Below are 72,089 nucleotides of genomic sequence, written 5' to 3'. Positions count from 1 at the left end.
CTCTATCTGATATCAGTCACTCTAACAATTTTTAGCAAAAGATAGGATGTCTGGGAGGACGACTGGCCGGTTGACCGGCAAAGCAACCTTGGCCAACCTTCTTCTCAACCTTCTCAACTTTCTTAGCCCCGACAAAAAACAGAGTGCTTTTCAACCTTCTTCTCCAGCTCATCCTTCTTAGCCCCGACAACTTTGTCAACCTCCTTTCCTTGCTTTACTAACACGAACGTCGGCATCGCCTCCACCCCAAACTCCTCCGCCACATCCTATCCAAAAAGAATGTAATTGATCATCATCAAATCAAATTCGACTAGCTGTATTTGAATAAAATAAATAAATAAAAATAAAAACAGAGCTTTACGGACAATTCATCGACATCGATCTTGAGGAACTCGACGTCGGTGAACTTGGTGGCCATCTTGTGGATTGCTGGCTCCATGAGCTTGAAAGGCCCACACCACGATACAGAGAAATCTACTACTATCTTCACAAATTACGCAACAGAAGAAGGGGGACATATATATATATATATATATATATAACTAGGATACGATTCAGATCTTGAAATTTGATTAACGACTTTACTAATAATAGAGAGAGAGAGAGAGAAGTATGTATGTACAAGCTTTGGGGTTTGTTTAGAGGCTTTGAAGTAAACTTGCCAATTGTTGGATGAGTGAAATGGGATGATGCAAGATGGCTCTGAGGACGTTGCGGAAGAGTTTTCAGTGTTTACAGAGTCACCTCCATTATTGTTCAATGTGTCCGTCAAAGAGAGAGAGGAGTCAAAACTTGAAAGTAGACAACGCCTGTGTTCTGGGAATTGTTTAGTTAGCTGGATGACTGGGGAGACAACAGACCGAACATCTAGACAGTCGTTCGGTGGGTCTCACCCCTAACGTACACGCATATTAAATTGGTGAAAGCTGGCCCAAGTCCTCAGTTTGATGAAAATTTTGGGCCGTTCTCAATTTGATATCGTTTTGATAAAACTATTAGAGATAAAGAAAAAAAAATGTGTCCTTTTTCACCAAGTTCAAATTTGGTGATGAATTTGGTTAAACGTTGGAGATGGACTTAGTATAAATTTTTATCAAATCTTTTTCAATTCGATTTTTCACTAACGATCACTGTGAAATTTAATAAAAAGTTAAATTCTTTTATTTAATACTAATTTGATAAAATGATTGAAATATCATTTTTATCAAATTTTTATTAAATTTAAATTAGATAAAAAAAATATAAATCTATATTGGAGATGATCTAGTATAAAACTGATATCAATAAAATTTGGTTCTCATAAAATTGGCTTGTTCCTCTCTCTTTTGATTCTTTAAAAAAAAAAAAATACAAGTTGATTCTCAACTATAAGTGACCAATCAAAGTTTTCTAGGCAAGGCCATGCATATGAGAGCTTTAAAATTTACAAGGCTAGGCCTAAGGCATTTCATGATAAACACATTTCTCGTAAGTCCTTTGAGCCTCACCAAAAAGTGTGGCTGTTCAATGCCAAATTGTGTTTGTTCCCGAGTAAACTCCGGTCTCAGTGGGATGGCCCATATGAAGTTATTGAAGTCTTTTTGCATGGGTCGGTTGAAATTAAAAATCCACAAGATGGTATGACCTTCAAGGTCAATGGCCAACGATTGAAACATTATGTGAATGGTATAAACTAAAGATCAAGTTATAGATGTGTTTAAGTATTTTCTGGCCATCGTTGAAAGAGAAACTAGGCAAAAATTGAAGTACATCCGAACGGACAATGATGGTGAATACATTGGACCATTTGATGAATATTGTCACAGCCAAGGTATTCGGCATCAAAAGGCAGTTAAGAAGACTCCTCAAAATGGTGTTGCAAACCACACCATTGTGGAAAAAATAAGGTGTTTGCTTTCACATGCTAAATTGCCAAGATCCTTTTTTGGTGAGGTAATGAGGACAGTTGTTGACGTGATTAATTTGTCTCCTTCCTATCCTTTGGATGTTGATGTTCCTGAAAGAATTTGGACTGGCAAAGATGTGTCTTATGAGCACTTAAGAGTGTTTAGTTGTCGAGCTTTTGTTCACATTCCAATTGATGAAAGGTCCAAGCTTAATAGCAAGTCAAAACATTGTTTTTTTTTTTTTGCTATGGACGTGATAAATTTGGTTATAGATTGTGGGATCCAATCGGCAATAAAGTTATTCGAACCTGTGATGTTGTGTTTCTTGAAGACCAAACAATTGACGATTTTGGCAAAGGTGATCAACCGGAGCCAAAAACTAGTAATCTAATTGACATTGATCCATCTCCTTCGTCTTTGGTGGATAATGAAAATGGGAGAAATGCGCAACCACCTATTGAAGATGTAGAGGATGATACGAATCCTAATGAAATTGAGCCCGAAATTGAGGAAAAGCATTCAACTCAAGAACTGCCACAACAACTTGAGTTGAGAAAATCTACAAGAGACCGACAACCTTCGAAAAAGTATCCTTCCAATGAATTTATGTTGATATCCGATCAAGAGGAGCTCGAGAGCTACCAAGAAGCAATTGAGCATGCAAAAAAAGGTGATTGGAAAAAAGCCATGGAAAAGAAAATGAATTCTTTACTTAAAAATCACATTTATGATTTGGTGAAGTTGTCTAAGAGAAGGAAAATTTTAAAAAATAAATGGGTCTTCAAATTGAAGAATGACGGTAAGAATCTAAGGTACAAGGTACGCCTTGTTATGAAAGGCTTTGAGCAAAAGGAAGGTTTTGACTTTGATGAAATTTTCTCGCCGGTTGTGAAGATGTCTTCCATTTGGGTTGTACTTGGCATGGCCGCAAGAATGAACCTTGAAGTTGAGCAACTTGATGTGAAGACCACATTTCTTCATTGTGACCTTGAAGAAAAAATTTACATGGAGCAACCAAAGGGTTTTGTGCAGAAAGGGAAAGAGAAATTTGTTTACAAACTAAAGAAAAGTTTGTATGGCCTCAAGTAAACACCGCAGTAATGGTATCAAAAATTTGACTCTTTCATAATGAATAATGATTATTCTAAAAGCATTTCGGACCATTGTGTGTTTGTGAAATATTTTCTGGATGGTAAATTTGTTATTCTTTTGCTTTATGTTGATGACATGTTAATTGTGAATCAAGATTCTGCCATGATTAACAAGTTGAAGTTAGAGTTAAGCAAATCTTTTGCTATGAAAGATTTGGGGTTGGCAAAGCAAATACTTGGTATGAAGATTATTCGTAATCGCAAGAAGGAACTGATTTGATTATCTCGAGAAAGCTACATTGAGAAGGTTCTTGAAAGGTTCAACATGGATAAAGCAAAACCGGTTGGTTGTCCACTTGCGGGTCACTTCAAGCTTAGTTCAAATCAATGTCCTACAAGTGAGAAAGATAAGGAAGAGATGTTGAAAATTCCTTATGCTTCAGTAGTTGATTCTTTGATGTACGCCATGGTTTGTACAAGGTCGAATATTGCTCATGTTGTTGGTGTGGTGAGTCATTTTCTCTCTAATCCGGATAAAGAACATTGGGCAGCGATGAAGTGGATTTTAAGGTATCTTTGAAAGACTTCGAAGGTGGGTTTGTGTTTCGGGAATGGTAAGCCGATACTTGATGGGTTCACGGATTCTAACATGGCCAGTAATGTTGATTCTAGGAAATCTAATTCGGGATACTTGATAATATTTGTAGGGGGAGCGATGGCATAGCAATCTAAATTACAAAAATATATTGCACTCTTAACCACCGAAACTGAATTTATCACCATTACAGAAGCTTGCAAAGAAGAGTTATGGTTGAAGAAATTTATACAAGAGTTGGGTTTGAAGCAAAACAGGATGTGCTTTATTATGATAGTCAAAATGCTATTATTTGAGTAAAAATTCAATTTCTCATTCGAGATCGAAACACATTGATGTGAAATACCATTAGATTCGTAATGTGTTTGATTCGAAATTGTTACAACTCGAAAAGGTTCACAAAGATGATAATATTTCGGATATGTTGTCTAAGACTTTGTCGAGGGACAAATATTTGAAGTATCAAACTTTGGTGAGAATAGTTTATGTCTCCACCTAAGTCGTAAGAGGACAATTGCTGGGTGCACCTCCTTAGTGGAGTATGAGACCCAATTGGTTTATTAAAATAATCTTAATTTGATTTGGTGTTGGTTATAATATATTTTTCATATATTATACCTAACTTTTGGAGGCCCAATGGATATTTAATAATCTATTTGGTAACAGGCAGGCTTTTGATAAAAAGCCCAAGAATTAACAATATTTTTTTAGATATTGTGTTATTTATTTTCAAATGTGGCAGGAGCAAGTTGTTTTTCAGTGAGATAATGCTACTTTTTGGTAAGTATGTTCTTGGTAAACAAGCTTGCTACATAAGTCCAATTGGTGGGTTCAATTTTGGTGGTTAATTGTTGTTGTGTGTATTTGGCTTGTTTCTGTTTTGAATTTGCTTCAAAGGTTTGTTATGGTGACTATTTTGGTTTATTATTTTGGGTTTCTTCAACTCTGTTTCGAAAACTTTTGTTCATCTATTTGGTGAGGTCTTTCCTCTTGAGAATTTGTGATTATTTGGAATTCACCTGAGGGTGGTTTGTGAAACCATTCGCGTCTCGTTTGTAATCGTTTGGAAACTATTGGCTGATAGTGGAATCGGATTTCAGTCCTGTGAATATAACTCACATTGAGGGAACCACGTAAAAATTCTTATGTTGTTGATTTAATTTTTCCGCATTAGTTTTGATTTTCATTGATTGATTTACTTGTGAAAAATCATCTATTTTTCTCTAACAACTGTACTCTAGACTCACCCACAACCCCCATCGAGGATTAAAAATCATGAATGATAACTGCTATGGCCATGGCTTCTTTCCAATCTTCCATTGGACTAGAGAGCTGTTGTTGGGCCTTGTAAGCAGGGACAGAACCAATAGAGACTACCATGGCCCCCGTCTTTGAGAAAAGTCATGCTTATATATTACTTTTATAGTAACATATGCTTAACATCTAATAGACTTGGCCCCTCTATTGCTTCACATGTGTCATTTGGTTTGAATTGATATTCAATAAGGCTACTTTCACATAAAAAATGTGTATAAGAAACTTAAAATGTGATAAGTAAGGCTTTCAGTTTAATGATTGTATATCATTATTTTTGTAGTTGAGATTACGAGTGATACCTATTGTGGTGTTTAGTTCTCTCCGATCATGAGATTATGTGTAATTGTTTATTTCTTTCTAAGTTAATGTCATTTCTTGTGATAGTTGTTGGACTTGGTGACTTTCTAATATGTAATACTTCTTATATTTATAATTAATCTTTTATAAATTGACAAAAAAAATAATTAATTAATTAAATGTGATTTAGATTCAATCTATATGTTACGAGGACCACATTAAAATAAATTTGGATAACACATTTTACGATAAAGTCAATTGTTAAATTTTTTTGGCATTTTAGAATTTGAAATGACAAAAAAAAAACAATTAATTTATTAGTTGTTTTTTTATTATTCAATTTATGACTCTCGTTAAGATTGAGTATATATGACTTTTTATTTATTATACGTTAAAGGATTGTTTTGGCAATAATTTAAAATAGTTAAAAAATCAAATAGTCACTACCGAAAAATCAACTATTCTTTACTTTTCTGTAGATCTCTTCGTAAAGTCAAAAAATTAACTAAAATAGTTACTTTCCAAAACAATAATAATATTAAAGAAATATTGGTTTTTATAAATATATATATATATATATATATATATATATATATATATATATATATATATATTAATTTATTACTCATTATTGAATTGAAATATGTATAAGAATTGTTAAAATAAAAATTATTCATGAGTCAACCCCCGAAGATAAAATCTTAGTTTTGTCCTTGCTTAAGGTTCATCTAGTACATCATGTTTCTGTAATCCGATCAACTTAATTTTTTTACAAGGATAATGTACTCGATGAATCCTAAAATATGAACAATTTGAATTATCAAAAACGGGATCCAAAAGTGGGCCCATTGGGCTAGACTAGACTATCCAATCTAATTATGAACCAGAGACAATTCAATCCCAACTGCTATATTCAAATCTAGCACCCTATCCCCAGAATCATATCCACCACCTTCTTTGATTTATTGTGTTGTTGGTAATAATTTATTGTGATATTGGTTATGATATTATGTTAAATCATTAGTTATAATATTATCTCAGTTATGAGCCAAGAATTCTTTATTATATTTTATATGTTATTTGGTAATGACTAATTTTTTTTTTTAGTTATAACTTTCCTAATATTGAGTTTTGACATTTGTGATATTCAAACTCATAAATGATATAACTTGTGTATGGTACATATTCTTTTGAGAGTGTGCATCATAGTATTACTCATATAAGAAGCGCTTACCTGCTTGAGACTCGTATTTTTTTTTTTCGATTTTACCCTTTTGTTTGGAATTATTTACTATTAGAGACTTGTACTTTAATTTTCCCATTTTGCCCTTTTATTTTGTATTATTTACCAATATTGGTGGTATGAATTTGGATGAAAGTTTTTCATAATTATGCACAGATTTTTAATCAGTTATGAAACATAAATATTTTGGTTTTGGGTAAATTACAAATGCACCCCTAAGCTTCTTTTTTTTTTTTCTTCTTATTTTGCCCTTTTATTTTGTATAATTTACTAATTGTAACCTATAATTGGACTTTCCTATTTTACCATTTTCTTTGGTAATATTTACCAGTATTGGTGGTACTAATTTGAGTGAAGAGTTTTTCGTAATAATGTATAGATTCTTGATCAATTATGAGACTTAAATATTTTGGTTTTGGATAAATTATAAATACACCCTTAAGATTTGTTTAAAATATGAAATGCCCTTACAGTATTAGAAATTACAACTATTCCTTCTTATAATCTTTAATTTAACAGAATAAACGGAAAAAAGTATAAAAATAATAATAATTTGAATAAAATATGAAAAAATTATTTAAATAAATGACAATTCGTCTAAAAATAATTTTAAAAAAAATCAAACAAAATAGAACAATTAATTATAAAATTTGCATTTTGGAAATATAAATTTATCACAAGAATAGCCAGTGCCTTACATGGGTCGAAAAATAATTTTTTACAAATGAAACCAAAAAAAAAAAAATTTAATGGTGATACTATATGATCATTGGTGTGTGTAATATCACCATTCGATTATTCCATCCTAATAAAAAATAATAACAAAAAAACTACTCATCTAAACTAAAATTTTATCTCATCTATTTATTCCATAATTGTACCTTATGATAGAAATTAAAATTTTCATCATATATTTAATTATTTATTCTATTCAAATTTGTAAGAAATTATTATTTTTGGAGAAAAAGTTTAGGTAGTGGAATGGAATGAAGTGCAATAGAATCAAATTATTATTATTTTTAATCTTTTTATGGAATAATTATTATTCTTTTTACATTTTTTATTATTTTTTGAATGAATCAAATATAAAATAAATATTTTAAAAAATATATCATACTATTCCATTTCATTTAATAAAATATTAAAATCTAAGGTCATACTAGCTCGTGCCTTACACGGGCCTTTTATACTAGTGTGTATATATATATATACGAGCTGCTTAGTTTCTTGAGATTCATCTTTTCTTTTTAATTTTGCCCTTTTATTTGGAATAATTTACTAATGGTGGCCTATATGTTGAGTGAAAGTTTTTTTCTAATTATGCGAATATTCTTGATCAATCATGAAATAGATTTTTCCATAATTACAAAAACATTCTTGGTTAATTATGAAACATAAATATTATATTTTTTTAGCAAATTACAAATACATCCATAAAGTTTATTTAAAATATGAATCAGTCCTATTATACTAGAAATTACAGCTACTGTTTGTCATAAATTTTCATTTAACACAATACTCAGGGGAAAAAAAAATCAATTCTCCTATGCAATAATAAATTATAAAAATTGTTTATTGAAAAATATTTCTCATATTATTAAAAGCTATTAATTGACTTAATGATTTATTTATTAACAAAATGGTTAACTGAAAAATATTTTTCATATCATTAAACATTGTTAATTTACTTATACCATTAAACATTGTTAATTTACTTAATGATTTACTTATTAATAAAATTGGTCATTTGTTATGCGAGTATGATTTATTTATTAATAAAATTAGTTATTTGTATATATATATATATATATATATATGTATTTTCTTTTGCTTATTTATTAGTTCAGTGAATTATCTTAATAGTTTTTTTTAGATGAGAGAATTATCCTAATATTTTTTTATATTTATCTGTTGAGAAAAGTTACACACCATATATATATTTATTTTTTATAAATTCGGAAGAAATGTTAAAAATTCATAAATTCACCTAAAATGATATGGAAATAGAATTGGAGTCTACACCATTGGGTGTATAAAAAATCAAAAAATAATACATATCATATCACATAATTTTATTATATACTAATGATTTATTCTATTCAATTTCATTGAACAATATTTTAATTTTCAAAAAATATCAAAATACAAAACTTAAATATACTGTAATAATAACCTATGTCTTACACGAGCCTTCTTAAACTAATATATATATATATATATATATATATATATATATATATATATATATATATATATATATATATATCAGTTGGTTTTCACTAAAATTATCATATGCTGTGAAAAATAAAAGTGGCACAGGGACTCTATTTTTTTTTCCCCTTCATTTATTACTTGATTTGTAAACCAAACACAAAGGAGTATGACATCACCTTATTTGGTTTCAATTTTCTAGATTTATTTTTTTGTAAAATTAAGATTATGTTTGGTAGAGTTTTAAAATTTTGAGTTTTGAAAAAAATTTAAATTGAGTAATGTAACATATGATATTGAAAAGTGGGTGTGGAACTAATTTTCTAAAACTGTAACCAAACAACACACTCAAACTAAAAGGTAAAATTAAATTTCAAAAACTCTACCAAACAGAGCCTGAGTTTTTCTACCTTTTTTTTTTTTTGTTATCATTGAATTTTTTTAATATTTCAAGTAATTTTTTAAGCTTTTAAATGTATCTAACATAAATATACTTAAAAAGTATAATATTTGTGGAAAAAAAAATTTTTTAAAAAAATTCATTAAATACCAAAAATATAAAAAAAAAATTCAAAATTTTAATATATTTTTATATTCTTGTATATTTATTGATTTTTTAAAATATTTTTTTATAAATATTTTACTTTTTAAATATATCTATATAAGGTACATCTTAAAAGTAAAAACATTATTTAAAATTTAAAAAATATTCACTAAAAATAATAAAAAAAATTAAATCTAAAAAATTAAACAGCAATGCTACATCCCACTAAAAGTGGTGCTCTAAAGTACCACTAATGAGTTGGCACCCACTTTTTAAAAAAAAAAAAAAAAAAACAAGGCACAAAAACATTGTGACAGTGAGTAGGACCCACTGTCACATCATTGGTGATAACACTAATTAGTGCTCCCACTCATTTTCCATAAAATAATAGGGTCAAGTTTTCCCAAAGAATCACATGAAGGATCAATACCCCATCTAATCAACATTGAAGGAATAATTCATTCAAAGATCATTTTCAATGTTTATTCAAATGTTTTTATTAAATTTGACTAAATTTTTGATCTGATGTGATGCGTTTAAATTGTTTCATCAAATTTCTTAGTATAAATTTTCATCAAATTTTTCTCAATCCGATTTTCCACCAAAGGTCACTGTGAAATTTAATGAAAAATTAAATGCTCTTCTGATTTGATAAAAAAAAAAGAAAGAATTATGCAAGAGATTCTAAATATTCTACCAAATATTTTATCAAATATCTCACATAGATGTGGGATCTATACATATAGATTTGTGTGAGTCCCACTCCATGTGAGATGTTTGGTATAATATTTGATAGAATATTTGGAATACATAGCATTTCTCTGGAAAAAAAAAAAAGTATGATTCCCTTTATTTAATACCAATTTGATAAAATAGTTGGAATACTATTTTTAACAAATTTAAATTTGATCAAAAATATAAATCTAGATTCAAGATGATCCAGTATAAGACTGATATCAATAAATTTTGGTTATCATGAAATTAGCTTGTTCCTCTCTCTCTTAATTCTTTAAAAAAAAATGCAGTTGATTCTCAACTATAAATTGACCAATCAAGTTTTCAAGGCAGGGCCACGGAGATCGACCACTTGTGAACTTTTTTATTTTATTTTTTTATTTTAAACCTCAAATGGTTCAATAAATGTGCTTTGTAATTATATTCAAAATTCATCATATCTATCTAAGATAATATAGGAATATGAGATCTTTACAACATGAAAAAAAACTAAGATTCATCATATCTATCTAAGATAATGTAGGAATATGAGATCTTTACAACATGAAAAAAAACTAACATTTCAAGAGAGTAATTATCTTCATTTTCAATATAAAAAGAGATCAAATATTTCAATGTAATGCCACTCACATAAATAACTATTGAGTGTAACATGATTACCATTTTACATAATGAAAATAAGAAAAATTATAAAGGGAAATCTTGGAGTAGGTGAGCATGCGCTATACCAAAAATATAACCAATGAAAGATAAATTACATTTGTTAAAATGAAAAACATGTTTTTTGAACTATCATTTACATTTGTTAAGCCCTGAGGTCCCAGATTTCACACTTTTCGGGCCTAGTCATTTGAGCGATAGCACTATAGTTGGTAGAACAAACATTCTACACGTAAGTGAACCGTACCTAGTGTCAAAAGTGTGAGTTTGAATCTCTGTCTGTGTACAAGTATATGACTTACCACTACATGATTAAGTGGTCTTGCTATGCAGTAATCACCTAAGGGTAATCTCTGAGACCTCAGCTTCTTATAAGATCTAACCCCAAAAGTTATCCCTCTATGATTAGTACAGAATCATCACTTGAATTCAAATATACCAAACAACAAAAAAATCCAATTCTACAATCAATATCTAATGATGTTTTTGACAACATAAGGTACAGTCACTTCAAGGTTGGCCCTAAGGTAAGGCGAGTAAGCCCGTCACTTCGGGTCCCCAAATTCTGTTTAAAAAACAGGGTCCCAAAATAATTTTGATCTTAAGTTATGTTTAGTTAATTATTTCGGTCTTAAATTATGTTTTGGTTTATTAAAATAATGTTGAATGAAGTAATCGTTTCATCATGTCCATTTTCATGTTTGATTTACTAAAAATGATTACAAATAAAATCATCATTCACTAATTTGAGAGAATAGTAATTTTATTTCAGTAAATCAAACACTGCATTATAGTATTATAGTATTAGTAGTTTAAAAATGAAAGTTTAACCAAACAATTGAATTGGTGAATTATTTAAAAATAATGAATGGTTGTTTGCTAAATGTATAAATTATTTATAGAATTATGTTTGACTATATGAGTTACAATTACTTCCGGAGAAATAATTTTTTTAAAATTAATCAAATTTTATAATTTAATTTACTACGTCAAGAAAAAATGTGAATAAATTAATAGTGTTAACAATTGAAAAAAATTTTAATTTTGTCTCAATATTTATGATTTACATCAATAATTATGTGTATCATATGTAACAAATTTATAGAAGGTATAAGAAAAAAATAAAAATAAATTGAAGATTATTATTATTTCACTAATATATATAATTTAAAATATGTATGAAGGTAAGGGCATGATCTTCTGAGTTTGCTTTAGGCATTGAAAAAGACAAGACCAAGCCGTAGTCACTTCAATAGGATATTGATAGATCGATCCTGTAACCCTCAGAAACAAAAAAAGATAGATCGATCCTGTAATGCTAGCACACAAAAATTGCAGATAGAAAGAAAATACGATCAAGAAAATACCACGTCTATTTGTCAATTGCCTATTGTCTAGTCTATAATATGATCGCAATTCATATATGGGTTTTATTAAAAATTTTCATATTTTTCAGACTTCTACTGTGTGCCTCATTCTTCATTCAATTGTGATATGCACGGGCCTTGCTATCGAAAATTATTTATAAACATAATTTTCATATAAAAAATTTATTGAGATAAAATACTGGGTGTTTTGATTTGAAATTAAATTAGCATAAGTGCTTACATCATTTTTTATTGGAAAATGTTTGGACCCTCACAAAGGAGGATTCCCACGACTTCCACTGATGTATTGATCATTGATGTGTTTGAATTTTTTTTTTCTATCTTTGATAGTGACATGAGTGGTTCAGATCATTTAGAAGTTATGTTTTGTGGAGATCTCTATCATTACTGTTTTTTATTTTTATTTTTATTTTTATTTTTTATAACTAGGAACCATGTCCCAAGCTATGAAGCACAGATACTTCAAATAGGATGACGTATTCGTATCGGATATCGATACTTCTTGCATACTCGCGGATACGTATCGGATACTTATTAAAAGTATCGGATACTTCTTAATTATTTTTTCATCAATTTTGGAGTATCGGATACTCCAAATCATGTTTACTTGTTTTATGAAATTAGAATTGTAACATTTCTAGCATAGTAATATAGTACAATATAATTGCAAGTATAAATATAAGAATATTTTTCTAATACTTCGTTAAGTTCTTCGATAAGAAGAGCATAGTGAGTTAAATAATAGAATATATCAAATTGATGTATCTTTATTATTTCATGCATGTCCCCCATAACTATATAGAAAGTAAGAATTAACAAGAGAATATAACAATGGCAAAATTAAATATCAATAAATAAATAAGTAAAGTTGAATATAATATTTTTCACTAGTGTCAAAGGAAAAAGCATAGGGACAAATTGTGAATTGTTCTATTACTGTAATATAAATATATTAAACTTGATATTGAAATGAAATATTTGCAAGACCTATTAAAAATTTAAAAAGTAAACAAGTTACTAGCTTAAATTAATACAAAATTCTTAGAGGTTGGTATTTTGTATTATAAAATTACATTGTGGTTTTTCAACGTTCTTTAACTTATGTGTAACTCACTATTAATAATTTTAAAAAATATATTTTTCACAAATGTATCCTACCTGTACCGGTATCTTATTTTTTAAAAATTTTATCGTATCGCCATATCCGTATCGTATTGTATCCATATCTATGCTTCCTAAGTCCTAGGTGAGGTTCCTTCGAGCTCACCCAAGAACATAAACTTGAGAATCAAATAACACTCCCTAATCACACACTACAAGAAAAAGGAGTATAAAGCACGGAAGCTTTTGCGACGGCACGTTCCCCGTCGCAAAAAATGATCTTTTGCGACGACAAATTAAACCGTCGCCAATAAAAAAACTTTAGCGACGGCGTTGTACCGTCGGTAATAAAACTACACGGGAAGTGTGATAAATACAGAAGTATTAGCGACGGCATTTTTTACTGTCGCAAAAAAAAAAATTGAGACGGCATAAGTTTGCTGTCGCAAATAGTGGACAATTTGGGATGGCAAATGTCCATCGCAAAAAAAAGTCTTATCAAAACGGTGTCGGTTTATCTATAATTATTTATCATTTGCAACGGTGTAAAATGTACCGTCGCAAAAAGTAAAAAAAAATTTGCCCTGCTCTTCCCTTTCATCTTGGCGCTCGATCATTTGGATCGAAATCCCTAAATGTTTGAAACATATTTTTTTCCCCCAAAATCCCCAAATGAGCGACGAACGGCGAGCAGGCTAGCGATGGTGTGGTGGTGCGGCGACGATGACAGCTAGCGATGGTCTGGCGATGAGTTTCTCACTCAGCATATGCTCTCTCTCTCTCTCTCTCTCTCTCTCTCTCTGTATATGTATGTATATATATATATGTATTAGCTGTTCAAAAAATATATATATACATGAATATATATGATTAGTGTAAATTATTTAGTGTAATGAACCACAGGATAGGTTGAGTAGACAGTAAGGTATTATTTGCACAAAATGGTTCCCCTCAAGTTTGAACTTAGGGTCTTAAGGTTAACAGGTCGAGTTTAATCACTGAACCATTTTGTGCAAACTTAGGGTCTCATTATTTAAGGAACACACGATCATTTTATCTGTAGATTGTAATCAATTATACGACTAATAAAATCATGATTGTGGACTAATAAAACCATGAGTTAAAACCATCAGTTAGTGACTTTCTTCTTTGAACTTATTTTGATATGTAACTGTGAAGAAAAAAACTCATGATGAAGCATCAACATTGACATTCCCATCCCCAGCAAAAACCAACTGGGCAAATTGTTTTGTGGAACCCTTCAAAGTCCCACAGTTTAATTAGTGGGGGACCTTATATACATACATATATGGATACAACTTCATCGTAGGATTCTAAACTTAAGGGTAGATGTATTAATGCATGCATATCAAATTTTCCAAAAAAAAAAAAAAAGGGCAGTAAATTCACATAATTTGAAAGGAAAATGCTAAACAAATATGATTTTTATTATAAAAAAAAAATGATATGACAGTAAATTGTTGCAATTATCAACTATAAAATGATGAATCTTTTAATTTTTAATGAATGAATATAAATGACGTGTTGTATTATGTATGAAATTTTCAGGGAAAAATGCATTTTAGTGGAGTAATGAAAAAAAAAATTACATTTTTATGGTGGTGTAACTTTCTTGTGTATATGGTGTAAAATCATTCATGTATGTTCTTGATGCAACTTTTCATGTATGTCAGAGTTGCACCCAAAAAATATTTCGTTTGTAACGCAATTTTTTCCCCCACTACTTCATGTATTTGTAATTTTTCCAAATTTTTATATACAAATTATGTTTTTAGTTTTTTCAAATTTAAAATTAGGAAATTTTTTCAAAGAGTCCTATTTTTCTCATAAAATTCCCAAGAAGTCCTATTAACACTGGTTCTGTTCAGTTGTCAGAAAGTTTGTGAGTTTTCTATAAAATTTTATATTTTTTGCAGGATATATTTTGAGGGAAAACTTATTATAGCTACAAAGTTAAAGATATGAGTTTCACAATTAAACATTAAAAAAATCCTGATCCCCATACATCTGAACCCCAGCTCAGTCCAAATGCAGAGACTGCAAAGTATTTCAAACTTTTTTAAGATGCACAAAGTGAATTGTATCCGGGTTGTCAGAAGTTCACATCTTTGTCATTCATTGTTCGACTTCTACATTTGAAGGTGCTTAATCAATGGAGAGACAAGTCTGTTGACATGTTGCTTGAGTTATTGAATGAGGCGTTCCCGTTGGGTGTGAAACTCCCGGACTCATATTATAAAGCTCAAAAGGTCACAACAGATTTGGGCTTCACGTATGAGACGTGGGATGCATGTCCCAACAGTTGCATGTTGTTTCGAAACGAGGACGCCAATCTTGATAAATGTGTCATATGCAACAGTTCTAGATGGAAATCAAATGGTGATGGTGGTTCAAATGGTCTTAACAAAGGTGGCAAACGAATAGCAGCAAAACAGATGAGGTATTTTCCTTTAAAGCCAAGGTTGCAGAGGTTGTTTATGTCATCCAAGACGGCCAAGTTAATGAGATGGCATGCAGAAGAATGAACTGATGATGGTGTCTTTAGGCATCCTGCTGACTCCCTTGCATGGAAAGATTTTGACCGTCGAAATATTGACTTTAGTAATGATTGCCGAAGTGTAAGGCTTGGTTTACCATCTGATGGTTTTAACCCATTCAGGACGATGAACATAGTTCATAGTACTTAGCCTGTTGTGCTCATTCCATATAACTTGCCGCCATGGATGTGCATGAAGCAGCCATTTCTAATTTTATCCGTGCTTATTAACTGCCTGAAAGGACCTGGTGACAAGATTAATGTGTATATGCAACCGTTGATTGAGGAGTTGAAAAAACTATGGAATGAGGGTGTGTCAACATTTATACATCAACAAATCAAATGTTTCAAATGCATGCAGCTTTATTGTGGACAATTAGTGATTTTCCTGTATACGCAAACTTGTCAAGATGGAGCACTAAAGGCGAATATGCATGTCCTTGTTGCAATAAGGAAACTATATCGTGTTGGTTGAAGCATAGTAAGAAACAATCATATTTGGGTCATCGCAGATTTTTACCTACTGGCCATAAATTCCTGAAGGATAAAGTATCATTTGATGGTAGTCGGGAAGTCAAACTCAAACCAAAATTGTTGTCTGGAACTGAGATGTTGCTACAATTAGAATCTGAGGGTATTTTAACCCAATACAAGAGGGATGACCTTAAGGAGAAGCATATAAGACAGGTAGAGAAGGAGAAAGCTGGACAAGAGGGATGACCTATACATCTAGCTGATGAAGCATTATTGGGTGGAGCGATTCAGTTTCGATGAATGTATTCAATTGAGAGGTATCTTCTTACTTTGAAGCAATACGTGCGTAATAGAGCTCATCCTGAAGGATCAATTGCTAAAGGATATCTTATGGAAGAATGCATGAATTTTTGTGCACAATATCTCAATGATGTGGAAACCAAATCTACTCGACCCGTGAGGAAGTATAGTGGTGCTGATAATCTGGGTCATGCTATTGGTGAAAACACAAGCTTTTATCTTGATAATACTTCTTAGGTACAAGCTCATCGGTACATCTTATTCAATACAAGCGCGGTTCAACCATTCATAAAGTAAGTTAAGTCACTCACTCAATATTTTATTATGTTTTATTGAATTTTCAACCAAATTTTTTGTATTGATAAATTTTCAATTTGCACAACAAACACCTTGAAGCACTTAAGCTCAAAATGCCTTGTGTCGACGATCATCAGCTTCGGCGTGAACATTTTGAAACTTTTCACATTTGGTTCAAAGAACATGTATGTATTTAAGTCTATAGATTCTAGTTACTTAAGTCGAACTACATTTTAAATTTTACATTTTCGTTTTAAATAGGTCCAAACTTTGCGAAGGACTACTGATGTCATATTTTCTGAAGAGATTATTCTATTGGCAAATGGTCCTCATAACTTGGCAAGGAGGTTTAACGGGTATATACTGAATGGGTTTCGGTATCGAGTAAAGGCCATGGATGATCGTCGAGCCACACAAAATTGTGGTGTAGCTTTGAAGGCAGATACCGTAAGTTATGCTAGTTGGAAAGACAAGAATCCTCGTGTGGGGTCTATGTACTATTATGGACAATTGACAGATATTGTTGAGATTCGATATTCCAATGAGAAGAAACATGTGTTGTTTAAGTGTGATTGGATTGACAACATTCATGGAAAGAAAGAAGATGTCTTCAATTTAACGTTGGTGAACTTCAATCATTTGTTGTACTGAGATGATCGAATTACCAATGAACCTTTCATCTTGGCGTCCCAAGCAGAGCAAGTTTGGTATGTTGCAGACCCGTTACAACCAAACTGGCAAGTGGTGGTGAAGATGTCTCAAAGAGGTTTATTTGATATGAGTTCGACTGATCCACAAATCGAGCCATATATGAGCCAACAATTGGAAGAAAATAAAATGCTTCGTGATGAAGAAGTTGGTTGGGTGAGGGAAGCCGCAGAAGGGGAAACAGTTGATGTTCAAATAGGTTGATATTTAATCAACATCAATAATTCAATTAAGGCTAAGGTTGTCGTTAATCATCAGTTTCTTAATTTACTTTGTATTTGTAATTATATTAGTTCAATTAATGTCATATTCTAATTGATGACAAACCATTGTCTATGTTTCTAATGTCAATTAATGTTATATTGCTGGCAGATTATTATAGGAAGAAAGAGGAAGCCTGATCATCCCCGGCGCATGATGTCTGATGTGCTACATAATAGGACATCAGTAGCACCACCATCAGAGGAGGCATCACATCGACCACCATCGGAGGGGCCATTAGTGCCACCACCATTTGACCAGCCATCACAGCAACCACTATTACTGGCACCACCATTAAAGGAGGCATCCTAGCGACCACCATCAGAGGGGCCATTAGTACCACCGCATCGACCACCATCAGTGGCACCACAGCAGCTATCATCCTGACTAGAGTCATCAGCTTATGAGCCATCCGCAGGTATATAAATTTGCTTTGATTTGTATGAAAATTTTTTAAACATACATTTATTTATTCTCATTATATATAACTTGTTTATTCTCATTGTATTTTGCAGACCCTTCGACTTCTTCACAGCCCACCTCAGGTATAAGAATTCGATTTGTATTCACATTATTTAAATTTGCATTTGTTTATTATCATTGCATATTGTTTATTGTTATTGTATCTTGCAGGTCATGTTAGTTCTTCATCAACCTCAACTAGGCGTGGTAGAGGATGTGCCAAGGGCATTAGGGAGTGGGGTACTGGTACAAAGCTGGACATACAATTTGATGAAAATTACTGCCCAATAGGGGATAACGTGTCTAAGTTAACTACTCAACTTGGCATTATTGTGCAAAATGGTAACATTGTTCCTCTTACTTTTCTTGACTAGAACAATGTGTCTGATGATATTGTTGATGCTATCTGGTAAAAGTATATTTTTGTCTAAAAATTCAAATTCTAAAATTGTGTTATTATTATTTAAACTTTGAAATTGTGTTTTATAGGACAATTTGAATATATATCCAGAGGAGTACAAGCCAATCTGCATGAAAAACTGCAACAGCATATGGAAGGATCACAAGAACAAGATTAAGGCAAAGTATTTCAAGCCTAGAAGTTCTGATCCTAATCTGAAGGATGATGTTCCTTTGCACATTGTGCCAAGCCAGTGGGAAAAACTTGTGGAGTATTGGCGTACTTCCGATGTTGAGGCATACAAATAAGTTATATGTATGATATGTAAATATACAAATCATATTTATATACTTACATTTGTTGAACCTGTTATAGAAAATTGCAACTAAGCACGCTAAAAATCGGTGAGCTCACGGCATAGCTTATACCACAGGGCCTACTACTTTCGCTCAGATACGGCATGAAGTGTATATTTTATTGTTTTATTTTTGTATATAAATAAACATTGTATATTTGCAAATTATTTGGATTCTAATTTTCATATTTCTAAAAAAATATAGATGACCAATAAGGGGGAGTCTACTAATAAGATGAATGTTTGGCTTATGACACGTAGAGCAGATGACCCAGAGGTTATCCAGACCTTGGTATTTTTCAAACACCTTTGATTGTATTTAAAGTTTATTTTTTATTTTTTGTGTGTCAACCATCTTAATTTGGCATATACTTGTATGTCTTATTCAATACAGAATGAGTTTAATCGTCAACTCTCTATGCTACCTGAGGATTGTCGGACTTTGGAGGCTAGGAATGCCATTTTCCATGAGTTGATAGGTCATGACAGACATGGATATTGTCGCACATACGGGAGAACTGTGCCTTGGAGAGCGGTGTATAAAGATGGTGTTGGGCCATCACAGTCAACACCCCAACCATAGACTATTGTTCAAATCACCCAGCAGGTTCATGTGGAGCTAAGGGATGAGTTGGGGGAGGAGCTGCGAGTAGAGTTCTCTACACATTTACAGCAGATGAGAGCTAAGATGATGGCCTTTGTGTCAAAGGGGGCGAGTGTGGATCCCAACAGACAAGTTCGATATAAATTAAATTGTTTGATAGTTCAATTTTCACACAAGATTATGTATAAAATTCGAATATGATTAACACATTATGCATTGACTATCATAGGTTCCTAATGCATCGAGTGGCCACCGGGCATTTAGGGAATCTGCAGAAGACGAGAATCCATATACACCACCACCAGAAGATCAGGTGTAAAATGTATCTTTGCATTCTAAGCTAAAATGTATCTTTGCATTCTTTACATTCTAAGTTAAGAGACTTGTGAGAGAAAACTAGACTCAAATCGGGTTCCCAGATTGGGAGTTAGAGCCAGATTTAGCACGAAACTTGGCACACACGACCGCCTAGGCACGAGAGATTTGTTGGAGAAGACGGGACTCAAATCAAGTTCCCGGATTGGGAGTTAAAGCCGGATTTCACTTTAAGCAAACTAGTTCCTTAAGAAACTTGAATTCAAGGTGTTAGCACCCCAAAATCACTAAACGACGTCGATTTAGCACGAAACTTGGCACACACGACCGCCTAGGCACGAGAGACTTGTATGAGAAGACAGGGCTTGAATCGGATTCTCGGTTTGGGAGTTAGAGTCAGATTTCGGTCTAGCCAAACTAGTTCCTTAAGAAACTTGAATTCGAGGTGTTGAAGCCCCAAAATTACCAAACGGTGTCGGTTTAGCACGAAACTTGGCACACACGACCGCCTAGGCACGAGAGACTTGTGGGAGAAGACGAGGCTCTAATCAGGTTCCCGGTTTGGGAGTTAGAGTTGGATTTCGGTCTAGGCTAACTAGTTCCTTAAGAAACTTGAATTAGAGCTGTTGACGCCCCAAAATCACTAAACGGCATCGGTTTAGCACGAAACTTGGCACACGCGACCGCCTAGGCACGAGAGACTTGTGGGAGAAGATGGGATTTGAATCGAGTTCCCGGTTTGGGAGTTAGAGTCGGATTTTGATCTAGGCTAACTAGTTCCTTAAGAAACTTGAATTCGAGGTGTTGACGCCACAAAATCACCAAACGACGTCGATTTAGCACGAAACGTGGCCCACACGATTGCCTAGATACGAGAGACTTGTGGGAGAAGACGGGACTCCAATCGAGTTCCCGGTTTGGGAGTTAGAATCGGATTTCACTTTAGGCAAACTAGTTCCTTAAGAAATTTAAATTCGACGTGTTAACGCCCCAAAATCACCAAACGACATCGATTTAGCACGAAACTTGGTACACACGACCGCCTAGGCACGAGAGACTTGTGGGAGAAGACGGGACTCCAATCGGGTTCCCGGTTTGGGAGTTAAAGTCGGATTTCGATCTAGGCAAACTAGTTCCTTAAGAAACTTGAATTCAAGGTGTTGACGCCCCAAAATCACCAAACAGCGTTGGTTTGGCACGAAACTTGGCACACACGACCGCCTAGGCACGAGAGACTTGTGGGAGAAGACGAGGCTCTAATCGGGTTCCCGGTTTGGGAGTTAGAATTGGATTTCGGTCTAGGCTAACTAGTTCCTTAAGAAACTTGAATTCGAGCTGTTGACACCCCAAAATCACCAAACGGCATCGGTTTAGCACGAAACTTGGCACACGCGACCGCCTAGGCACGAGAGACTTGTGGTAGAAGATGGGATTTGAATCGGGTTCCCGGTTTGGGAGTTAGAGTTGGATTTCGATCTAGGCTAACTAGTTCCTTAAGAAACTTGAATTCGAGGTGTTGACGCCACAAAATCACCAAACGACGTCGATTTAGCACGAAACTTGGCCAATACGATTGCCTAGGTACGAGAGACTTGTGGGAGAAGACGAGACTCCAATCGAGTTCCCGGTTTGGGAGTTAGAACCGGATTTTACTTTAGGCAAACTAGTTCCTTAAGAAATTTAAATTCAAGGTGTTAACACCCCAAAATCACCAAACGACATCGATTTAGCACGAAACTTGGTACACACAACCGCCTAGTCACGAGAGACTTGTGAGAGAAGACGGGACTCCAATCGGGTTCCCGGTTTGGGAGTTAAAGTCGGATTTCGATCTAGGCAAACTAGTTCTTTCAGAAACTTGAATTCGAGGTGTTGACGCCCCAAAATCACCAAACGGCGTCGGTTTGGCACGAAACTTGGCACACACGACCACCTAGGCACGAGAGACTTGTGGGAGAAGACGGTGCTCGAATCGGGTTCCCGGATTGGGAGTTAGAGTCGGATTTCGGTCTAGGCTAACTAGTTCCTTAAGAAACTTGAATCGAGGTGTTGACGCCCCAAAATCACCAAACGGCGTCGGTTTAGCACAAAACTTGGCACACACGACCGCCTAGGCACGAGAGACTTGTGGGAGAAGATGGGATTTGAATCGGGTTCCCGGTTTGGGAGTTAGAGTCAGATTTCGGTCTAGACTAACTAGTTCCTTAAGAAACTTGAATTCGGGCTGTTGAAGCCACAAAATCACCAAACGACGTCGGTTTAGCACGAAACTTGGCCCACACGACTTCCTAGGAATGAGAGACTTGTGGGAGAAGACGGGACTCCAATCGGGTTCCCGATTTGGGAGTTAGAGCCAGATTTCACTTTAGGCAAATTAGTTCCTTAAGAAATTTAAATTTGAGGTGTTAACGCCCCAAAATCACCAAACGACGTCGGTTTAGCACGAAACTTGGTACACACGACCGCCTAGGCACAAGAGACTTGTGGAAGAAGACGGGACTCCAATCGGGTTCCCGGTTTGGGAGTTAGAGTCGGATTTCGATCTAGGCAAACTAATTCTTTAAGAAACTTGAATTCGAGGTGTTGACACCCCAAAATCACCAAACGGCGTTGGTTTAGCACGAAACTTGGCACACACGACCGCCTAGACACAAGAGACTTGTAGGAGAAGATGGGGCTCGAATCGGGTTCCCGGTTTGGGAGTTAGAGTCGGATTTCGGTCTAGGCAAACTAGTCCCTTAAGAAACTTGAATTCGAGGTGTTGACGCCCCAAAATCACCAAACGGCGTCGGTTTAGTACAAAACTTAGCACACACGACCGCCAAGGCACGAGAGACTTGTGGGTGAAGACGGGACTCCAATCAGGTTCTCGATTTGGGAGTTAGAGCCGGATTTCACTTTACGCAAACTAATTCCTTAAGAAACTTGAATTCGAGGTGTTAACACCCCAAAATCACCAAACGACGTCGATTTAGCACAAAACTTGGCACACACGACCGCCTAAGCACAAGAGACTTGTGTGAGAAGATAGGGCTCGATTCGGGTTCCTGGTTTGGGAATTAGAGTCGGATTTCAGTCTAAGCAAACTAATTCCTTAATAAACTTGAATTCGAGGTGTTGATCCCCCAAAATACCAAACGGCTTGGCACACACGACCGCCTAGGCACGAGAGACTTGTGGGAGAAGACGGGGCTCGAATCAGGTTCCCGGTTTGGGAGTTAGAGTCGGATTTCGGTCTAAGCTAACTAGTTCCTTAAGAAACTTGAATTCGAGGTGTTGACACTCCAAAATCACCAAACGGCGTCGGTTTAGCATGAAACTTGGCACACACGACCGCCTAGGCACGAGAGACTTGTGGGAGAAGACGGGCCTCGAATCGGGTTCTCGGTTTGGGAGTTAGAGTCAGATTTCGGTCTAGGCAAACTAGTTCTTTAAGAAACTTGAATTCGAGGTGTTGATGCCCCAAAATCACCAAACGACGTCGGCTTAGCACAAAACTTGGCACACACGACCGCCTAGGCACGAGAGACTTGTGGGAGAAGACGGGACTCCAATCGGGTTTCCGGTTTGGGAGTTAGAGTCGGATTTCGGTTTAGGCAAACTAGTTCCTTAAGAAACTTGAATTCGAGGTTTTGACCCCCCAAAATCACCAAACGACGTTGGTTTAGCACGAAACTTGGCACACACGACCGCCTAGGCACAAGAGACTTGTGGGAGAAGACGGGGCTCGAATCGGGTTCCCGATTTGGGAGTTAGAGTCGGATTTCGGTCTAAGCAAACTAGTTCCTTAAGAAACTTGAATTCAAGGTGTTGATGCCCCAAAATCACCAAACGGCGTCAGCTTAGCACGAAACTTGGCACACACGACCGCCTAGGCACGAGAGACTTGTGGGAGAAGACAAGACTCCAATTGGGTTCCCGGTTTGGGAGTTAGAGCCGGATTTCGGTTTAGGCAAACTAGTTCCTTAAGAAACTTGAATTCGAGGTGTTGACTCCCCAAAATCACCAAACGACGTCGGTTTGGCACGAAACTTGGCACACACGACTGCCTAGGCACGAGAGAGTTGTGGAAGAAAACGGGGCTCGAATCGGGTTCCCGATTTGGGAGTTAGAGTCGGATTTCGGTCCAGGCAAACTAGTTCCTTAAGAAACTTGAATTCGAGGTGTTGATGCCCCAAAATCACCAAATGGCGTCGGCTTAGCACGAAACTTGGCACACACGACCGCCTAGGCACAAGAGACTTGTGGGAGAAGACGAGACTCCAATCGGGTTCCCGGTTTGGGAGTTAGAGCCGGATTTCGGTTTAGGCAAACTAGTTTCTTAATAAACTTGAATTCGAGATGTTGTCCCCCCAAAATCACCAAACGACGTCAGTTTAGCATGAAACTTGGCACACACGACCGCCTAGGCACGAGAGACTTGTGGGAGAAGACGAGACTCCAATTGGGTTTCCGGTTTGGGAGTTAGGGCCGGATTTCTGTCTAACCAAAATTATTTACTAAACTATCTTTGTAATTATATAGTAGTTAATTTTTTATGTTTTTCTGTAATTAAAATATTAACACCATTATATTGTCATTAATTATTTTTATTTTGTTATTTTCAGATATTTCCTGAGTAACAGTTTGCTTCTTGTAGAATGCGAACGTGTAAAGATTATGACCAACTTTTATTTTTGTAACCCACGGAAGAATCATGACGAAAACTTTTGGTTTTGATTTACGTTATTTAGATTTGTGAACAACATTATGTATGTATTATGCGATATTATGTAGTGGGATAATTTTTATTTATGTATTGTTATGAATGGAATAACATTATGAATTTTCATTATTTGTCAACTTTTGTTTATGTATGTATTTATATTATTATGTAATTATCGGATTTTTTTTTTGTTATTTTTCATTTAATACAGGTTATTTTCATATTTTTAATAATTTTAATACAGTTTTTTTTTTTTTTTTTTTGAGACGGCAGCACACACACCGTCTCAAAAAGAAAATCGAACCAGGATTTTTTGCGACGGCACCTTTACTGTCGCAAAAGATAAGGGAATTGGTTGAAAAGTAAGGCCTTTAGCGACGGTGTGATTGCCGTCGCCAATAGTCCTTTAACAACAGCATCAGGTGCTGTTTCAAATAAACTTTTAGCGACGGTATTTTTCTCGTCGCAAAAAACCCTTTTAGCGACGGCAACACAGTGCTGTCTAAAAAAAACTTAGATTTTCACACGTTATTTGCGACAAAATTTTTCCGTCGCAAAAAAAAGGCGACGGCGTTATGCCGTCACTAAAACCCTTTTGCAACCCTTTTGTTGTGACCCCCCACTTGTCGTCGCAAAAAGTCACTAACCGTCGCAAAAAATCTTTTGAAATGACATTTGGGGTATTTGCAACGGTGTTTTTCCGCCGCAAAAAAACAATTTTTTTTTATAGTGACATGATCCCAGTAAACCAAAAGTGCTAACAAGAGTCAAACCCATGTTGTTGGGCATGTGGAAGCAAACGCACAGACCCACTAGGCCATCCTTCAAGGGTTACCCGCCTAGCTAATTACAAGTGGAAAATTCTAAGAAAATTTGTGAAGAAAATTATCATGACTTGAAAAGTATGATTAAGATTTAATTTTGTATTATGGGATATATATATATATATATATATAATGAATATGTACCACACATTGAGGCTGGGTTTGATTCATAAATTTAGAGAGAAATTTAGAAAGTAAAAAGAAAATGGTGTGTGAAACATAATAAAATATAGTTATATTTCATTCAAATTTTATCTGACTTTTTCTTCTTCTTTTTTCAAATCTCTACTCAAATATATGAACCAAACACAACTGGAAAGTTTTGAGAAAAACTAATAAAATTATTGGGGGTGTAGTATTACTAAATTACAAACATGTGCATGCTCCCAATGGCTGTGTGGGCATATGCATGCATGTGTGAATGAGAAGCAATTATCCCGTCTTTTAGGGATTCTAATTAGGTTGTGTGTCCTTCCATTTCTATTGGTTGCTTTATGTGTAATACAGAGAAGAAAAAATAAAAAATAATGGATATGTAATAAATAGAATTGCAAGAACATACCACATAGGATATGTGATAGATTATGTGATAATTTTTTTGTGAATGAGAGAGATCAGACAGAACAAGAGCTAAGAGGTGTTCTACGTCTACAAAAACTGGTCATAAAATCAATTACAGAACACATACGTGCACTTTTTCAATATATTTTTTCTGTGCATATATCATTATTGATTACCAACTAGAGAATTGCATGTATGATTGTTTTTTATTCTACAGTGTGCCTCAAACATGATATTCTCCCAAGCTGATTAGGAAATTTGGGCAGTTCCACATATTGGCTATTGTTAGGCATTGAAGATTTTGTTTGGCAATCAATCAATTTGCCCATCATTTTCCATCAAAAAGTGAGGTAATAGCTGCTCTAGCACCCTGATTATCAAACTACCTTTTTGACTATGGAGACAATACATTGTATATGTATGCAACTACTAACATTGGTAGTGATTCTATGTAGGGGCCAAATGTTCGACCTATGTTAGAATCATATCGATTTCTCAAAACCTAACTATGCAGCAGTTTTGTAACAAAGTCTTGAAGTAGTTCAGATCTATACCTACTTCCATTTACATTCAGGGCTGCTTTTATTATGTTCAAATTTTTTTATTTTTTTATTTTTAATTTTTAATTTTTAATTTTTAATTTTTAATTTTTAATTTTTTTTGACTTCCAGTTAATGTCAATTATGTTTCTTTTAAATATTTTTTTTTAAAAAAAATATTTAAAGGTTATGTTGTAAAGTAATTAAATATAATCTAAAACTTATCATAGCATGCCTTGCAATGATGGTTTTCTGTTGTGCTAATTAGCAGCTCACTTAGAAACTTCATAATTGTCTGGATAGTGACAACAGGTAGGGTTTTTCTCAATGCCCAACAATCACACAAATAATAGTGTATAATGAGTAAAAGTAAACAATAATACAACCCTCCTGTATAAGAGTGTGCACGAGTTGATAAATGATCTTGCTCAATTGGCCTGGTGTGGAAATAATTTTTTTAACATATATATATATATATATATTTTTTAAGGATATAAATCTATGAAAAATGGTCCGGACCCCACTGGGGTGACCCCCATGACCCTTGGTGGGTTGTGATTGGTCGGTTAGTTTTTTTTTTTTTTTATCCAATAACCAACCCCCATGTGTGTGGGGGTGGTGAGGGTGGTTGGAGATTAGGGGTCTCAATCAAAATCGTAAATCTATACTATATATTAAGAAAAATGAGATTTGTAATGAGAATGGATGTAAAAGTCCCACATGCTCAACATAAATTTTTAAAATTTTTGATTTATTGTAAAAGTGAAAAAAAGAAATGTTTTAAAATAATTGATTGATTAAACATTTTATAATATCACTCATTTTTGTTTGCAAATTAGCTCCATCAAATGTTGAAATAGTCAACTTTATAATACCATATAATACTCTGACTTTTTAAATTTATATTCCTAAATTAACTCTAAATTTTTTCAGACGGTAGAAAGTTATATTACAAAATCATTGCATTATACACGGCTTACCGGTAAACCACTGGTTTACAGACAGCCACTAAACAGCTGCCACAGCAGTGATGAAGGCCCACGACAAATTTCCTTGAATCAACGCTTGGTTTTTTGCTCTTTTTGTTTTGCCATTTTTTTTTTTTTTTTTTTGTGTCAATAATGTTTCACCTTCGTTCTCTATCGCACTTACATACACAAACACAAACCTCTCCTTAGATCCCACCACTGGTGCCCTTATCCATGGATGATCATGATATAAGAATCTTCATTTACAATCACTTGGAAGAATCTGTATCATCATCAACTACAAAAAAATTTAAAATAATTATTTTTCAGTTGTGTGTATAATTTGGATCTGTATAATATCATTCATAACTTCAAACATTCATGCTAATGAGGTAATCTTGAATATTATTGTAGATTAGTTAAATGATGGGTATTGGAATGCGTTTCTTGATTGTGAAATTGGAAGAAGAAGAAGAAGGAACTGATAAATAGGAATTCTAAGGTAAGAGACAATAGGAAGAAAAAATGTTTATAGGAGTCTCAAAGCTGATAATATTTCTAATATGGGGTATTGATTGAACTCAATCAGATTTTATGGTCAAAATCATTGGGTCGGTGGAAAAGAGGGTATGGGCATGGACTGAGGCCTAACCTAATTTTGCAAGTTTACCTAACGTGTCAATTGAATACTTCTGCCGTAAACAACTGGGCAAGTGAACTTCTTTTTTTTTTTAGGTCAAAAAGTTAAAAATTTATTTAAAAAAATTAAAAAATTAATTATTTATATTAAAAAGTTAAAGATTTTCTCTTCTTTTTATTTTTTACACATTTTTTCATAAACAAATTAAAAAATCATTCTAAACATACTAGTCTTTTTTGCATCATATTTTAATTAAAAAGTCAAAAAATTACTAAAAAAATCTATTCCCAAACTAAGTCTTAATCTCTAATATTTTAGTATCTTACCTTGTTTGGTTTTGGTTTTTTTTTTTTTTAACATTTTAGAAAATTATACTCTTTTTTTTGTATTTTTTTATTTTTAATGAATTTTTTTAATATTTTATATACATTTTTTTAAAATTTTTAGACACACCTAATATAAATATATTTAAAAAGTATAATACTTGTGAAAAAAAATCTTTAAAAAATTCACTAAATACCAAAAATACAAAAAAATAAAAATATAAATTCAGTACATTTTTCGTTTTTGTGTATTTTTAATTTTTTTAAATATTTTTCACAAATATTTTACTATTTAGATACATCTAAGTAAGGTGCATCTAAAAAAGTTTTTAAAAAATTGTTTAAAATTTTAAAAATATTAACTAAAAACAAAAAACTCAATTTTTAGAAAACTAAAATCAAACACACTGTTTGAGTTTTATTTTTTTATATTAAGAGTTTTCAAATGTTTAGTTTTCATTTAATATTTTTAGAACAACATACACTTCTTAACACTCCATCAATAATGGTGGCATTATATATTTATATTTAAAATTATTGCCAATTAAAATTATATAATACTGGGTTGCCTTAAAATATAGGCTTTATTCTAGCCCTACCTTGCACTTGATTGGTTAATTAGTAAAAATAATTGATAATAATCAATTTTAAATATCCTAATTTATGAGGTTGTGACAGGTATGAATTAATTTGAGAGTATCAGTATTGGATTAAATACAACAGTAATTTAGATGCTAAATTTGGATAATTTTTTACGCCAAAGATATAAATTTTAAAAAATTATCTTGGCATAAAAAACTATCTAATATTGTGTCGACTTAAAAAATGTGTCTACCCAACCTAAAAACTCAAGTGCACAAAGCAGTGCGATACAAGGGACAGATGTACGAATGTACAAAACAATGCGATGCAAGATGCACAAAACAGTGTGAATAAGGGTGAATGAATGCAATGATTTCATCAACACAGGGTTTAGCAAACCTCTCCCCCTCTCGATTAATTAAAATTTTCAAAGCATTTCTTCCCCTTTATTTTCATTAAAATTTTGAAAATCGTGATCAATATAAAACAGTTAGTAATAATCAATTGATGGCTCGTAATTTAACAACCAAACATTTTGAAGGCTCCTAATTAAAAAATAAATAAATAAAAGATATTAAAATATTAATATAATTTTGTAATATAAATTATCTACCATTCAAAAACATTTACGAGTTAAAGATATAGAGTTATTAAAGAATGAGACTGATATCACAAAAGTTTTTAATTACACACTTAATTTTTTTCCGCACCTACCACATACATTATAAATTTTAAAATTTAGGCATAAATATTAGTACATGTTGTACACAAAAAATTAAATATGTGTAATTACAAATATTATTGGCCCAATTTTAGTAATAAATATGCATATACATGTTTTTTTTTTTTAATTTAGTAGGGTTCATTGCATCAAGACCTCCTCAACTATTAATATCACTTTCTCTCTCATTTATGAACCCCGTATATATTGGCTCCCTCAATTATGAAAATTATACAAATACGTCCATTTTGAAGATAATTTGGAGAGGTGAAAATGTTACATTTTTATAGTTAAAGAGATCAATATATGAAATCATAGATGATGAGGATAAAGTGATATTTGTTAATAGTTTAGGGGGTTTTGGTGTAATTAACTTATTTTATTATAAAAACTAAATACTAACATATGTGTATTCACCAATTTAATAAAGGAAAATTTTTGGGACTGTAAAAAATCTCCTACAATTCTATCCACAATGATGTGTCAGGATAAGTGTCAACTTTTAATTTGTTACAGACCGAGGGCCCCATTCCTTTGCCACATCATTGTAGATAAATTTATGAGTCAAATATGTGGGTCTCTATCATTACCCTTTAATAACTAACTAAATAAATAGATTAAGTGGTTCATGAGTTAGGTATAGACTAAGGTGGTATTGGATAAAATTGAAAATTGTAAATAAGTATTGAAAACTGAATATGAAATTTTTTAAATTGAAAAATTGTTTGATAACAATTTAAGTGATAAACTAAAAAAAAGTTGTTTGATATATATATAAGATGAAATTTAAAATTTATTCTTTTCAAATTGTATATTTTAATTTTTATATTGTGATGGTGGTGATAGTTGTAGTGGACATGCTATTATGGTGGTGGTAATAGTGGTGGTAGTGGTAATGGTGGCGGAGGCATGGTGGTGGTGGTGGCGACAACATTTGTACATTGCGAAATAAAGTGAATTTGTTCAATTCTAGAAGTCCGAACAAATTCACTTTGTTTGGTTCTGGAAGTCCGAACGCGAAATTCACCCTCTCTTTCTCCTTCATCGTCCTCTTTTGCTGTTCTTCGCCAATGTTGCCTTCGCCGGTGTTAAGTTCTCTGGTCATGTTCCCTATATATACATGAACAAGAGGGAAAAAAAATTAAGGATTTTTCAAAAATAATTTGAATTTTTTTAATTTATTTTATTTGGGTGTACTTCAAAAAGGTAATTTAAGAGAAAAAAATAAAATGTATTGAGAATAAATTATAACCATAAATAATTTAATAAGAAGTACTAAAAAATTGGACTCACTTAAATATATTTTTGAGTGTAAATAGAATTTCCCTACTACTCTGAACTCTCCTTCTCTATAACATTTGGGCCTGGATGGGCCTAACCGGACTTTTCATTTTTACACACGGCCTCGGGTGAGTTGGGCTTTCGTTAGAAAAGAGATTGGGTTGTGTTGATGAACATTCAAGTCCACAACTACTTACTATTAGTAGCACAGATGTCCATTGTAAGGACAGAAAATGAATAAACAAGGCCCACCCTTATTTAACCTATTTATTTAACTTCATTCCGAGATCTACAAAGCCCATCCTTTATTTTTGACTATTTTTTTGTCACACACCTGTCTCATCATGTAAAATTCATCTGTATTTTTAAAATCATATCATACAAAATACACATTTGTTAGGGGTTATATAGAATTATGGAGAGTATTCTTCAACAAATCACAAGATCAAGATTATGCCATGTTGATAATCACCTACTTATTTCAGAAAAAAAAAAAGGCAATTATGTATTGGTTTATATCCAAGAAATTCTCTTTTCTGAAAACATTATATGCTTACCAAATATATAGTTCCTAAAAACTAAGCCAACACCTCTTTCAGTATTCAATTTTCATGGATTTTCAATCAAATTTTATAAATTATTAAATAAATATGAAATTGTTGAAATGTAGCCACCTCATTCTTGTTCTGAAAGTGATACACCGTAATTTACTAAAATTAAATTAAAAAATTCTATACATTAGTAAAAAATAACTCTTTTCTTTCCCATTTTTAGGGGTTTCAAAACAATAATGCTTGGAACAAATTGTCACAATTATACCTCATTTGGGGTCAAAGTAATACCAATTTAAGAGTCCTTATAAAATGTACTACTTGTGTTTATCTTAATACTAATAGGTTTGTTGGTGTTGTTTCTTACAAATTGAAAGCTGATAATCGAAAAGTAAAATATTAAGAACACGTATATCTCTACTTCTTAATAATCAATTTTGTAAATTTTATGTAAATTATTTTTATCTCATAAGTTATAAATAAAAATTGTATCAAATACTTTGGTACAAATTTCATAAAAAGAAAAGAGTTATAACTAGTCCCATAAGTTGTACCAAACAAGATGAACATCAAATTGAGAATGAAGGTATATTCATTTTTTGAATGATAGAGAACCATAATTGACACACTATGCCCTCTAGTATAAAGTTTTTTGAATAAATTCTAAATATAAGTAATTATTCAAAGTTATGCATATCAGTTAATTCTAAGTATTTTGTGTCTTATAAGAATCAAATATGAGACTTCCAAAAATTACTTCGTAGTCAAGTTTTCATGCTTAACCTCGCAACTATTAGTTAACGCGTAAGTTATAAAGAAAAATGTGTACAATCATATATAGTGGTATTTTGAAAAGTTAGTAAAAAGTTAATTTTAGCTTTTTTTAGTCTATTTTATTTTTTTATGAGTAAAAAATGTGAGAAGTGATATGGCTCAAAATAGATAAAAAATTAACAGGTGACTTTTTTATTGTTTCCTAAATGACCTGGTAAGGATTGTAGTTATTGCTGATAAACATGTAAAAAAGGAAAAATATCAAATCAGTGGTGGTTTAAAAAAAAAATTGTAAATTAATAATTGATGATGCAGCGTGTTCCTGATGAAACGGGTCAGACTGATCCATGCTTCCCAAACCAATTCTTGAGGTACCAAGCCCACCAGTGGACTTGCACAAGAGTTCAACGGGGAACGAGGAGTCCCCCAGCGAACCCTTCGACGAGCAAGTTAGAAAGAGAGGTGAAATGTAGAGATAGATTAGGAATAGAAAGCTTAACCTTCTTCTTGTCTTTGACGTCTGCTTATATCCTCTGGTAATCATTTCGTTGTCCCTTCTGACCTGTCGCCATGGCCGAAAGTCTATACTCTAACTTGTCTTGTTCATGGTGAGGTCGTTCTGTCTCGACGGGGAGGGCTTATCGCAATAAATGCCGTAAAGGCCTTCATTAATGGCTGATGTGCAGTGCAATAACTTTGCAGGATCTTTGTCTACTTATGTGGCTTGTCCTTCTCCTGCCACGTGTCTGGATGTTATTGGTTTTTAATGCCATGTTGATCTCCAGCAACGTTGAGCCTTAATATGTGAGTTATGTATTAGGCCCTAAACGGTGGGTTATATCCTTTATGAGCTTACCCGTGTCAATAATAAATTTCATAAATATTAATAATTAAAATTATAACTTTTTTATGAGTGATTATTCCTAAAAATGTATAAAAATATTTTAGAATGTGTAAAAATTACTTTAAATCTAACTTCTCTTCTTATTAACACAAGGAGGGCTTGTAACAAATAATATAATATTATAAGATAAATTATAAATACACCATTTGGTGTTTGTTTAAAATACAAATTATCCTTATTATTTTAAAAATTATATTTCGCCCCTTAAAATTTATAATTTTATAATAAATAGTCAATTTTATTAATAAATCATTAAGTCAATTAATATTTTTTAATGACGTCAGAAATTTATTTCAATTAATAATTCATTTAATTTTTATATTGTATAGAAGAGCAATTAAGAATTTTATTTTTTTAATTAACTCTGTTAAATAAAAATTTTGATAAAAAATTATTTATAATTTTTCAAACCACATGGACAATAAAGGGTCACAAACTCAAGCCCCGTTTGGGAACAGACTAATTTAGTAACTTTTTGGCTATTTGGCTAAAATATGAGCTAAAAAAAACTAGTATGTTTGGGATGATTTTTTGGCTTTTTACGAAAAGATGTGCAAAAAATAGAGAGAAAAGAGAATCTTTGACTTTTTGACATAAGTTGTTGACTTTTTGACTAATTTAGTAATTTTTTAACTTTTTTACTAAAATGGGAGGTTTCCAAACGAGGCCTCAGCCTTCTTTAGAAATAAAGTAAAAAACGAGGGCATAAAAATAAATACGAGAAAGGATGAAGTCGGCAAAACCGAAGCAATACAAAACCGTAGACCGTAGATTTCATCTGCGGAAGAAAAGGAGCTGACGCTATTCTCCGGCGACTATCTTCTGTCTCTTTCTCACGTATCCATATCCATATATATACATATCGTTCAGATCAGATTACGACATCATCTATGGATAGAGACAGAGAGTGAGGAAAAGAGAAGCTTGATTGGTCTCTCACTCTCTTAAACACCTCGTTCAATTCTAATTCAACGAGGTGTTTAAACCTATATATGATTCAATTTTAGTTTTTGCAATTTGTGTTTTGAGATTTGATCGAGTTTTCATAGGCTAGGTATAGATAATTTAATAGCAAATCGAGGAGATGGACGCTATAATGGGCAAGATTCGGAGTTTGGACGCCTACCCTAAGATCAATGAGGATTTCTACAGCAGAACCCTCTCCGGCGGCGTCATCACCCTCGTCTCCTCCATCGTCATGCTTCTCCTCTTCATCTCCGAGCTCAGTTTGTCCCCCTGCCCCTTCTCTGTGTGTGTGTGTGTGTATACATTTATAATTGTGTATGTATGGATTAGGGTTAGGTTGATTTCCTGTTAATTATGCATTTTGGACTCTGATTATATGAACATTTTATTGGCTATTCATAAGAATCATAGACAAACTATGGCACAACATTGTTGGCAGTAGAACTGTTTTTTTTATGGGTATTGGCTAATTTATAACCAAAAATTCAAGTATGGGTGTGCTAGGTTTTGGACTTGGGATGTTTCATGACCAGATTAGGTTTGGTTGATTTGGAATTTTAGGTTTGTGTTTCAAGAATGCTTGACTAGAATTAGTTTACTGGGTTGGATGAGTGTTGTGGTGCCGAAATATTGTTCATTTTATTCTGTTTTAGATGAGTATTGCTAGTGTCAATATTGCATTGGAATAAGGCAAGTGCTTTGTGTGTGAAAGATTCTATGGGAAGCTCAATCATGGAGAATCATTTAAGCCACAGCAGATGGTATAAAAGTTTTGTATGAATTTGAGGATTTGGTTTTTGAATTTGTCCCAAGCTATTGTCCGCTCTTAAACTATTTGGGGATAACTTTCCGAGTGTGTCTCGAGCTATGTTACCTGGAACGTGGATCGTTGTAGTACATGCAATAGGAACACGGTATGCCACATGCTCTAAAATGTAGTACGATAGGGGTAAACTTGTATATATTAAACTTAAGAATTTAAGGTACTTCTAGAGTAATTTTTTTAAAAAACTATTATGTATCCAATAATTGTAAAAAATAATAAGAATAATAAATAAAATAAAAATAAAGATTTGGTTATGTAGCAAACATTTCTATGAACATTATGACTTATTTTTGATATTTTTGTCTTGTTAAAATTTAACTCACCTTAGATTTTAATTCATTATATTTGATTTTTTTCTTCCTAAAGTAACATTTAAAGAAATATATTGTAAAAAACTTTTGGAATTGCAAAATTTATTGTTTGAAACGAAAGTGTACCATATTTCTTAGTGTGCGCATCAATACGTAATTCGCTAGAGTATTAGCATTTTCTAGTAACACAGGTCTCAAGCTCAAAGATAAAGGCCTTGTTTGGTTTGTGTTTCTCAAAAAATTTTGAGAAAAATTCTCTACAAATAAGTTTTCATAAGTAATCAAACCAAATAAATTTTTCCAAATTTTTTTTCCAAAACTTGTTTGGTTTACAAGTTTTCCAAACAAATCTCTCTCTCATACACATCAAATCAATCACTTTTTCCAAAACTCTCTCTCAAAATAATTTTTCAAAACATCTTTTGAAAAAAAATCAAACCAAACAAATTTTCGTACTTTTTATCTCAAAACATGTTTCTCAAATACAAACCAAACAAGCCCAAAATCCTTGCTCTGTCTTTGCTTGTATTGACAACTCTTTTGTTAGACAAGGTAATTAGGGCAGTTTTATGTGGTTCTTAATGTTTCAATCTAAGAAGCATAGACACATGAGACGCCGACATGATAATTTTCAAAAAAATACAAGACACAACATGTCAATGACAAAATATACAATTTTATATATTTATTATATATCATGTATATGCATATATCATTCAATTTCAAAGATTATTTTTTAAAAAAATGCATCATAAATAAGACATTTTTGGATGTGTGTGTCCTACGAGTGCCAGTGTCTAACACACTTTGAAAGTTTGAAGTGCAATGGAAGATTTTCACTTGCATCAAAAGAGTATTATGGAAGAGCTTCATTAGCAAAAAGAAGGATTAGACAAGGCAAACCCCAAAATAGGATAGAGAGGGCTAGGTAAGTCTACGTTTTTCCGTTGAGGACTGTGATCAACCACAAGATGGTTCAGAGAGATGTGTCAAAAACCCACAGTATGGTTGACCATTCTGGTGAATGTGGTTAACCACAGTGGAGGTTTGGTCTTAAGAGCCTAAGTGGTTGATGGTCAATCATGACATCATATAGTTGACCATGCTTGCACAAAATTAAAAAATATAGTTGTTGAACTAATTGTTGGAGGCTTGGCCATAAATACTTCAATACTCCCAATTGAGGTTTTCTGATGAGAAAAAGACACCTAGAGCTATGTTGACTCTTATACACCCTCATCTTGAGTTTTGAGTGTAAATCCTACCTTGGATAGAGAGTGTAGCCTTCATATCTTAATACAAGATTTGAAAGTGCTTGCTCCAAGGGAGTCTCAAAGTTCTTTGCTCTTGGAAGGTATAATACTAATTCTTTTATGTTGTGTTTGGTTGGAGGATTTGGGAAGGGATTTAAAAAGAGAAAGGGAAAAAGTAAGTGAAATATGAATAAAATAAATTTACATTTCACATAAAATAGTATGGACTTTTTTGACTTTTTTAGTAACTTTTTGGCTTTTTGGCTATTGTAGGTTATGCCAAACCAAGCCATAGTTTCACATATATTTTCCCTTTCCTTTTTCAAATTCCTTCATAAATCTCTTAACCAAACATAGCGTTAGTGTAGAATATGCAATATTATAACACACACCGCAGTAACCTCACATGGAGACAACAAAGGTTTAACGGTATTGTATTGGTTCCCCATTAAGCCTATTTCCTAAGTATTAGGTATGTATTGTGGAGTTTGTGGTTTTGGGTGGGCTAAACCGATTGTATGTTTGTGGCAAAGGTTTAAGGGCCATCTTGGTAAAAACCATTGAACAAGAAGGGGATGTAAAGGTTTTGGGTTCCCTAGTGAAAATCCATTTGTTTAGTGGTTTAACGCCGAGACTGCGAGTGGGCATAGGCAAGCCACCAAACCACTATAAATCTATTTATTTTTCTCTTTAATATTTGCATTGCACTTATATTTGAATGTTTCATATGAGATGAGTTATATGCTTAAATTGCAATACATGAACCTAAGCACATTCTTAGTCAAGGAAAGACAACCAATAAATAGATTGAGAGTTCGGAAATTGAAAGGATTAATTTGATAGATCAATCATGTGATTTTGAATTAAGATTTGAGAAACACTTAATCAATTACCAAAATCATATGCAACTAGACTCATTATGATTGATTAAGGAGGTCATATTTCAGTTGGAAAACATGGCAATTTTTATTGGTTGGGGAAACAGGCAATTTTATGATTACATGTGCTTGAAAGTGCCCTTATTTGCTTGTAGGATGTTCTCCTACAACTGCACCTTTGCACTGCAGTTATAATGCTTGCATGTATGGTTACTGCATTTCTATGGCTGCCTTTACATCTTAGTGTTCATTCCTAATATGCTATTGGTTCTTTCCTCCCTTTTGTTTTCCTTGCTTTATTGATTGTTAAATTGCATGCTTGTTTTGGTTATTGGTAATTTATTGCTATTGATTATCAATGTATTTCTGTTTCTTTGCAGGATTATATCTCCATGCTTTCACTGAGACGCAACTGGTGGTAGATACCTCAAGAGGAGAAACCCTACGTATTAATGTAATATCTACTTCTCTTTCTATAGAATGTTTTGATGTAATTTATCAATTGGAGATATTTTGCTTTGTTCTTTTATCTTTTTACTGAAAGTTTCTTCGAGACTACTGCAACCATTTTAGATGGATTTTGGATTTACTCCTGGCACTCATGATTCTGAATTTTAACTTTTTGAAAGAATCTGTTTATTTCTCTTTTTTCTGGATTTTGATAATATTTGCATTTAGGGTAAATTCTATGTTTGAAATTAATACACTGAGCCCCACCAGTTTGGCATAATTACATTGTGCTTCATTAAGATTTCAATTCACATAACACTTTGTTCCCTTTTCATCAATCATTTATTAGTCGTATTGATAAAAAAAAAGATGTTATCTCTCTTACACTAAAGTAAATTTTTATACACACCATCTATATTAGTTCAGGCCAATTTAGCATTACTAAAAGGGAAGTTATTGTAATTATACCAAACTTATGGGGCTTAATATATTTTTTCAAACATCGGGGATGGTCAATGTTACCCTTGCATTTAAATAACCAAAGCATGTAGTTGTTCCATAGTACCACCATTGAAAGTGTTTGTCCACACTCTATATTTATGAAGTATTTTTGTGGAAAATATATAATTGTTTGATTCACCTTAATTGTCCTCTTTAACTGATTGATTTTATTGTGTTAGAATAATTTATACATTAACTGTGCTCTGTTGGAAATTGCAGTTTGATGTCACTTTTCCAGCCCTTCCATGTTCCATACTCAGCCTTGATGCCATAGATATCAGTGGCGAGCAACATCTTGACGTTGTATGTATTGCAAAGCAATTTTATATATGATACACAGAAAGTTTGCTCTAATCTTGTCATGAAATTCTCTTTTTACCCCCAAAACTATATGCCATAAATTTACCCTCTCTCAACCATCAATGTTTTCACGATGGTTGAATTTCTCATGTTATCTTGCATTGAAGATGCATAAAGGGATGCTTTCATTGCACTGCATGTTACATATTTGGTTACGGCCTATGGGTACTAAACCTTCCACACCTTTGTACTATTCAAGTTAACCAACTGAGGTATAGAACATCATGCTAATAGAAGAAATATGGAGGCATGGAAAGAGTGAGGTGAATTAGAACAGCATCAATCAAACTCTAGTGGAGATTTACACCACAATTTTAACCTGAACACGGCTAACCGCTTGCATTCACTTTGAATGACATTTAATTTTATGTCTGCTTGCAGAAACATGACATATTCAAGAAAAGAATTGATTCTCATGGTAATGTAATAGAAGAAAGGCAGGAGGGTATTGGTGCTCCCAAGGTCAGTATAAATAGTTCTTGAAATCCACCAGTTGTTTGCGTACTATAGTGAGTCTTTTTTCCATATCTTTTTGCACTACATTTTGCAATGGCTTTGGCACATTAGAAATGTCTAGTCTCTCGTTATAAGAAATGCCTATATGTAGCATTATCCATGAATGCCATTTCAAAACTCACGAGAGATTCTTATGCAAAAGGGGCCTCATTTTGATTGAGGCATTATGTTCAACGTGTCAAACTATCTCCGTTTTCCTGCAGCATTGTTGTGGTTGTGGTGCAGCCGCTTTTAAATCATTCATAATTTAATGCTTAATAATGAAATTATATTCCTTTTATGCTCTTTTTGGTTTTCATATTTTCCCTTATGTTTATACTGACTTTTTATAAACGGCACAGATTGAAAAGCCTTTACAAAGACATGGTGGAAGACTTGAACACAATGAGACATACTGTGGTTCATGCTATGGTGCAGAAGCGGTATGCTTTTCTATGGCCTCGTGTGTTGATGCTTGGCTAAATGTTTGATTATGAAGCTTATATATATAATTTACATAAGAGCTTATGGATTGTTGAGCTAGACCTATTCAGTTAATTTGTTTAAAGATTTAATTTGGAATAAACACCAATTTACTTTGGAGGAACCTCTTATAATTCCTAGCAAGGATACAGATACAGGACACAGATACAACACAATATAGGCACATGTTGATGTGGTAATTTCAATAAATCAGTACACAGTTCTCAGGGCACTATCCTTGCAACAAAAGTTTTGAAAAATTTAGTTAATTTAAACATTTACCTGCTTTGGTCAAGCTATGATAAAAATCTTGGGTTTTTTATATTTTCATTATATAGCTTTTTCTAATTTAGTAAGCAAGCAAAATTTATTTATTTTGCACCTCTGGTTTTGGTTTCCATTATATTATGCTGCAGAACAAATTCAACTCATTCAGGAAAGAAGCTTCCTGTTTCTGTTGCTTATGGATAATCCCCATTTCTTGCTATTTTGCAGTCAGATAATGATTGTTGTAACTCTTGTGAAGATGTTCGTGAAGCATATCGAAAGAAAGGTTGGGCGATATCAAATCCAGATATGATTGATCAGGTCTGCTAGTTTTTTTCCTTCTTCTCAAAAGATACTGTTTTATTGCCATGCATATTCCTAAGACAGCCTCCTTTCGTGGGGCACAAGATCACTTGAAGCACAATGCACAACCTAGATGTTATTCATTGGTGTGATGCTGTGAAGCGCAACTCCATTTTCTCATCGTTGCCATATATTAAAATGCTGATGTGTGGGTGTTGTTTTTATCATTGGGGTTGAACTATTTGCATGTGAGACCATTCTGATGCTTGAAAATGACTGAAATTTTTGTTTGATCGGTGAACTGACTTTAGCTTCCTTCCAAATCTTACTTACATATATATCTGAAAAAATCTTACAAGTTTATATGTCTATATGCATGAATCTATTTTGATAATTGATAAGTTATTATGCTAACATGCTTCTAACTTTGTAGAATCTCTAGCAAGATGTAAGGATGCTTAAGACAATGATTGTGTAATTTCTCAGCATAGCTGCCCTATAGAAAGTGTGCATGAGCCCTTCACATGTATGGATGAAATGAATTCCTAATATACACAGCCTCAAAGAAGTTTGTAATATTTTGAAATATAATGAGTTGTGCACATCAAGCACAGCGGAATTTATATTTGCTCTCTGGAAAATTTCTTGTCTACTCTCAAATTTCCCAAGTCAGTCATCTGTAGGAAAACATCACACAACTCTCTTTGGAATTACACTCGCCACCAAATATTATAAACACTTGCCACCATGTGCTGAAGCGGGCTATAAACAACTAGACCAAGTGAAACCGTGACAGAGAAAGAAAGATACAGCTTAGGTGAAGTGTAGCTTTATTCTTCTTTCTTTTTATATATTTATTTATATTTTTTGTGTGTTTCTGATCTACAATACTCCTGTTTCTGATTTGCTTTAAACCTTTCCCAACCCTAGAAATTTTGTTGCATAACCCTAATTTGTTGCCCATCCATCACAATGGCTCAAGCCTAGTACTTAGGAGAACACAAAACAGTCCTATGTTCTTGTTCACGGGTTACTGTTCACAGTGCAGGAACAACCCCAGAACCAAGGTTTTAAAAAGTGACCGTAACAGTTACGTAACACCATTACGTAACGGTTGTGGTGGTTACTGCCACCCGTTACGGCTACTTTTGCGGTGTGATTGAGATTCACAGGTGTGTCAGTCGTAGCGGCTGCCGTAACGGTGCCGTAATGGTTCCAAACTATTCTTTTAAAAAAATTAAAAAATTAAAAAAAAAATCTAAAAATGGGAGAAGATGGAGGAGTAAGAGATAGAGAGAGAGAAGAGGGAAGATGAAGAACATGTTATGATTTGTTGAAGTTGAAGACCTATGCTATTCTATTCAGCTGCTATCACTCAACCATTTTGTTTGAGTGTGTCTATCTATATATTGTTTGATGATAATAATAATAATAATAATAAGTGTAGTCATCATCTATTTGGCTATATATATATATTTAGGCTCTTATTTATTCTTTTATTTTTGTCATTGTTTATCTTATATATAATAGTTAGTGCTTGATTTTTTTTGTAAAATATCTAGGAAACATAACATCTATAATTATATATTAATACATATTTTATACATGTCAATTTTTTTTGATTAGTTTATTTTATTTTTATTTACAGGTTATCCAAAAAGAGAATGAATATTCAAGTGATCCAACACCCTCCCCCAAAAAAAAAATTTCTTCATAATTTATTTTTTAATTTTTATATGATTACATTGGCATGTATAATTTATTTTTTACAACTATTCAAATTAAAATTTGCATATACTTCCACAAGTATAATAATTAAAAATAATAATTTTATACATCTGACTCCGATAAAAAAAAAAATTTGCCACAGGCATAATATGGATTTATGACATATAAAGTAATTAATTATTAAAATAAAATGTAAAAAACTCAATTTATAGTGATTTTAAAATATGAAATATACTGGATCATACTAAAAATTTATAAAAATTGATCAATATTTATTTTAAAACCTCATAAATATGATTATGGAAAAAAATATATGCCTATTGGTAAGTTTTTTTTCAAATTGTGTGAAAAATAAAAAAATTCACAGTTCCGGTTACCGCAACCGCAACCACGCCACCTCCACCGTTACGGCCACCGCAACCGCTTTTTAGAACCTTGCCCAGAACAGACCCCAAAATCTCATATTCTTGCTCTCAAGGCCCTACCCTTTTGGTTGCACCTTTTGGAACCCCAAGGGCCGGTTTGGTTGTGTTTTCATTTTCTTCTTTTAAAATCCCAATATTTATTCACCCTTCCAATCTTTAAAAACAATTTCAAATCAGGGCCAAAACCCTACTTTTCCACTGCTATAGGCTAAAGTTAGGCCTAGTGCTTGTAGAAAAGTATTACTTGCACTCGTCCTACATCACTTGGCCATAATTATTGTGAAACATTCAAGTAAAACATTAGCTATTGCAATGGAACTTTTTCCTCTTGTTGGAAAAGGTAAATGGTAGATATGCCCTTATGTCTTGGTTTTGCTTGCTGGATGGATGGTTTGCAATATTTCATCATGACTTTGAGCTTGATTATATTATGGATTTTTCTGAATTTACATGTCATGATCAGTGCAAAAGAGAAGGTTTTCTACAACGAATTAAAGATGAAGAAGGTGAAGGATGTAATATATATGGGTTCTTGGAAGTTAATAAGGTGGCTGGAAATTTCCACTTTGCACCTGGCAAAAGTTTTCACCAAGCTGGTGTTCATGTGCACGATCTGTTAGCTTTTCAGAAGGATACTTTTAATGTAAGATAAATCTTGGTTCCTTAAGTTCCTTCCCATCCTAGATGTATAATATGTAGCATTAGCATTGTAATGTGTGTTTGTAATCTGCTTTCCTTTTTCACTTGTTGAAGCTATTTCTCTTAAATAAATAATTATGTGATGCGATACAGATAAGTCACAAGATCAATAGATTAACTTTTGGAGAATATTTCCCTGGTGTTGTGAATCCTCTTGACCGGTATTTTTTTCATTCTCGTCTAACATGCATTCACTGTGCGGCGTGGTTTTTTGCTATATCACATATCTTGGCACATCTTTTTTATTTCTTATTGCTTAAACTTACAGTGTGCAATGGACACAAGAATCACCAAGTGGGATGTATCAATATTTTATCAAGGTTAGTATTCTCCACTAATTGTAGCTAAAGTATTCTCTCCAAATTGTCACCGTACGTGTCTTTTCTTTTCCTTCTTCCTGTATTCTTTCAAAAGGAAATAGTCACCATATATTTAGGTCTTGATGTTCTTTTTTTGGTACATTTGCAAATTAGTGGTTTAGTAACCAAAGCGTGAGTTCAGGCAGTGTTTTTAAAGGCTCAAGGCGCACGAAGGTGCTGAAGGTCTCTTGGGGCTTAGGCGCAAGGCGAGACACGGGCTTTATTGAGGCTCACAGTCTTAGTAAAAAATAAATAAATTAACATAGACTAATCATTCACAATACTAAGACAATTTTTTTAAAAAAATAAGAAGTAATCAAGACAAATTATAGAATAATTCTCAAAATCATGAAAGTGCATATTACATAGCATTCCAATTTTCAAAGATAAAATAATCCACGTTCAAACAAAAAAAAATAAAAAATAAAAACATAAACACTAACATCCAAAACATAAATATCCAACAAATACTAATATAAGTCCTAACATTTCAAAACATTGATATCATAAGAAATGGTAGGTTAGGTCATATTATTTGTAATTTATTTTTCCTTCACAAAGACAGGAAACAAAACAGACCAACAGTAGCCAAAAAAAAAAGAAGAAAAAAAAAGAACAGAGAGCAACGAAGAAGGGGAAGGGGAAGGAGGGAAGGAGGGAGGAGGCGGAGGAGGAGGAGAAGAAGAAGAGAAAGAAGAAGATATCCCCAGCAGCAGCAGCGATGAAGGAGCAGCAAAAAAAAAAAAAAAACTGAGATACGACAGCACCCAGCAAAGAAGAAGAGGAGAAGGAGAAGAAGAAGGAAACAACAGAGAGACGACAGCAAAGAAGAAGCAGTAGCAATGAAGAAGCAACAAGAAAAAAAAATTGAATCGAAGCAGCACAGCGAAGCAAAAGAAGAAGAAGACTCACCTCAAGCTTTCTTCGCGATGAGCCCAAAGGGAGAGGAGATGTCACGATGAGCCCAGACTAAGTCACAACATCTCAAGCTTTCTTTGATAGATTTTAGGGCTTTGAGGAGTCGACTGATTTGGGTATTGAGTTGTATGAGTTGTAATCGTATGTGGTTGTTGGACCCTTTCAAACTCATAAACTCATATCAGAGCCATTAGATCAGCATCAGGGGAAAGAAAGAAAAAAAAAATACACGAAGGCACGCTTAGGCATTGCCTTGCGCCTTTCTGCACCTAACCCAAGGCTCGGCCAAGGCGTGCGACTCATCTACCTCACCTCGCCTTGGGTCCCTTCAGTTGCAACAGCCGCGCCTTGCGCCTAAGCGCGCCTTTCACAACACTGAGTTCAGGCACTTGATGCTTTCACTAGGCTAGGAGAAATTTCAAGGCATGAAGCATGAAAAAAGTAAAAATAAGGGAAAAAGAAAAGCATATGTGGAAAACTGCACGAAGTAATAGAGAAATATGTTTGTAGGAATATGGATGTAGAAATGCTTAGCGAAGTTCATAGCCATTCCCTGATGTCTGTCCATAAGACATAGTGCTGTAAACCATCTTGTGCCTCATGAGTAACGTGGAACCTGGTCTTGACTGTCACATTGCCAACGTGCTTGAAGTCATCTTGTGCCTTAAATGGTGATTAGTGCAGATTGAGCTTTCCGATGTTCCATTAGATAAGCGCTTGACCAAGCTTGTATTCTGTGAAAGCTTCTGGAAAGGCTTGTAGAAAATGGTATTCATGGGCATAGTTTCAATAACCCTGAATGAGTTTGCAGGCCATGTATGGATGATTTTCAATGAGTGATCTGTGTTGAAATTTCCTTCCCATATTTCTTTCTTATGTTCTATTGTTATGGATTGGGTTAACACCTAGTACTGTCTTCCCTGTTAACACCTCCTTGTTTTCTTTATTATTCAAGAGACAAGCTCAGAATGCTGTAAGAAGGGTCTGGGATTGCAATTAAATATTTGTCTTCAGTTGTCCTTCTCAGGATTATAAACACCAAAAGAGTTCGTGATGCAAGACTTGGCTAACTGGTTGAGCTTGAGGTCTTTTTAGTGACAATGTTAAAATCTGAACTCAAGCACAACTGAGCTGTGCTAGTAAGTGAGCAGAGCTTTTTGTGAGTTGAGCTCATGTAGTATACCTTATCTTGTAGGCTTGCTGCCCAACCAGAGGAGCAACGGGCACAACAATTTAACATTGAAATAAATAATTGCTTATGGCTAAGGAATCATTCATGTACTGCATGTCACCAAAAGAAGAAATCAATAGAATGTTGAAAACTTAAAAGAAAACAAATCTCCCACATCTTATTTTCCAATTTTAGTATCCAGATGATTTGATAGTTGTTATAAGGTGAAGAGCGAGTTTAAGCTCAAGGAGGGACTGAAACCAATTAAGCACTGTACAACCTCCATCAGATGTTGCCGTCTATAGCTTTTGTCATTTTTTGATTTGGCTATGAATGAAGAAGAGAACGAAAGTAGCTTATCACTTAGATTCAGCTCTTCTGTATATTTACAAAATTATGCTATCTGTTCTACAGGTGGTACCTACTGTATACACGGATGTCAGTGGACGCACTATCCAATCTAATCAGGTTTGATTATCACATAAGAGTAATCATTCTCAGGCTTATGTCTTATTGAACATTGAAATGATCTCACTAGCATTTGTTCCATTGTCCATGCAGTTCTCTGTAACTGAACATTTTAGGAGTGCGGAAGCAGGTCGCCTTCTGTCCCTTCCTGGAGTTTTCTTCTTTTATGACCTTTCGCCTATCAAGGTGGGTTCCCTGGCCATTGGTTACATAAGCAGGTTCCATGTCTTAATAACTCTGTTGAAATGCTGATGATGCTGTTGACGGATTAGATTTCCCAGTATGATGTATTTTAGTTCATTATGTTTAAGCACGCACTTACTGATGTGAAATGCTTGAAATTTGCCCAATAAGGCTTTTCTTTTTTCTTCTTTTTTTTCTTGGGGGGTGGTGATGAGATACAAATACTATATGGATGCATAATTACACGTTAATTATTTTTGTGATTCATGGTACAGGTGACTTTCACTGAGGGACACATTTCGTTTTTACACTTCCTAACAAATGTCTGTGCTATAATTGGAGGTAACATCATCTATCTATCTCTCTCTCTCTCTCTCTCTCCAAACAAATATATATAGTAATGTTAAAATCCACCTCATCTCACCTACTTCACCCACTTAAACCTACTCCACTAAACCTAACCCACTACACCACTACCACCTCACCTACTCCACTAAACCTAACCCACTACACCACTACCACCTCCACTTCACCTACTCCTCACCTACTACACACTCACCCTCTCCTATATATAGGAATCATTGTAACCATAACATTAATATATCAATCAATAAACATCAATCAATAATACATAAATTCTTACATGGTATCAGAGCAAGGTTAAGACCTTAGTATTTCTCGCTTCACCGGCGGGCGGCAACCTCGCCTTGGCCGCCCGCCGGACCTCAACCTATTCTGCTTATTTTCTACACATACCTTGACTTCTTCAACATTTTCTTACACCCCTCCTCCGCTATGTCGGCGGCGGCACCCGCATCATCGTCTAGCCTCTATCGCCGTTCACCTCGCCTCTCACATATCCGTGGTTGTACTCTTACTCGTCGTCATCGTTGGCATTTCTGGCGCTGCTTTTCTGCTCGTCACTGCTGTTTTTTTTCCGATTTGCTCTCTCTCTTAGCCATGGATTTGGGTGTGGGGTGTAGAGCTGTGGCTTTGTTGTTGGTAGCCATGTTTGCTGGCTTGAAGGTTTCAATGGCAGCAGTGTACAAGGTTGGGGACTCCGCTGGTTGAACCATCATTGGGAATATTGATTACAAGGCCTGGGCTGCTTCCAAGACGTTTCATGTTGGAGATGTCATCATTTTCGAATACAATTTTCAATGTCACGTGTTGCAAGTGCCCCACAAAGAATACCAAGCCTGCAGAAGTGTAAGACAGTAACATGCATCTTCACATACAGCTTGGGTAATGTGTAACTGTCAAAAGCACAAGCTTCTTGGACATCCCTCTCTCTCTCTCTCCATGGACCCAACATCATCATCATGCACCCACTCTATCTCCCTCTCTCTCATCTTTTCCCACTTTCAAACCCACTTTAATCATATCTCTCCTTTCTCTTAATTTATTTCATCCACGTTCTTTCACCCTTTTCTTTTATTTTAATATATATATATATATATATATATATTTTATTATAATATATTTTCCCTATCCCTTGTTAGTAAGCATCACCCATTTTCCATTCTCTTATTATTATTTATTTTATATTCCACCAAAAAAAAAAAAAAAAAAAAAAAAAAAAAAAAAAAATCACACTGCTGTTTTTCTTATCATCCATCCACAAATATTTTTCTCTATTTTCTTTATCCATTATTTTCTTTTATTTTATTTTTCTTATTAAACAAAACAACACCACAAAATAACACCAACAACATTCCACAACCTTGTCATTTTATTCATATCAGGGGATCAACCCCGATCACACTTTTACATCAAAAAAAAAAAAAAAAAAAAAAAAAAAAAAAAAAAACCCACACAAACAAAAACAAAACTACCACACCCACAGTGGGATTTTTCTTCTCTACTCAGCCGCCAGTCTTTTCTTCTTACCTCTGTCTTGGAAGGCCCTTGACGGTGTTGCCTCCGTGCTTCCTTGACCACCAAGCAAGTTGCCTACTCCCTGCTCCTCCACTGCAGCATATGGCGGCCCTCCAAATCGGAACATCACGGTGGCCTTCCGCTTCAGCTCCTTATTTTCTGCTTTCAGCACACTTATCTCTGCTCGCGCATCCTTATACATGCGTTGGAGCAGAGCCAGCTGGGAGTTTAACTGCTGCACCTCATTTGCCCTACTCTGCAGCCGGTTCGACAAGTTTGTGACTGCCGTCATGCTTTCCACACATGCCTTCAACGTATACTGATTGGCCTCCACATCCGACAGCACTGCCATTCTTTGCTCCACAGACCGCATCGGAAAGTTCAACGGAGCAAACTCCGGGGCACTTGGTTGAGGTTCCAGTGCCACCGCTCCAGTAATCTCTCTTGTTGACTCGTTGAGGTCGGGAAAGAGGGTGAGCAGACCGCGGGAAGACGAAGCCATTTTCTGGGCAACCAAGTGTTACAGACTATTTTCTGGGCAACAGAGTATTACAGACTATCTCTCCCCGCAAACGGAACTATCTTTCTCAGCAACACGAAGGATTTTTCAGAGGTTTCTCTCAGTTTTTCTCTGCCTCAGCCTCTGCCTTCGTCTTGGTTAAATAGCCGAGGCAGCCACGCGCATCGCGCGCCTCTTGACGCCCGACAAACTGGCACGCCTTTTCATGGCACATCCTTTGATAAAGTGGGCGCGCCTTTTGAGGGCGCGACTTTTGAGGGCTCACTATATATATCCATATATATCTATATTTGGGCAGCCTATATACACCATCATACAGTGTATTTTTTATGGGTCCGACAAGACTCTGTAAACTGTCCCGACATTGATTCCGGTTAGCTCCTTTATGGGTCCGACAAGACTCTGTAAACTGTCCCGACATTGATTCCGGTTAGCTTCTTTATGGGTCCGACAAGACTCTGTAAACTGTCCCGACATTGATTCCGGTTAGCTCCTTTATGGGTCCGACAAGACTCTGTAAACTGTCCCAACATTGATTCCGGTTAGCTCCTTTATGGGTCCGGCAAGACTCTGTAAACTGTCCCGACATAGATTCCGGTTAGTTTCTACAAGGGTCCGACAAGACTCCGTAAACTGTCTTCTACAACGGTCCGACATGACCCCATAAACTGTCTTCTACAACGGTCCGACATGACCCCATAAACTGTCTTCTACAACGGTCCGACATGACCCCATAAACTGTCTTCTACATCGGTCTGACACCGCCATCCAGTGTCCTCTACACCGTTATGACACCACCATACAGTGTCCTCTACAACGTTATGACACCCCCATACAGTGTCCTCTACAACGTTATGACACCTCCATCCAGTGTCTTCACCAATGGTCTGACACGACCATACAGTGTCACCTATCCTCTTTTATTTTTATGTATTTTCTTGTTTTGTTACTCTCTCCAAACTCAAGTTGGTTAGTTCCTATCCCCCTTGAGTTTGCGGGGGGCTGTTAAAATCCACCTCATCTCACCTACTTCACCCACTTAAACCTACTCCACTAAACCTAACCCACTACACCACTACCACCTCACCTACTCCACTAAACCTAACCCACTACACCACTACCACCTCCACTTCACCTACTCCTCACCTACTACACACTCACCCTCTCCTATATATAGGAATCATTGTAACCATAACATTAATATATCAATCAATAAACATCAATCAATAATACATAAATTCTTACAAGTAATAACACATTGTTATTGCATGCGGGGTTTATATGTTTTACGTTTTACGTTACTTTTTCACTTGCATTGCTTGTCTAAGAAGCATGGACATGTGACACGGCATGGACATGACGATATGGAAATTTTCCAAAAGTATAGGACATGACACGTATGGGCATGTGCAAAATACATAATTTTATATATATTTATTATGTCATATATAAGGATAAATAATTGGAAAAATTACCAATAGGTCCTAATAGTTGAACTGAATTCCCATTAAAAGTCCTGTTGAAATGTATTCATAGTAAAATCATTGCTAAAAATAAAGTTTTGTGATATTTTTTTGCTTATGTTGCAAAAATTAACAATTAGTGACTTTTTTTATCACGATTTTTATAATTTGTTGCTAAAACTTACAATTAGTGATGTATTTTTGTAACAAAATTTTCAAACTATAGCTGAAAGTTAAAAATTAATCACTCTGCTTGATTTGAGTTTTTTAAAAACACTTTTCAGAAAATTTTACTTTCTTGTTTTCCGTATTTTTTTGTTTTTATTGATTTTTTTTTTTAATTTTTAGACACACTTAACATAAATACACTGAAAAAATATAATTTTTGTGAAATTTTTTTTTTAAAAATTCAATAAATACCAAAAATACAATAAAAAAAAACGAAAATTTAGTACATTTTTCTTATTTTTGTGTATTTATTAATTTTTTAAAATATTTTTTCACAAACATTTTACTTTTTAGACACATCTAAGTAAGATACATCTAAAAAAGTTAAAAAAAGTTATTTAAAATTTTAAAAATATTCACTAAAAACAAAAAAACACGAAAAACAAAAAACTCTATTTTCAAAAAATTTAATTCAAAAAACTCAAACCAAACACATTGAATTACTTTTTTTTGTGATGATTTTTTAAAATTGTCGCTAAAACTTATAATCAGTGACGATTTGTGTGACAAAATTTTCAAACTATTGCTAAAAATTAATAATTAATGATGGTTTTTAGTAGTGTTTAATGAAAAACGCCATTAATTATCATAGGATTTATTGGACAATAAATTCACTTGTTAGGACTTACATATAAGTTCTCCTAAATAATTATTTTATGACATATATATAAATATCTATTCAAAGGTAATAATTTTTTTAGTCTAAAGGAGGAAAATTAGTATAAATTTATATATATTTTGTTATATCATTGAATTACAAGTCATTTTATTCAAACTTGAAATGTGTTTCATATATAGTGTTAGGAAGTGTCCAATGAGTATCATGTCGATGTTGATGTCGAACACAACATATTACCTTCTTAGTTGGTTGTTATTCTAGGGTGAGTGTTTTTTCTCAATTTTTTAAATGGATGAAGTCTATGCTATTCCTTTCATTTGTGAATTTAAAAATCTTATCATATGTTGCTGCATAATTGTAACCAAAAGTTTCCTTTTCATTTTTTTATGGGTTGGGGGCTAAGTTGCAACAAAAGATGTCTGTTGGAGTGGTGACTACAATTAGATCACATATGAAACTAGTGAATTTTGAATCACTATAGGGTTGCATCAAGTGTCAGGCTTTGAATCTTTATCTATTTGCCTTATTCATGGATACATTAATTAAACACATTTAGGATGATGTCCCATAGCGTATGTTGTTCGTAGATGGTATTGTTCTAGTGGATAAAATAAAACTAAGGAAAGAATTATCACTAAATTAGAATTTTTGAGAAAAGCAACTGAGTCAAAAGGGTTTAAAATTAGTAAAAATAAAAATGAATAGATACAATGCAACTTTAGTGACAATAGAAATATAGAATTGTGAGAGATTTAAAACCAAAAGATAACAAGGAGTGAAGTTAATGTGATCCATAAAATTGAAGTAGGTTGGCTCAAGTGGAAGAGTGCGTTTGCATATTATGTGATTGATGACAAATATCAAAAAATTAAAAGAAATTTTTTGTAGAATATAAGGCCAGAAATGTTTTACAACAAAGATAAAATTAGACTAGGAAATTAGGAATGATAAAATTAGAAATGAATATTTTCGAAATTGTTAGGAGTAACACCATTGAAGACAAGAGAGAAGCTAATATAGCTAAAAAGTCAGTAAAGAAGTTAAAGAGCCAAAAGGATTTCAACTCATACAAGAAAGTAGGATTTCTCCCATTTCACTCAACTTTTTGCACTTTTTTTCTGTAAAAAATCAGCAAATTCTTCTTGAACATATTTAGCCTATGTTTGGGAAGTGGTTTTTGAGGCTTTTTTGGCTAAAATAACCACAAAAAACAAAATAGACTTTTTAGCCCAATAAGGCAAAATATCACATCCAATCCATAATCATTACATTCTTTTTCTTACAAAAAAGTCAAAAAAGTCAAAAAAGCCAAAAAGCTAACCCACTTCCCAAACGAAGCCTTAGATTTTTTCACCTCATATTTTAGCTAAAAAGCCACTGAAAAAGCCATAAAAAAAGCCAAAAAGCCATACAAGAAAGTCAAAGATTTCTTCCCATTCTCTCTATTTTTTGTACGTTTTTCCATAAAAAAGTTAAAAAGTCATTCCAAAACACTTGAGTTTATTTCACCTCATATTTTAGCCAAAAAGCCACTTCCCAAACCAACCCCATGTAGAATGGTGGAAAAAGATTTATGTAACCTACTCCACTTGATTGGGACACAAGGCCAAGCTTGGTTTGGGGCTAGGTATGCTTGTTGGTTGGTCATGCTCTTTCATTCTCTTTACTTGCTTGTGAGTAAAATTGCATGGTTTTACTAGCACCAGGAATTTTCTAAATAGTGAGACACAGCAGCCCAAGCCCAAGCATGTCTTCTGAATGATGATGGCATCTAGCTATGAAATCCTAGATATGAATGAATATATATTTCATGTTGACTTAAAGAAATTGAATGTGTTTCTTCAGAGTTCAAAGGCTCATGCTATGCATGTCTGATATTCTTCCTCGTGTTTGCATTTAGATACATGAATGTTTATTCTGGCTACTGTGTTCAGGTGTTTTCACTGTTTCTGGGATATTAGATTCCTTCATATATCATGGTCAAAGGGCAATCAAGAAGAAGATGGAGCTCGGTAAATTTAGTTGAGGATGAATCCATTCAGCATGTGTTGCTGCTGTACGTGTAATTCTGGTTGGTAAACCCAGCAAAGTGATTTGCCAGAAAGAAACAATTTCAAAGAAGGGAAAGTTGGAAACGGACTCTTCCTGCGGGGTTGGCGGGCTGCTTTTGACGCATCTAAGGTTTTTTCATGATCTGTTTATTCAATGAATTAGACTAACTTTGCTGATATGTTTATGTATTTTAGACTTGCAGAACAGTGCACACAGTTTTCTCAGTCATAATATGTATTTTCAATATTGATATGGATGGATATATGTTTGAAAGATTCTTAGAAATGTGAAAAGGAGAGAAACCAGGGAATTTCTAGTTCAAAAACCAAGAAATTTTTCTTCTCTTTGCATGTATTTTGCAGCCCTCCTTGTCCCTGTAGAAAGAATGTCTCAGAAATGGTAGAGCCACCACAGTTCACTTTAGGCTGTGTTAATTTTCAATTTTCTATTCAAATTCATGATTTAAACACAGCCTAAAAAGATTTACTTAGGTCTGAGATCCTTTTTTCTGAAACAAAAAAATTGGTCCTGCCCAAAATCTTTTGAGATGCTTGTTTGGTTATATTTTCATATTCTAGTTGTCTTTTATTTCTCAGAAAACTTTTTGGTGACCTGTTTTTAAATTTTTTTTAATACAAATCACATTTTAGAAAACATTAAAAAAGTTATTTTGAATTTTGAAAAATATTTTTGTCCAAAAATGGAAACGATGGGTGTTCTGAATATTTGGATAAATTACATTTTGTCATTTTAAAGTTTCATCTATGTCTCACTTTGGCCTTTTAAGTTAAATTTTTTTCGCTTTGGTCCTTCATGTTTGCAATTTTTCTCACTGTGGTCATTTAAGTTTAATTTTTTTCACTGACTTTTTATATTTGTAATTCATTTCACTTTGACCCTTTATATTTGCAATCTTTCCCACTTTATTCCTAGACTAAGTTTTATCCAAAAAATTAACAGAATCTTCCACATCATTAACCCATCAGCTGCATCTATGATGTAAAAAATTCACTAAAAATGCAAAAGAAAAAAAATAAACGAAAAAATTGAAATTTTTTTTTTGTCTTATAAGTGAATTTTTTTTTCAAATTTATTCATAAACATTATTACATTATAGATGCATTTAGATTAGATGTAACTAAAAAAATAAGAATAAATTTAACTAAAAAAAGAAAAAAGTTTACTAAAGACAAAAAAATAAAAATATACTGATTCAAACACATGTATTATCAATTCTGAAATGAAAAACTTACTATCATTTTTTTCAATGTTTAGTGAACTTTATCTTTTTTTAGTTAAATTTGTTTTTATTTTTCTTGCTGCATCTAATCTAGATGCATTTATAATGTAATCATGTTTATGAATAAATTTAGAAAAAGAAAAAGTTCACTAATGAAATTTCAATTTTTTTTTGTTTTTTATTTTTTTCATCTTTAATAAAAAAATTTCCGTCACATATGGAGCTGATGTGTTAGAGATATGATAAATTTTATTATTTTTTTAGATGGAAGTTAGTCTAAGAATAAAATGAGAAGAATTATAAACATAAATGGCTAAAATGAAAAGAATCAAACCTAAAAGGCAAAGTGCAAAGTTTAATTCACCCTGAATATTTCACTGTTTTAGTTTTCAAAAATATGTAAAACGAACAGGAACACAACCAAACTTGGTATTTCAGTATTTCAGCTTTTAGCTTTCGTTTAAAATATAGCAATGCTATGGACATCTATATACTACACATTCAAACCAGTTGTGTTTTGTTGGCAACTAGTAAAAATCAACACAAATGTTAAAAGTCTCACTAATTGAAGAAAATGATGTGGCATGAGGAAGGTTGTAAATGAATAGGACCACTCGTGAACAGGCTCGAGTTTGATTAGTAAAAACTTGTTTGAACTTGATTTATTAAATTTTTACATTTAAGTTCGAACTTGTTAAAATCTTAATAAATAAATTCAAGCATATTAAAACTTGATTTGTTAGCTCAGCTCGTTTAATATTCATTTAAATAATAAAATAAATATATTATTTATATATTAAATAACATAAAAATATGTATAAATAATAGGAAAACATGTTATTTATAAATTTAAATAATGTAAATGTAAATAATAACTAACTATAGATAATATATTTATATAATAGTGGCAGTAGATATTATTATTTTGGTAAAATGTTAAATTTTCTTTTAATATGTTTATATATATATATATATATATTATAATTATATAATAAAAGTTTCAATTGTAATTTTAATCTCATATTAAATTTATAATTTTTTTGATTTGTTAAGACTTTCAATCTTGACTCAAGTTTAAATTTATTAAAATTTTAAAAAACAAATTCAAACATATTAAAACTCATATCTACTCAACTCAACTCATTTCTAATCAGTTATCCTCAGACTATCATATAATTTTTTAGTTCTTCCCCTGACTTTTTAATCGAAGAATACCCCACTTGCCTACTTTTTCTTCTGTTTTTTTCGTTCACTCTTTATGAAGAGGAGCCTATCAATACATAATAGCAATAGGGTCATCATAAGAGCTTCCATTTAACACATCTTTTGTTTCTTATTGGTTGTTTGTGAAGAAAAACGGTGAAAAAAGAGGGAATTAAACAAACACACACAGTAGGAAGTTTGTTTTTTTATATTATTTTTTTCTTGAAAGCAACATGCACATTCGAAATATGAAATGAAAAGAGGTGGAAGGAAGCTTTGAAAGCAATGTGATTCCGTATGGCCCAAGGTAAGCTTCACTCTCTCTCTCTCTCTCTCTCTGTCTCTCTGTGCCAATATGAAATCACGTGTCATCTTTAGCAATGTTGAGAAAGAAGACCGCAAAATGAGAATAAAGTGTCTGTCTATGCGCTTGCTTTGGTAAAGTTTGAAGGATAAAAAAAAAATGCTTGGTTTTCCTTTTTTTCTGTCTAATGACAAAGAAGCTACAAGATGGATATACAAATAACCCAACCCACATTATGAATTTGATCTCATCATGTGTCTGTTTATCAATTCTGAATAGACTATTCCAGAGCTAAATTCTTTAATTGGTTTTCATTGAAACAAAAATAAAAAACTAAATGAATTATATATCATGTATTATACAAACTAATATATATACATATCAACAATGATGGAGACCCTTTTTTTTTTTTAAGACTCCCACAATCTCTTTTGGATCTCAACCATTGATGGTGTGGGCCTCACATATACATGAGAGGTTCCCACACATACATCAATGGTTAATATCTAGAGAGGATTGTAAGGGTCTCCAAAAAAGGGGTCTCAAGTATTTTCCTATACATATATATAAGATATATATAATAATTTAAATCAGGTCAGGCCGGGTTTCAATTTCTATTTCTAAATTAAAATAATAATAATAATAAATGGGCTAAAACTTCAGTTGAGTCCGACTATGGCCTAAAATATAAATCTCAAGCTCTTAAAATAGCAAGTTAGATTTGACAAACCACTAGTCCCATACCCACCCCTACCCTGTATGATGCGCTTAGAGGATTAGTTGGGACAAAGGAAGTGTTTAATGCAACTTTTGTTTATAATTTATAAGGTAAAAATAATTTAGATAAATCTTACAAAGTTAATTATTGAAAAAATGAGAAAAGTATGTTTTTAATTTTTATTTTCTAATTATTTACTTCCAACTTAAAAAAAAAAAACTGCATCAAACATACCCAAAGCCCCAATACCATACACACACACACACACACACATATATATATATATATATATAAATGAGTAATATTATACATAATCTTATTCGTTACTCATTTTCTCACTCTTGGATACAAAAAAATGAAAACCATATCAATAAATGTACATGGAATTTCTCACTTGTGTCTATGAGTAAGAAACAAATAAAAATAAAAATAAAAAAGATTATATATAGCATTTTTTTAATTTCAAAAAAAAAAAATCCTCTGCCTTCAATCGCCTGTGTATTATTACATAGATACAAATAAAAAAGGTTAGGTGATGTGCCCAAAAAAAAAAAGAAAAAAAGTTAGGTGAATATTTCTATTTGTTTAAAAACTATAGCAAGCGATAATTGTGATAGCTCGTTCTTATCTTCAAACCTTTTTGTGCGTGTTATATTAACTTTTGGGGTCGTTGGAACAGTTATAAGGTGGATGAAGACGCCTCATTTTTGTCAAAACAAAACATTTGGGGTGTGTTTGATTGGACGGACTGGAAAATAAGGGATTAGAATCCATCGGACTTGAGTCCTGGGACTGTGAATCCCCCGGACTATTTGGTCGGATTGGATATGTATCCTATGTTTGCTTTTTCATGGGATTAGATGTCTGGATAGGACTGTTTTCAGTGAATCCAACGTTTGGTTAGACAGACTGGATAGAATAAATGAACAAAAGACTATTTTACCCTTTTTCAATTGTTTACTAAGTAATAGCAATATTAAAGATATCTTTAATATTTTAATTATTTTTAATTAAATAAATTCATTTTTTTAAAAATAAATAAATAAATAAATAAATAAAATATCAATAAAATTTGTTTTAAATCATTATTGTATAACAAATCATTATTTTTTTTACATGCAAAACTTTACTGTGTTTGTTTATTTACACAATTAAATAAATTTATTTTTTTACACAATTAAATAAATAAATAACCACTAAATTTGATTTAATAAAATACTGTATAACCTGTATAAAAAATTTATATTATTTTTTTAATTAAAATTTTAAATAAATTTTAAATAAAACACATATTAAAATTTAAATAATGAAATTAAATAAATTATAAACAAAATTTTAAAATAAAACATCAATAAAATATCTGTAAAAAATTATTTTAAAAATTTAAATAAATAAAACATCAATAAAAAGTTAAATAAAATTATTTTATTTTTAAATTGAGACATTTAAATTTTATTGAATTTTATTAAATATAATACATAATTAAATAGTAGAGGGTCAAAATGGTCATTTTTGTATCTAATCCCAACAGTGAATAGTCCCCCACATTCTATCCCACCCCCTCCCTAGGACACAATAGTCCCCCATATGGGGGACATGGAGTCCGGCCGGACTCCATGTCCGTCGGACTAAAAAAAAATCAAACGGCGGATAAGAAACACTATTTGGATTGTAATCCAAATAGTGGATAGTCCCCCCTCCAATCCCCCCAATCAAACACGCCCTTGATGTTGAGAAGTTTTAAGGTGGATATCACATGGGAGGGACAGTACACCTACACAAACAAAATTTGTAATTCAATAATTGGATAGCCACCTTTCATCTAGTAAAATATTATAAATTTGAATAGGAACTTAAAAGGAAGAAAAAAACAAAAGCTTATTTTTCATTTTTATTTTATTTTAATTTTTACTTAAATGCATAATTTAAATACAATCTAATTTTCCGCGGATATGATACTGTTCTTCAAGATATTTTGGATAGTCATGATTCTCTATTGCTATGGGTACAATTATTTCATGTAAAACCATCTCGAATCGTAGGGTAATGTTTAAGTGTGCAACCCCTTAAGGTTGCACATCATATGCAAGGTGTAAATGTAAAAAAATATCGTATAACTCAATACATAGAAAGTGTAAATGCAAGGTCGTAAATGCCTTGCATACCATATGCAAGGCACACTTAAGAAAAGTCCCCAATCGTATATGAAACTTATCATTAGATTTAAATTTAATAGAAAATAGTTTTTTTTTCAACTTTAATGATTTCATCAAATCGGTATCAAATCTAGGATTTCACTTTTCCTTCATCAAACTGAGGATGAATGTGTCTTTTATCAAATCACTGTTCATTATTGTTGGATTTTTACTACTGGATGTCTCTCGAATGTCCTTTCGGATGACCACCTCAAAACAAAAATTTGTGAAAAAATTACATTAACCGGTTAACCGCCCGGTCGTCCTTCTAATCGACCCCCCAGATGACCACCTCAAGAAGAAAATTTTGCACTAATTGGTCGACTGGCAGGACATCCATCATCTAGTCGACGGGTGGTTTGACCAAGCCACAAATCCTCCCATTAGAACACTTAATATCAAAGAAAACTTTTCATTACATTTTTATTCAAATTTAATAAAACAAATTGATACACCGTTAAAGATATCCTATCAATCATACACGTGAAGATCTATTATTTTGGATTAAATAATTACAAGATATAATTCCTTTGGCTATTCTTAGAGGTTGTTGGGTAACTACAATAAGTCGGCTCTTTTTTAAAGACTTTTTTTAAAAAAAATTATGTTAATTTTTTTTTTCTTGCATCCGTATTGTGAAGATGAATTTGAAACTTTCTAAAATAAAAAATAAAAAGCCAAAAAATTCTAATTTGTTAATTTTTTTCTGGACTTTTTTATTAATTTTTTTAAAATTTTAATTATTAATTCATCTCGTCAAGTAAAATTTGAAAGTCTAAAGATTTTTTACTTTTAAAAAAAAAAAAAACCACGAGAGAAAAATAAACCAACAAAAAAACTTTTAAAAAAAGTAAATCCCACGTACTCACTTGGTGTGTTTGGTAACGTTTACGTTTTCAGTTTATATTTACAAAAATTTTATAAACTGGTTTTTGTTTATTTTTTGTTTATTTTTAGAAAAACATAAACTACAAACGCGCTTGGTAATTGACAAAATGTTTAAAAAAAAATTAAAATATAAAAAAGAGTGAGAAATGGCGAATGGTGGCAAGTGGCGGCGGAAGACGGTGGTGGAAAGTGATGACGGTGGGTGGTGGTGGTGGTGGGTGGGTGGGTGATGGTGGCGGGTGGTAGCGAGTGGGTGGTGGTGGTAGTGGTGGCGGGTGGTAGGTGGTGGTAGCGGGTAGGTGGCGGGTGGTGGTGGTGAGTGGATGGGTAACGGTGGCGGGTGGTGGGTGGTAGCAAGTGGGTGGTGGTGGCAGGTGGGTGGCGGATGGTGGGTGGTGGTAGGTGGTAGGGGGTGGCGAGTGGTGATGGTGGGTGGGTGACGGCGACGGGTGGTGAGTGGTAACGAGTGGGTGGTGGTGGTGATGGTGGCGAGTGGTGGATGGTGGTAGCAGGTGGGTGGCGGATGGCGAGTGGTGACGAGTGGTAGCGGGTGGTGGTGGCGGCGGGTGGTGGGTGGTGGTGGCAGGTGGGTGGTGGTGGGTGGTGGCGAGTAGGTAGCGGATGGTGGTGGTGGGTGGGTGGGCGGGTGGTTGAAGGTGGTGGGTGATAGGTGGTAACGAGTGGGTGGTGGTGGCGGGTGGCGGGTAGTGGTGGCAGGTAGGTGATGGGTAATGGTGGTGGTGGGTGGTGGTGGTGGCAGGTGAGTGGCAGGTGGTGGTGGGTGGCTAGTGGTGGCAGTTGGTGGATGGTGGTGGTGGCAGGTGGGTGGTGAGTGGTGGTACCAAGTAGGTGGTGGTGGCGGGCGGTGGATGGTAATGGCAAGTACTGGGTGGTGGTGGCGGAGGCGAAAGACTTGTGGGTGGTGACTAGTGTTGGGTGGTAAAAAAAAAAAAAAAAAAACTGAAAACTCAAAATGGAAACACATTTTTTGTGTTTTCATTTTTTGCCCAAATTTATAAACTGAGACCACTGATTTATAAATCAAAAATTTTACCAAACAAGTTTTTATTTGAGTTTTTTAAATTTTTGTAAATATAAACAGAAAACTGAAAACGTAAGTGTTACCAAACGGCACCTTAGTGGTCAAGTACTTATTAAAGTTTTGTTTAAAATTAATAGGCAAGCCTCCGTTTGACAAGTTGGTTTTGAGATTTTTTTTGACTAAAATAATCACAAAAAATAAAATAGATTTTTTAGTCTAATAAGACAAAATATCACATCTAATTCATAATCATTACATTCTTTCTATCACAAAAAAAAGTCAAAAAAGCCACAAACCCTTCTCAAACTAGATTTTTTAACCCCAGGCTAAAATAAACAAAAAAGTAAAAAAGTCAAAAAATCAACTCACTTCCCAATCAAAGGCTAAGTTTTTTTTTTTTTGGATGAAAAATATTTTGTACGAAATTTTTTTTCTGAAAAATATTTTTTAGGGAAAATATTTTTCTATATTTGGTTATGGTGATGGTGATGGAATGAAGGTAAACAGGACGGAACTAGGAAAAGACTATAAGGGGCCATGGCCCCTTGTTTCTGTAAAAATTATTGTTTGTCATAAAACTTTATATATATATATATATATATATCATTTTATACATAAAATAACCCCAGTATAAAAATATATATATGTCATTCTTCTTCCATCTTGAATTCTCTTTCTATTTTATATCAAAAAAATTGCATCATCTTATCAAAAATTATTTCTATGGTATTTAAATTATTTTAATGTATATATAATTTATATATATCACATTATACATACATGTGTGCTTTGTGTATATGGTGAAATAAATTATTTTTCTTTTAGTCCCACCGATAATGAAATTCTGGTTCTCTCTTTAGTTGGGCGGCAATAGTGACTGTGATGGTGGTGGAGGTGAGACGGGTGGTAATAATCTTGTGACATTAAATACCCAAAAAAAAATTTCTCCCAAATAAATAAAGGATTGTTTTGAAAAGATGGATAAAAGCTAATTATTTATTTTTTTAAATTTTTTTTAAAAAAACTATGAGAGATAATAAGATTCAAAATTGATTAAAAATTGTGAAATGACTACTAAACCAATTCCCAAAAGAGCCCCAAGCATAAAACTTATCCCAACCAAATTGACCAGCTCAATGAAAAATTTTTAAGATCAATTTTAAAATTTAATAGCCAAAATTTGAATATACATTTCAGGGTAAATTAGACTTATACCACATGAGATTTTGGTTTAATACATATCATTTATGACGTTTGAGAAGTTACACTAACTTTCTTATCATTGTAATTATTTAGACAGAATAAAAATATTAAACTCATACACTCTCTTTTCTTGTTTTACTTTATTTTTTCAATTTTTTTTTCTTTTGCTTTATTTTTTTTTCAATATAATTTTTTTTTTCTATTAAGAGTTATTATCGTTTATATAAATAGAAGATTTGTAAAATGAAATTATTAATTATATAGATAAAAATATAATTTTCAAAATGTCAAGAGATTAAATATAATTAAGTGCTCGTTTGAAAAGTTAGGTTTAGGGCTTTTTTGACAAAAATAATCAAAAAATAAAATAAAATAGGCTTTTTAGCTCAAAAAAATTAAACATCACATCTAACTCATAATCTTTACATTCTTACTTTCATAAAAATTAAAAAAATTAAAAAATTTATCCCAAATAAAATTTGTTAACCACAAATTAAAATAAATAAAAAATCAACCCAATTCTCAAACAAATCCTAAATCAAATCTCCAGTGTGATTTACCTTACTTTTAAAATAAACTTTTTAAACTTTAATTTGACTCTACTCATTTACTCGGAGAAAGGTAGTGGGGTGACTTGAAATTTTGTTTCCTCTACGTCAATCAATCGGGTGACTTGACGTAAAAGCCAAGAGTGTTTTTTGGGTAAGGGTCGTGTCATGGTGTGCAACCCTTTAAGGTTGCATATCATATGTAACCAATATAAAAGGTATAAGTGGAAGATATAAACATAAAACAGGACAGTAAACAGAAAAGCGTAAGTATAAGGTGTAAGTTGCACACTTAAGAAAAATCCTTTGGGTAAACATAAAAGCTAACTTTTATTATTATCTTCGATGTACCAAAAAAATAAAAAATAAAAATAAAAAGCAAACTTTTTTTTTAATGAATTTAATCCTGCCGACTTTCATTTAACATTATTTTGTCCCCTAAAATTCTAATCAGCAATATCGTATTCACACATCTTTTCTTCCGAGTGTTTTTCGAATGAGGTTTTGTCAAAATCAGTTTCTTATCTGTCAAATACTCATTCACGAAAAATTATATAGATGAATATTTTTAAATTTTAATACAAAAAGAATAAATTTTAGTGTTTGGATATAGAATGTGCATATCATATATATTTGTATAAGTTTCCATAAATATACCTAAATTATCTCACAAAATCGAATAAGTTCTCACAAATATACATAAATTGTGATTTTTAAAATTTTTATAAGTTAACTTACGTATATTTATAAAAATTTACGTGATTTAATAAAATAACTTACATAATTATCCTAAATGTTATGATTTACGCCAATAACAACTATTCTGTAATATCAATGAATTTGTTTGAAGAGGTATTGAATAATTTCTCCAAATACACCTAATAATACCTCCATAGATATGTTTGCTCATTTGTATGAGACATGCACTTGAGATGTTTTTTGCATTCAACCATTCAATTATTTAGTCTGTTGTGTTAAAATTTATAATAACAAAAAAATCTATTTATTTAACATTTTTCTTTTTTTTCACCAATATAAACTCATATTATTAAAAAGAAAATTTTCGTGATACTTCTACCAACATAAGTTAATATTAGTAAGCAATCCTTTAAAAAGTGCCCAAGTTTCATGCGTTTATAATTTATTTATTTTTTTTTTGTGACTAATTTGTCCCTAAAAAGACCTAACCCTTAAATATTGACCCAACTTAACTGTTAAATATTGAACCAACTCTTTCTCCTTTGTCCTCCTCTCTTTTTCTTTTGCAAAAGTAGACATAGACTGAGCTGAGAAACTATCAATTTTTTTTTAATTTTTTTTTTTTTTTTGGTAATAAAAGTGCAGTAATATTATAGATAATAAAAAGAAGTGAGGATACATAGTTGTAGGGTAATAAACTTTCCTAGGATCATCAAACAGTTGGTTACAAATAGGGTCCAGCTTCTCTCAAGTTGAGATCAAGACTGGACCCGTCCAGTTCGGCCCATGGAGTCTATTTTTTGAGTCCGTTTTGATAATCCGAACCGTTGAATGTATAGAACTCGTAGAGTACTACATGCTTATAAAAAATCACGTTGATCGGATATCAATAGTTATGTGATCAAATCAGTTTTGTATTAAAAAAAATAGACGGTGAAACAATTAACGGTTGATAAAAAACTGTTTTGTTCATATAGCTATCGATATCCGATCAAACGTGATTTTTCCCCATCACTTTTTGAATATCTCAAACAACTCTCATCACTTTTTTGAATATGTTTAAAATATTTTAAAGTGATTTAATAAAAAAATAATTTGACTTAAATAAAATAATATAACATAAATAAAATAATAATTTTTAACCCTTTTTTTTTCTTTTTTTCTTTTGAAAATGCCAATACATCAATTTCTTTGTTATGCAAAATAGTGAAATTTCCATCTTAAAAAAACCTCAACATATTTTTTTGAGCCCGCGATATGAATTTTTCAATCCTAAATTTGAACGTAGCTACCCAATATTTGCAAATGACCCTTAGGGTCAATTTGAGAACATAATTAAAAACTAACTTTCTATTTATTTTGAGTCATATTTCTCTTTTATATTTATAGATAATTTTTTTTAAAAAAATTGAAAAAATTACTATTAACCAACTTCTTACATACTTCTTTTTCCCTCAATTTGAGAAGAAATTCATTTAAGGATCGTTTGCACCACAATCAATTTAAAATGTTTGTTTAATTTTAATTTTTTAAATTAGATATTTTTTTTGTTTATTTATTTTTAATAAATATTTTTTAATTTCATAAAAGTTTTAATTTTTTTAAATTCTTCTTACTTAAATATATGTAATTTAAACATATTTCAAAAAATGAATAAATACAAAAAAATATATTAAATCACCAAACAAGCTCTGCTGAATAGAAATGAATTACACACCAATACGGAGTGAATGAACGAACCTACTACACAGGGCTTCCCCATGGTCTAGCCAACACAAAAACCAAGCTGACCATGGAAGAACATATATTACATACACTGTCAACATTAATAATCACAACTTTACCCATTAATCCCTACACATCAACACCTAAAACCCAATATTACATGATAACCCAACTACTAATTAACCAAAAAACAAATACAAAACACAAAACTCAAAACTTAATAATAATAATAATAAGCCCTGCAATTGCCAAAAATTTAATTACAGCGACCACGACTAGATAGATAATGCTTTTTACAAAGAAGCCCAATCAATCTCATAAGATGGATACTTCTCCAACATCAATGACCCATCCCATGCTGGTTCCTCCTCCGTGAAGTCCGGAAACACGAGATCCGACAACGGCGACGACCCGGCTGACCCCTCACTCTCCGACGACAGCGAGTTCGACTCGGCTTCCACCTTACAACCCTCCTCCTCGACCTCCACAGCCCGAGCCGCGGCTGCTGCTGCTGCTGCTGCCACCTTCGACGACCTCGGCTTCGACTTCTTGGCATCGATTGGCTTTCCCTCAGCCAAGGTCTGGCAGATCGCCTGTAGCTTGGCGTCGACGGCTGAGTGGAGCGGCTTGTACTCGCCGATGTGGGACCCACTGTGACGGAGGTTGGGGAAGTTGAGCCTTGCGAAATCGCCTCGAAGCTTGTAAGCCGCCTTGTCGTAGGCCAGCGCGGCTTCCTCGGCTGTGTCGTAGGTGCCTAGCCAGAGTCGGGTCCGGTTCTTGGGTAAACGGATCTCAGCGACCCACTTTCCCCAGTGCCTCTGTCTCACTCCTCTGTAGAGCTTGTTGGGCTTTGGGGGAGAGCCCACTAGCTTCATGGGGATGGGCTTTGGGCTGAGGAAACTCAGGGTCGGCTGTTGCTGAGGCCATTGATTGTTCATCTGCTGCTGTTGGAAGTAAATCTGGGCTTGGATCTGTTGGATCTGAGATGGGGTTAGGTGGTTGAGCCCAATTGAACCCGGTTGCTCCAGACCCAACGGGTCATGGGTCGAGAACCCTTGAGAAAAGAGTTGGGTTGTCGAGGTGGAGCAACTATCTGGGTATGAAGAAATGGACTGGGAGGAGAAAGGGGGAGACAAATAGCAAGAATTGTAGGAAGAAGAAAAGGAGGAAGAGGTAGGAGGAGGGGAGAGAGAATTTGAAGAAGAGGAGGTTGGAGAAGCACTTTTTATAAAAGGCTCAAGTGCTTCCATGAGGTCACCACCCCCAAATGGGTCTGAATCTGACTGAAACAGTGAGCTACTACTCCATGAATCCATTGTAACTGCCATTTCTTAACACCAAAAATTTACAAAGAACCAAAAACAAAACAAGAAAATCAACCTGTTTCTTAACCAAAACCAAAAGAACAGATCAAGATTATAAAGAAAACAAGACAAACACAGAAAGATTAAGTACAATAAAATTCTTCTGATAAAAAGAGGATCAAAAGAGGATCGTAAATAAATCGGCCTCTTTAGCCCAGATCTCAGAAAACCAACCTTGAGGGATACAAAAATTACCCTCCTAGGTGATTTGATAAAATTAAAAATATATATATAAAAAAAAAGAAAATTAAAAAAAAGCTTTAAAAAATAGAAATCAGTGAATGAAAAACACTGGATCTCTGTTCTGAAAACACCTGGCTTCCTTGAAATCCTTCTCTAAGTTTGCTTTTTGTGCACTGTTTTGGAAAAACAAACCCAAAAATACAGAGAACTTGAAAGACAGATGATTTACAGAAAGGGATACAGAGAAGCGGGGATGTTACAGAAGGGGGGGGAAAGAAAAAGAAGATCAAAGAATCAAGAACCAAAACAAATTTCTGATCACTAATTTTCTGGGGAAAGTAGAAGATTTTCTTGCTCAGCCTCACAATTTGGTCTTATCTCTGCGTATGGGTTTTGGCAACCCTAGTATTATATAGCAGTGTTGGCCCATTGTTTTAACATTGGTAATCACGACACTTTCTCGGCATCTAATCCTTGCTTAATTTTATTAATTATTGTATTAATTACAATTATCCATCTACCCGGTTAGGTTCTTCTGTTCGTGATGTCAGACACCCTCAATCAATGCGCTCTAGCCATTAATATGTCGACACGTGCCCCTGATTACTGGCAGGTGTCCGTCGTCGACTGGCAGGTGTCCGTAGCACTGCTTTGTTGACTAAAATTGTATGTGTTCACACAGGTTTTGATAGGGTAGTGTGATTTTTGTCATTTTGTTTTCTTTTATTGGATCTAAACTGCACGCTCTTGCATATACCTCCTCCACTGTTGTTACTGTTAGAAAATTGTTATATTCAGGGGAGGTTGTTGTTGGCCCACGTTCGACCATACGTATAGATGGCTTAAATTGAAAAAAACACTTATTTTAATTTAAATAATGACTTGGACTCCTTTTTTTTGAAAAATGCTAGAGACTCCGAATAATTTATCAAATGTTTTACCAAACGTCTTTATCAAATATTTTACCAAACGTCTCACATGGATGTGGGACCCACACAAACCCACATGTGTGTGGGTCCCATACCCATGTGAGAGATTTGGTAAAACATTTGGTAGATTATTTGGGATCTCTAGCATTATTCCTTTTTTTTTACTCACTCCCTTGATCCCCTCTTCCCATGATTGGTATTTTTTATTTTTTTTTCTTCTCCTCCGATCACCACCCGCCACGTGTGTGTAGGGTGATGGGGATGGTGATTGGAGGGAGTCTTAGTTATCACCCTTTTAATTTTATAATTGTAATTATACATTTTGAGGATATTTATTTATAAGATAATGATGATTTTAAAAATGAAATATTTCTATTTTGCATTTAAATATAACAGAATCATAATTTATAAGTATTTAATTAATTTAATTTTTTTTATAAATGATCACGTATAGTATAACCGAACAAAATAATTAACTCAAATTATTGAAATAAAATTTATAATAAGACCCAAATAATCGAATAGCACCTCCCTAAAGGAAAGTCAATCCATATATATAATACATAAAATTATTGTAAGATATTTAAAAATATAGGCCTCTCCTGGTAAAGAGGTTAAAATCAGTCTTTTTAGTTTTTTTTTTTTTTTAAATCATATTATTTTTTTATTTTTTTACATATTTTTTTTAAAAAAATAAAAAAAATTAAAAAATTACCTTTTAACCTACTTCCCAAAACAAATATATTAACCTCACAAATATTTTCATATTATGTCACAGTTTTAAAACTGTCATTAATATAGTAAATAGTGACATATAAGTAAAAAAATTATACATAAAATTCAGAAGTATCTATTTTATATTAATTCCTAGAATTACCAATGAGCAAAATTCATTTGCAGATTATTCAGTATGTTTGGTTTTTAGTTTTTTTTTTAATTTAGTTTTTTGAAAATTAAGTTTTTATTTTTCATATATTTTTATTTTTAGTGAATATTTTTAAAATTTAAAGTATTTTTTTCACTTTTTTAGATGTACCTTACTTAGATGTATCTAAATAGTAAAACATTTGTAAAAATATTTTTTAAAAATTAATAAATACACAAATATATGAAAAATGTATTGAATTTTCGTATTTTTTTATATTTTTGGTATTTAGTGATTTTTTTTTAAAATTCACAAATATTATACTTTTTAAGTGTATTTATGTTACGTGTATCTAAAAATTAAAAAAATCTTTGAAAACAAAAAAAAAAAATACAAAAAATAAAAACTTAAACTTTTCTAAAAAGTGTTTTTTGGAAACCAAAACCAAACAAACTAATTAAATTTCAAATTTCAAATTTTATAGTTAAATATTACTGTACTTTAAAATATTTTATGGTATTAGTAAAATATACCCAATTTTCATTTTTTTTTCTTACTTCAAAAAACTTAAAATAAGCAAACAAATAAAAATAAATTTTTTAATTATGTTAAACTTTCTTATAAACTACAAATAATTTTTGCCCAACAAGTAATAGGTTTTAGATTTCACTTATATTTTGGCCAAGTTTGACTATCTTAAATAAGTACACATTTTTTATCATTTTTCCATTATATCATCTCTCTACTTTTCTGTACATCTTTTCATAAAAAGATAAAAAGTACACTTATTTAGGTCATCCCAAACAACCCCTTTGCAAACGTAATCCATATTCTCTCTAAGATTCTAAAGTCTAAATCTCTTATTTTATTATTTAATATTCTCGCTCCCTAAATAATAATTCTAACAATTAAACCTATCAACTTTAAAGTTGCGACTTTGAACATGAAAATAATCACTTTATATATGGGTGTTATGAGAAGTTAGTAAAAAGTTGGATTTTGATTTTTTGTCAAATTTTTTGGTTTTTTTGGAGGTAATTTGGAAAGTTAGTAAATAGTTGACTTTTTTTTATTTTTGGTTTAATATTTATTTATGGTATCAAATCAAAATAAAATGACCAACATACCCTTGCCAAACTTTGAAATTTTAAGTAATTTGTTAACATGGAGGGTATTTAGGTAATTTCACAACGTAGCTTTTTTGTCACTTCCCAAATGCAAGTCCCAGCATTTTCGGCTGTTGGCGTTTTTTTTCGCAAGCCAAAAACATGGCATTTTTGGTGTCTTCCCAAAATGGCACATATACAACTATTATCAAACTACACAACTCTTTTTTATTTTTTTATTTTTTTTTTGGGTATAGGAATATAAAATGTAAATAAAAAAAATACAATAAACTTGGTCACATGATAAGCAGGGACAGAACTAGAAGAAGACTATGGGGGATTATTTTGAGAAGATGGTAAAAAGTGGCTTTTTGATTTTTAACCAAGCTTTTGGTTTTTTTAGACAAATGATTTGGGATGTTGGTAAAAAGTGACTTTTGACTTTTTTTATTAATATTTGTTTATGATGTCAAATCATAATAAAATGACTAAACTACCCCCATTTATTTAAAATATTTACAACTTCACCTATGTAACACATTTTGACCCATGAGGGATAAAATTGTAATTTCACCGTTGGCTAAAAACCAACTTCCCAAATGAAAAAAAAGCCAAAAAAGTCAACTTTTAGCTTTTGCTACTAACCAAAAAAAGTGACTAAAAACTATGTTGCCAAAATAAGCCTATGACTCCCTGTTTCTACTAACATTATTATTTGCCATCAAATTTTTAAAATATATATATATATATATCATTTTATATATAAAATGACCCACAATATAAAAAATATATATGTCATTATTGTTCTATCTTGAATTCTCTTTCTATTTTACATCAAAAAAAACTTATTTATCCTATTAAAAATTACTTCTATGATATTTAAAAAATTTTATGTATATATAATTTATATATCATATATACATATATGCATGTTTTGTATATATTTTTTTTTACCCCTCCAATAATAAAATCCTAATTCTATTCAGATGATAAGGTAGAGTGCCGTCAAGTGAAGACAATTTAATGGTTGAGATAAATTGAATGTGCTCAAGTTCTAGTGTTTGTATTGTTTTGACACATTATGCATTTTTAATAGTGGCAATATTTAAAGGAGTATAATAACATATCCTTGATAAAAAAATAAAATAAAATAAATAACATATCCATATTATCTGCCTACACAGTAGTGGCCATGACCAAAAGTTGGATGATAACATTAGTGAATAGTTTAGGGTATGATTGAGGTCACTAATTGTGGGTGGATTATCTCAAACACATGATAATGACATTTTACGCAAAAAAGAAGGCTTCAGAGGGAAGTGAGTTGGTGACAACTCTTTTCCACCGAAAAATGTTGAGAAAATTTTAAATCAATTACACAAATAAAATTCTCAATTTTTTTTTTTAATGTATCAGATTTATATAAAAAATATTATCATATGTAGTGTAATCTGAAAAAAATGAAAGCAAATGATATTGTGTTATTATTATTTAATAATATAATATCATATAACTCACTATGTATATTTAACCGTTATTAATTATTCAAAAAAAAATGAAACTGTTACTACATTATTATGAAAAATGTAGTTATATTTTAAATGTGGGATTTAAAAATGTAGCTCATTATTAATGTAGTTATGTATTTTTATTATTAATTAATTATATTACGTGTCAATGATATGTGTAGCTGAATTTTTATTTTGTGGGTTATGAGATTGGCGTTTTTAATAGTTTTTTTTTTTTTTTTTTTTACTGTTTTCCATTTTTCTAGTGAATTTTTTTTAAGAAAAATTAAATAGATCATAAAACGAAAAAAAAATAAAAAATTGTTCACTGAAAACAAAATAGTTTTTTTTTTTTTTGTGTGTGTGGATTTTTTGTCTTTAGTTTTTTTTTTTTTTTGAATTTTTTTAAAACTTTTTGAATTTTTTTATATTAGATGGACCAAAAAGAAAATGACACAAATTTTTTAAAAAAATATTGGATGCCAAACGATGCTTCCACTCACTCACCATTACTATGATTGATCATTATAGACTACAGACGTTAATTTCATTCTAATGAGTAATTCCAGATCTAATGCGACACCTAATTACAATAATTAGGCTAATGATAAGGATATATCAGTTGACATGGTAAGGAGCAATGGAGGCCGTTGGATCTATGGTTGACATCTTATGACGCATATTCAACGCTTGAGATACGTCTAATCTAATGGAGAATTGAGCGGTCATATAATGGATGGGCCATGTGGAAGGATTAAAAGATTGTGCAAAATATCGCATAATGCGTTAAAATTGTATTAATTTGTATCGCTTTAATCGTTAAGTAGATTTAAATTTTAAAATTTATAATTCGTCTTTTAAGTCATTTCACTTTGTTATAATTAATACATATATAGTTTTTAACTTTCAATAAACTATTAAAGTAAAAATGGGTGTGAGAGAGATTTAAGGTATGAAATTTTTTACAAATTAATAGTTATATATATGAAACATATTATGTAAAATTACTTTGTGTTATATATATAAAAAAATATTTTACAAATTAGTATTATATATCATGCAAATGTATGATAATTAGTTAAAATATTCTCCAATCCGTCAATCAACCAAAAACCGCTCAAACTGGAATTTGTCAATTCTCTAATCCGTCAATCCGCCATTCGATTTGTAATTTTACTCTCAAACCGTTCGAATCGAACCGCATATCCCTAAAAATATCCATGAATAGACTTTTCTATATAGATAGGCTTATTTTGAAATGTACAAAAAAGTCCATTTTTAATTTTTTTTTTTTATTTTTTAAAATTACATAAAAAAATAAAAAAAGTGATGTGATTTAAATAAGTTAATAGATTGACTTTTTTCCTAGTTACCAAAATAAGCCAAATGAT

The 72,089-nt window shown here is 32.7% G+C and overlaps 2 protein-coding genes across 2 annotated transcripts; one reads left to right on the top strand and one right to left on the bottom strand.

Annotated features, from left to right (window-relative positions):
* Positions 1 to 33,845: 33,845 nt before the first annotated feature.
* On the top strand, positions 33,846 to 53,303 carry LOC114286135 (uncharacterized). Its single transcript, XM_028229210.2, has 13 exons — positions 33,846 to 34,400; positions 37,789 to 37,862; positions 38,579 to 38,662; positions 39,101 to 39,181; positions 39,577 to 39,657; positions 40,193 to 40,285; positions 42,884 to 43,063; positions 43,213 to 43,280; positions 43,388 to 43,439; positions 45,982 to 46,035; positions 46,129 to 46,221; positions 46,494 to 46,560; positions 52,861 to 53,303. The coding sequence occupies exons 1-13, from the start codon at positions 34,259 to 34,261 to the stop codon at positions 52,950 to 52,952; spliced, it is 1,161 nt and encodes a 386-aa protein (XP_028085011.1). The 5' UTR covers positions 33,846 to 34,258; the 3' UTR covers positions 52,953 to 53,303.
* An 11,385-nt stretch (positions 53,304 to 64,688) lies between these two features.
* On the bottom strand, positions 64,689 to 66,770 carry LOC114286136 (ethylene-responsive transcription factor RAP2-13). The gene has a single exon (XM_082921574.1). It carries the CDS (start codon positions 66,069 to 66,071, stop codon positions 65,037 to 65,039), a length of 1,035 nt encoding a protein of 344 aa, XP_082777700.1. The 5' UTR covers positions 66,072 to 66,770; the 3' UTR covers positions 64,689 to 65,036.
* Between the last annotated feature and the right edge of the window lie 5,319 nt (positions 66,771 to 72,089).

The sequence above is a fragment of the Camellia sinensis genome, chromosome 3 (genome assembly GCF_055761805.1).
Source record: "Camellia sinensis isolate YWXY chromosome 3, ASM5576180v1, whole genome shotgun sequence".
In the NCBI taxonomy this organism is placed as follows: Eukaryota; Viridiplantae; Streptophyta; class Magnoliopsida; order Ericales; family Theaceae; genus Camellia; species Camellia sinensis.
This window is presented reverse-complemented; position numbering and strand designations above follow the sequence as displayed.

What these genes read in the sequence shown, in the direction of transcription:
- LOC114286135 (XM_028229210.2), top strand. Translation starts at nt 34,259, where the DNA reads ATGGACGCTATAATGGGCAAGATTCGGAGTTTGGACGCCTACCCTAAG. An exon ending in CCTCTTCATCTCCGAGCTCA is followed by an intron (nt 34,401 to 37,788) that starts GTTTGTCCCCCT and finishes GTTTCTTTGCAG; the next exon opens with GATTATATCTCCATGCTTTC. An exon ending in ATGACCTTTCGCCTATCAAG is followed by an intron (nt 46,222 to 46,493) that starts GTGGGTTCCCTG and finishes TTCATGGTACAG; the next exon opens with GTGACTTTCACTGAGGGACA.
- LOC114286136 (XM_082921574.1), bottom strand. Translation starts at nt 66,071, where the DNA reads ATGGCAGTTACAATGGATTCATGGAGTAGTAGCTCACTGTTTCAGTCA.